The sequence below is a fragment of the Manacus vitellinus genome, unplaced genomic scaffold (genome assembly GCF_001715985.3).
Source record: "Manacus vitellinus isolate BGI_N305 unplaced genomic scaffold, ASM171598v3 scaffold_39_pilon, whole genome shotgun sequence".
NCBI classification, from domain to species: Eukaryota; Metazoa; Chordata; class Aves; order Passeriformes; family Pipridae; genus Manacus; species Manacus vitellinus.
The window spans coordinates 4,354,059-4,426,147 of NW_021940534.1; the positions used below are offsets into that span (position 1 = coordinate 4,354,059).

General features: G+C 40.7%; 4 protein-coding genes across 7 annotated transcripts in view; 2 read left to right on the top strand and 2 right to left on the bottom strand.

Moving 5' to 3' along the window:
- Window positions 1-2,964, top strand: part of CAP2 (cyclase associated actin cytoskeleton regulatory protein 2) — a 68,305-nt gene extending 65,341 nt beyond the window's left edge. Inside the window, 1 exon segment of the mRNA XM_008922283.4 lies at window positions 1,413-2,964. Within this exon segment, the coding sequence (XP_008920531.3) occupies window positions 1,413-1,496 (84 nt within the window). The 3' untranslated portion in view covers window positions 1,497-2,964.
- A 7,648-nt stretch (window positions 2,965-10,612) lies between these two features.
- Window positions 10,613-18,813, top strand: FAM8A1 (family with sequence similarity 8 member A1). Its single transcript, XM_029961706.1, is given in 9 exon segments — window positions 10,613-10,798; window positions 10,800-10,822; window positions 10,824-10,876; window positions 10,879-11,058; window positions 11,061-11,132; window positions 14,522-14,642; window positions 16,845-16,968; window positions 17,192-17,331; window positions 17,648-18,813. Coding segments are annotated over 9 exon segments (1,044 nt in total). The 3' UTR covers window positions 17,793-18,813.
- Window positions 18,814-21,288: 2,475 nt separating this feature from the next.
- On the bottom strand, window positions 21,289-52,538 carry NUP153 (nucleoporin 153). 4 transcript variants are annotated; one of them, XM_018077666.2, is made up of 22 exons: window positions 52,440-52,538; window positions 49,553-49,769; window positions 47,333-47,581; window positions 45,971-46,110; window positions 45,759-45,860; window positions 43,849-43,965; window positions 43,681-43,725; window positions 43,530-43,583; window positions 39,171-39,317; window positions 38,361-38,413; window positions 35,754-35,892; window positions 34,023-34,160; window positions 33,554-33,646; window positions 33,236-33,326; window positions 32,829-32,948; window positions 30,647-31,255; window positions 28,543-28,737; window positions 27,271-28,113; window positions 26,324-26,683; window positions 24,377-24,649; window positions 22,923-23,079; window positions 21,289-22,455 (listed from the first exon to the last, which is right to left on the bottom strand). In XM_018077666.2, the coding sequence occupies exons 1-22, from the start codon at window positions 52,524-52,526 to the stop codon at window positions 22,371-22,373; spliced, it is 4,314 nt and encodes a 1,437-aa protein (XP_017933155.1). In that variant the 5' UTR covers window positions 52,527-52,538; the 3' UTR covers window positions 21,289-22,370. The 4 variants fall into 4 exon arrangements, with proteins under 4 accessions (XP_017933155.1, XP_017933154.1, XP_008920546.2 ...); XM_018077665.2 differs by having other exon boundaries at window positions 35,754-35,889; window positions 45,759-45,887; XM_008922298.3 differs by having other exon boundaries at window positions 33,236-33,323; window positions 45,759-45,887.
- Window positions 52,539-69,898: 17,360 nt separating this feature from the next.
- The window catches only part of LOC103756250 (tRNA selenocysteine 1-associated protein 1), a 12,248-nt gene continuing 10,057 nt past the window's right edge, over window positions 69,899-72,089 (bottom strand). The window contains exon 10 of the mRNA XM_008922284.3: window positions 69,899-70,222. The gene's annotated coding sequence lies outside the window, so the exon portion shown is untranslated. The remainder of the gene's footprint in view (window positions 70,223-72,089) is intronic.

Consider the following 72,089-nt stretch of genomic DNA (forward strand, 5'->3'; position numbering starts at 1 on the left):
GTGCCTGTATCTCAGGAGGAAGAACTCTTTATTTTCTGGGGCACAAAGTAATTTCGAAGATCAGACATGATGTTCTGTTTTTCCATTCTGATAGATAGTGGCTTCATCTCCTGTCCATTTGATCTTCTTTTTTGTTATCTAAACGTAATCTCTTGAAAGAAATTCACTTCACTGAAGAGCACTTAAGTCTGAAAGACGATGACACTAAAACTAAAATAAAATACTTCTACAGATGAAATAATACAGTATACTATACATGGCTTTTCTAAAGCTATTGTTGCATGGGTTGGAGCTGTAGTACTTTCTACTGTTTTCAACATATGTCCTTAAAAGGCGTTCAAACAGGTGCATTTCCCCAGTTCCTTTCCTGTTCTAGTAAGATTTTCATACTATGCCCAGTGGCATTTCCAGTAGTCACTTTACACACAAGCTCTGCCACTTCACAGGCAAGCAAGGGATCATGCAGGCAAAGCATGCTTATAATAGTTTCATAGTCTCCTCAACAGAACAATGTTGAAATTGCAGTGCATTGAACTTAAACTTCTTGTTAGTCTTTTGGGCTGGAATTCTTTTGGATAGAGCAGTTTAAGCTTTATAAAATAAAATGTGTAATGAGAATTCTCGTGCTCCACATTTCCAAAAGTGACTGCTGGATGCCTAGCTTCAGATAACTAAAAAGGGAACAATTTTCAGTGGGCACATATTCACCTCTTTCTTTTTTTAAAAAAACCCTTTTGGTCAGTCTCGCCTCAAAATCACCGTAGCATCTGAATTTACTGGCTATCAAAACACTTCTTTGAGGTTTGAACAAAAAACCCCTTCTCTTCACATAATTTTTTGTTTACTGGGTATAAAGAAATAGCCAATGACATCTCCCATCATTTCACTGAATTCATAGAATGGAAGGAGACTTTATTTGATGTTCTGCTTCATTTTGCATACCCTACAAAGGGTGCCGAGTCTTTTGAGGTGCATCACACTTAAAATGATAGGGGTTTTTTTTATTTTATTCTTCCATGTTATAGCATTGCTTTTGTCCCTTGAATTAGACTTCTGGCTAAATCTCCACATCTAAATCCTTTCCACTGTCTTCCAACCCAGACACTGATGGAATCTAAAGTCATTTCTGACATGAGGCTTATTTACTTAGTTGATGCAGATAATGGTGTGAGAGGGATTATTGCAAAGTAAGTACCATACCAAGGCTATTTGAAACTGGGTAGCAATCGGGCTTTTTCCTGTGTGGCATTGTAAAATAGCTTCCTAGGGTAATGAAGAAGGCTTTTCTCTAATCCCGGCATGTCTGAGCTATCAATGCTTTCTCAGTCATGTAGCACTAATAGTATTCCACCAGTTTTCATGAGGTATCCACTGTTTATTTAATCATCATTGTTGCTTTTGTTTCCTACCAGAAAGAATTTCCGGTTCCTGAACAGTTCAAGACAGCATGGGATGGCTCTAAGTTGGTCACTGAACCTGCAGAGATTGTGGGTTGATTTCCTAGCGCCATACAGCACTTGCTGACCGCGACCAGACCGCAGCCAGCACGTACAAAGCAGTCATGTAAAGAACTAGGAGTAGCAGGAGTTCACACTGCTGTGATAGGCCTTCAAGCATTAGCTCTGCATGCTAGAAACAGTCAGACATCTGGCACCCTTCTGTTAAGCATCCCGGTGCTTTTCACGTTTCCACAGTTTGCCTTCACGTACAGTTTTAATTCTAAATGTGAATGTAATAGATTAAAACTCCCCACCCCTCAGTCACGTCATTGGTTTGAGATACTGTATACACGAAACCAAAATACTGCATGATACACTTTTTTTATCATCTTGCTTCAGTGCATTCCTTTTTGTGTTTTTGCTAATCAAAAAAACAGCATTAAGACTTTAAGATGTTTATTTTTACCTATTAAGCAATTCCTGTATGATGCAGTAAAAATCACCTCGAGAAAGTATGCAGTTCCTCATAGTTCTGTGGCAATCATAATGGGTTTTATCTTAAATGAGCAAAAAAGGACAACTTTCAACACAGCAATACATTTTGCTAACTGAAGATTAAAAAAAAAAATCTGATATTTTGATCAAACACTTTTCTAATATGTGTATTTAGAAGATCCCACAGTTTTCTGTGAGGAAAGATTTTATTATGATTCACAGACTTGCATCATCTAAGCTAAGACCTTGCAGCAAATTATTTGAGGGTATTTTGTTCCTTGGCTTGAAGGTATTTTTCTCCTTGGATTTCTTTTTTCCTTTTTTTTTTTTGGCAACATGATCTCTCACTTTTTAAAATTTCACATTGTATCTTGCATACTATACAGAAAACTGAGGGAGGCATATACATCTGATACCAGCTAGTTTGCTTACTAATAAATTTCCTTTAAAATATTTCTATTGGAGCTCAAAGTCATTGAAAATATCTTCCTTTTTTCCCCCCCATATTTTTAGGACTTACTCAGTTTCAAATACGTCCACAAAGCAAAGCCATAGATTATGCCATACTAATTCTGAGCCCAAATAAAAGGGCAATTTCCCATTTAGACCTTTGACTGTACTTTGTAGTCCCTACTGTACATGCTTTTTTAACGAAGGTGGAATGTTGTATACATTTGTACTATTTCAGCACATAGTACAAATAAAATTTTAAAAATTTAAAAAGTCGGCTTATGTTTTTGATCACTTGTAATACTTTGTATCAGTGAAATCACAGTGAGATGTTTGCAGAGCTAGTTACAAGCTAAATTTTGTGCCTAATTTACCTTGAAAGTACATTAACTCTTGAGGGTTTTTAAGTATATCTTTGATTGTAAACCCTATACAATACAACCAGTAGTGCTCATTCCATACAGTTTTGCTATCTGATGTTTAATCTATGTGTATAATGTGTTTGCTTTAATATATACCATTTTTTCAACAGTAAACTTCTTATGAAATAAAAAGGAAAATGTACTTGTTTAAAAACAAAGTTGTTCAGAGCTTGCTCCATTGCAGTGTTTGTCCTATATGCTTTCTCTTCCCTAAACTGTTTAAAAAGCTTGAGTGAAAAAAGTAACTTCTCCTACCATTTTAATAAACACTATCACTTTTCCTGACATAATCCACCTGTATGCCAGCAGATAAACCTCAAGTGTCATGCACATAACTTTGATGACAGCCAGAAAATTGAGCTTTTCATGATTCTCACTTCTCGATACACCCGTATCTTCCAGTGATTATGTCCAGGGAGATGATCATGATCTGGTGCAAGTTGATAAGCTTTGCCTTCTATTTTTAGCTTTCCCCATTGTTTCTCTATATGGCTTTGGATATGTCCCTCCTGTGTTACCAAAGCACAAGCTGTCCATTCCATGTGTCACTTGGATGTACCTCATCTCTGAAAAATGTCGTTGCATACTTGTCATGATAAAAGGATCACTGAAGGATTGTTTAATCCTTAAATCATAATTTTTTTCACAAAGCAATCTCATTCTGGAACATTCTGCCCTGAAATACTGACTCCTTCTTTCAGACAGCATCAAGTAGGGAACAAGTCATTATGCAGCAACAGGACACCACTTAATGCTCTGGAGGTAAGAACAAACCAAGGATTGAATGCTTGATGATAAAAAGAAAGCAGCAAAACAGCCCTGAATCATTACAGAGGAAAATTCCTATATTTCCTCCAAGGGATTTAACTCCCCCATCAAAAACAAATTCTGTGAAGGCTGATCTGATTCTTCTTTAAAACATTTGAAGGCAAACTCCCCCATGTGTAGACCTCCTCCCTAACACTCATGTTCCTACAACTTGCAAGACCCAAGTATATTGCTTGGGTCTTAACAGGAAGAGGATCTGTGCAGTAGCAGCGTGTGCCTGACAGTCTGAGCACACCTGAGAACCTTGTCAGAGGGCAGAAGTTTAAAAGAAAAGGAAGAAGGCCTTGCTCGGACAGACCCAAGGTAATTACTTCAGCTGGAGAAAAGGCTAACAAGTCAATGTGTTATTGGACACCAGAAAAATAGGAGAGAAACTTTTAAAATACGTAAATAGATTTTATCCAGCATCCTTAGTCAACCACATAACAACAGAAAAAAATCTATAACCACTTTTTGTCACTTCTGGTCATCATAAAAAATACCTGTAATACATTTCCAATAGGTTGGACTTTTCTCCCCCTGCAAACTGTCATTAAATTCAAAATTTAATGATACAGTCTTAAGCTGCACCAGGGGAGGTTTAGGTTAGATATTAGGAAGAAGTTCTTCACAGAAAGAGTGATTGGGCATTGGAATGGGCTGCCCAGGGAGGTGGTGGAGGCACCAACCCTGGAGGTGTTTAAGGAAAGACTGGCTATGGCACTTAGTGCCATAGTTTAGTTGACAAGGTGGTGTTAGGTCATAAGTTGGACTCGTTAATCTCAGAGGTCTTTTCCAAACTAAATTGCTTCTGTGATTAAAAAGGAGTGCTAAATGGACAAAATTCTGATTCTAGCTTACATGAATTTGTGTACAATTAAAGGTTAAAAACTTGTTTTGTGAAAGATCAAGTTTATCTTGAGATAGAAATAATCAACAAGCTGCAGAGCTATGAGTTGATGGATCATCCCAACCATGGCCAGTTGCATCCACCAAGTCTTCAGCAGTAAGTTTGATCTGTGTTTAATGGTTGACTCCAGCAAGGAATGAACTTCTAAATGCTGAACATCCCTAAGTTCCCACTGATCGTTTCTTTTTACTGCATGTTATCACACCAATTATGCCCCTTGATTTCAGCTCCACACTGCACTAAAATTGTGGTCATGCCCTAAATCAGTGCAACTGTTGAAACAGAAAACAGTGAATTTGGTTCATATATTGACATGGAACAAATGTGTATGGTTTAATTAGCCAGTTCATTTCTATAAATCTGCAAGGGTCAAATACTCACCACTACAGATGCCATCAATCAGCCAGTAAAATATGTACAAAAGAGAAGGAGATTTTTTATCAAAATGCCTAAATGTAAAAAGTTCCTTTCCTATGAAAAGCTTCAATGGATGTTATGCTTTCTGAAATAGAACTTCTGTAAGAGTAATCATGAAGTTCAACAAGGGCAACTGCAAAGTCCTGTACCTGAGTAACAACCACCCCATGCATCAGTATATGCTGGGGGCTGCCCAACTGGAGAGCAGCTTGGCAGAAAAGGACCAGGGAGTCCTTATGGACACCAAGTTAGACCTGAGCCGGTTATGTGCCTCTGCAAGTTGATGCCATCCCGGCCTGCTTAAGGAAGAGAGCTGACAGCAGGTCGAGGGAGGTGATCCTTCCCCCCTGCTCAGCACTGGTGAGGCCGCAGCTGGAGTGCTGTGTCCAGTTCTGGGCTGGACAAAGAGAGTATAGGGACATACTGGAGAGAGTCCATCGAAGGGCCATGAAGATGATGATGGGACTGGTGCATCTCTCCCAAGAGGAAAAGCTGAGAAGCAGGGACTAGAGAAGAGAAGGCTCAGGGGAGATCTGTTAATGTGTATAAACAGCCACAGGGAGGGTGCAAAGGGGATGGAGGCAGACTCTTTTCAGTGGTGCCTAGTGATAGGACCAGAGGCAAGGGGCACAAACTGAAGCACAGAAGGCTCCCTCTGAACATCAGGAAGCACTGTTTTCCTGTGGTAGTGACTGAGCACTGGCACACATTGCCCAGAGAGGTGGCAGAGTCTCCAACCTTGGAGACATTCAAAAGCCACACGAACACAGTCCTCCGCCAATGGCTTTGGGGGCTCTGTGTGGGTAGGGGGGTTGGGCCAGATGGACTCCAGAGGTCCCTACCAGCCTCAGTCCTTCTGTGATTCTGTGACACTTGCTTAGTTGTTCAGAATATTGGTTACTTAGTGGAAATTAGAAGTATCGAGGTAGTGACTCCAAGTACCCACCAGATGGCAGGAACCAGCCGAGGCCCTCACAAGCTTTGAATGAAAAACCGCTGGTCTGCACCACTTACAGAGGATGTTTGCTGTTTGGACGAATGCTGTTTGCCAAAGAATTGGGAAATTCTGCCCTCTAAAAGTCACTGTAAAAACGTTTAATATTTCTTTGATCTTGAAATCATCATCTTGGTAAAACGAGGAGGTTTGAGTGGGATGAACAAGGAAGAATAAAAAGCAACTACTTGTTACTAAATTGATCTTTTGTGTTTTCTTTTTTTTTTTTTTAACACTGATAAGCACATCTCCATTAAAAGCACATTTAAAAAAAAACACCTGATTAACCTTAAAAGTAATATTTGGCAGAGCTACTGAAAATATAGAAGTAAGTAATTTCAAGTCTGCATTTGAAAAATAGAAATCTTTTAAATGTCCTAGGGAATTCAATGTTACTGTACTATATGTTCATCAATCCGTGCATTACGTCTTTCCTTTATCCATTTAGAATCCTTCAGGGGCTCAATTCCGTACACACCCTTAGTGCATTCTCCTGATGTGCTGTTCAACTAGGCTCCTTCTAAAATGTGGAAGCAGCTGCTTCCAGACAAATGCAGGTCATGCTCACTCAATTACATGATATGCCAGCAAGCACAGAAGTTATCAAGACCATGCAAAGCAGATTCAGTTCCCCTGCTGGAGGTGATCAGGGCCCACCTGATGTGAAAATATTGCCCAAAAGTAACTACTGCCCTTAGAAGATGCCTATGAAAAGGCCCCCATAATTAGACAAAATAAATAAAGCTCCCCAAGGAATGTTCTGACTACTAGAAAACAAGAACCTGCTCCTTTTTTATGGTTGAAAAAATCCCGAAAAATCTTTTTGTGTGCCAAAATTTTTGTAGAAGAACAGAGGACATTTCCTACTCCACCACCCAAAACTCAGTGGTGATTTCCTAGGCTTAACCCTGCTTCCCTAAGCCTTGCTGCACGCTGAGGTCCCTACCTGATCACTACTGACCACTGAAGATTCTTATTCTCCAAAGCCCTAATTCCACTGCTGCTTCAGCAGAGGCACAATCATATGTCCTCCCTGGGAACAGAAAAGAATGCGATAGGGAATCAGGTAACTGGTAAAGTGTCTGAGTGCCACACTCCTGAGTAAAACTGTTTTCTCTGGTTACTCTTCATTCAAACAAGGTCAAGGTAAAAGGCAAATATAAGTATTTGCACACAGCTCCTAAAACAGACTGTACTAGTAAACAGGCATCCACAATAAGAACTTGTGTAACCTAATATAAAAGTGGAAAACTTTCTTTTTTTTATCTCCAGCTGATTTGCTATGGCCTTTCTATCAACTGTGACCACTAGGATTCTGTTTTCTCCATATTACACTTGAAGTTGCATCTATTAGAAAGAAAATGCCTCTCAGTGGACCGTAAGCTTTTAGAGCCAATCTCTCCTTCAAATTCCTTAGATGAATGAGACAGATCAGTTGTAAGAGTGACAGGCTCAATAGATTTCATTTAGGAGACAGTTGTGCCATTTTCCACACTTAATGTATAATGTTTTACTTTAGAGTTCTTTAAATGCATGCATTTGGGTTTTTTGGCTCAAGTGTCCTGTTCTGTATCTGGTTGCTTGCTCCAACAAGGAGTAAAGTTCTTCCTCTTTGGTGACTCACTCTATATGTTTCAGTAATGAAGAAACTCTTTAACCAACATTTACATATAATTTCACTCCATACGTGAACATATATATACTTGATACAAATGTCTAAATAGCATGAATATATGTAGGCTGCTGGGCACAACAATAATTAACCACTTTGGAATGACAAGAGCTTATTGTTGACTAATGTCCAACAACTCTCATCCTAGGACTTTTCAGAAGAACTCCTATTATTAGAACACTTCAGCATGATGCAGAAGGTGTGATCTGTATGCCCCAAGCAAAGGAAGGAACTGAACTTTAATGCTTCAGCAATTCCTTGGTTTTAAAAATGGTTTAAAATCCTTGAAAACAAGATGCTGAAATGCATATCAAAAATGAGCAAAGATGCATGTCTGTAGCTCTGAACAACAGCTAGATTTACAGCAGACCAGTGTTCTATTACTTCCTATTGACTATAAAAGATTGCCTGCTCAAGTGTGACTGATGAGGCTTTTCAGCATTACTTATACTTAAAGAGCTTAAGATGGGATTCCAGATTCCCCTTAAACCTTAACTATTGCAATAATAGCTTTTAGGTGCTTACCTCCCTCTTTTGATCTAGTTCAAAACATTTCCTCTTGCCTAAGTCTCATTTCTAGACAAGAGGATATTTAACTGCTGAGGCATTGAACCACTTATTCTCATCAACTGGTACAATGAACTGCCCAAGCTTATCTGCCTTTCTGACTCTGCCCATGGGAAGAAGCAAAGTTAAGTTGTGAGAAATCAGTGCTGCAGAAGGCTATAAATACTACCATGTGTGGCCATCTGACACAGCAATGGAACAAGCCCCTTTGTCATCAAAAGCCTAAGCTGTGAGTTTCTCACTACTGGCAAGTCCTATTGTTACAGCATCTCTGTCAGATGCATCCCAGAATAGAATAATCTGAATGCTAGCAGAATTTGTGGGTCATTTGTGGGTTTTGGGTTTTTTAAGGCAGAAGAATGAAAAACTGATAAATGAAAAATTTAGGTCTGAGGAAATACTGCATTGTTACCTGTTAGTCCCCTGATCTCTGCTGTCAGTGATTCAGTTTCACCTTGAGTATCCAGCATAATCACATGGTGAGTTCTAACTGGTTATGCCTGTGTAATGCTGCTGCTGGTGAGATTAAAATTTACATGTGACCGGTAGCATTATATGAAGTCTGTGAGATCTGATCTGGCTTTCAAAACCTGTAGCGCACACACACGCACAAAATTTAGAAAAAGGGCCTGACGCTCTTTGATCCTGATGGGTCTGTGGTAAAAAGAAAATTTAGAAAAATTAAATAGACTGTAACTGACAAAGGAAGAAATGAAATGTTATAAAGAAAGAAGCCCTGTTACACTACATTTACTGTCAGTTTTCTGCAATAGTTTTTCTATTAGATTAATAGATGGTTTAAAGCCATGTTTTCTTCTATACACTTGTCTATCTTCCCTCCTTTCTTTCATCATAATCATGCTAAAACTTGCTATATTTCCCAAATCATTTATCCATATTGATTTCACCAAGGTCTATGTTACAAAAAACATATGCAAGTGTAATTAGAACCATAGCCACATAATGAGTGCCAGTATCTTATGTTACTGCATTTAATCAAGGTGGTATGGGTCATTTGCTAAGAACTTTGGCAATTCTTCTCAGCTTGCTTGTATGAAGAGACTCACTCCACAGGAACTTCTGGATTCAAACTGAAAGAGGTGAAATTTAGGTTAGATATAGAGAGGAAAGTCTTTACTGTGAGAGTGGTGAGGCACTGGAACAGGTTGCCCAGAGTAGTTGTGGATGTCCTATCCCTGGAATTGTTCAAGGTCATGTTGGATGGGCTTTGGAGCCACCTGGTCTAGTGGAAGGCATCCATGCCCATGGCAGGGAGGTTGGAATTAGATGTTCTTTAAGGTCCCCTCCAAACCAGGCCATTATTTGATTCTAAGAAATTACTCCATTTTTTTAGAATGAATTAAGGTTACACAGGAAAGTAGTTTAACAGGGAGAGGGAGAAACTTCTGGTTTTGTTCAGCTGTGATATTTGCTGTGTTCAACATGGGAAACACTCTGTATTCGCAGCATACATTACTCGTTTCTTCACTATGGAGCTGTGTTCACATCAGTGTTCTACGGCACCTGGGGTCTGGTTGAGATGCTTAATAATACACAGAAACCTTAAAGATTACAAATTAGTTTGAAGAACTGTGTTTAAACTTGCAGCTGGTTCTTTGTCCAGCATTTGATGAGCGTATGTCCTATGAGGAGCGGCTGAGGGAGCTGGGGTTGTTTAGCCTGGAGAAAAGGAAGCTCAGTGATGACCTTATTGCTCTCTACAACTACCTGAAAGGAGGGTGTAGCTAGATGGGTGTCGGTCTATTCTTCCAAATAACAAGGACAGAGTCTTCAGCTGCACCAGGGGAGGTTTAGGTGGGACATTAGAAGGTATTTCTTTACGGAAAGGATGATTAGACATTGGAATGGGCTGCCCAGGGAGGTGAAGGTTCTTAAGGAAAGACTGGACGTGGCACTCAGTGCCATGGTCTAGCTGACACGGCGATGTTTTTCATCATAGGTTGGACTCGATGACCTCAGAGGTTTTTTCCAACCTAAACTGATTCTGTGATTTTATTTTATTTTTTTTTTTTTTTTTTTGCAGAGAAAGAATATGATTATGTGATAAGGAGAACGATGAAAAAAGGGAGAAGAAAGTGGGGGAAAAAAAGAAAATAAAAATAAGCAACATTTAGACAGGAAAATAAAAATGTATAAGAATCTCTCGACTGCGCAGTCCCCTTGCGGGGCGGGCCAGAGCGACGCCGCATCGCTGCCGCCTCAGGGGCGCCTGACCCCGGGCAGCCGCGTCCGCCACAGCGCCCGGCGATACCATTTCACATGCAGGTCGGGGGGAGGAGGGGAGGAAAGGCTGTTTCTTTCCGGGCGTGGCGGGCTCCACGCCAGGCTGTGTGCTGCTCCCCCCCCTCCGCCCCTCCAAGTGGGAGAGGCGCCGCACTCCCCCGCGCATGCGCGGTGAGCGCTCGGCGCCCGCCGCGAATGGAGGAGGCGGCGGCGGAGCGCGGCCGGGCCGGCGCTGGGGCGGCGGCGATGGCGGAGGGCGGCAGCACCGCCGGGGGGGAGGACAACGCCAGCGACAACGACAACGCCAGCGCCCACTGCCGCGCGCGTCCTCAGCGCCGCCGCGTTTCCCCTCCGGAGGGCGGCGGGGCCAAGCCGCTGAGCCGCGGCGGAGTACGCGCGACGCGTCACAGTGGCTGTGGGACTCGTACTGCGGGTACCTGGGCTGGCAGGGCCCGCCTCCGCCCTGATTGCCGCCGCCGCCGCCGCGCAGCCGCCCCCACCCAACGCCAGCGCCGCCGCCTACTACTACAGCCCCTTCTACCTCTTCGCTCCGCCGCCCGCACACGCGGCCCCCGCCGGACGGGGCCCCGCGCCCCGGTGCGGCCGCCCCAGCCTGGCGGGGGCGGCGGGCGCGGTGTCCCCGTGCCCAGGGCGGGCTCCGGTAGCGCGCGCCGGCACAGCGGAGCGCTGCCCCAGGGACCGGGGCGGCCGGCAGGTTGAGTAAAGGGCAGGGGCTAGGGAGAAAGGGCGAGCAGCTCCAGGAATCAGGGTCTGGAGAGGGGAGCCGGGGGTGTGCGACGTTGGGGGTCGCTGCGCCGCCGTGTGCGGCGGGCCCGGGCGTGTGCCTGTGGCACGGGGTGACAGCCCTGAAGCCGAGGTGGTGGAGCCAGAACTTGGCCCGTGAGCGGGTTTGGGACCCAGGGTGACAGCCCTAATACCGAGGTGGTACATCCAGAACTTGATCCGTAACTTGAACCGAGTTTGGGAGAGTTGACTTGCGTGTACAACTTCAATGATTGTAAGATGTTTGTGTGGATACGAAGGAGTTTTTTTTTAATTTCTAGTGAAACTTGCTGTCACGGGCTTGTAATGCATCTAAGATTTATAAGCAGCCTGTTTAGATGATGAAATCTAAACTAACTTTACCGGTTTTAGCAGGCTCTCGGGGCCCAAATAAAATCATTTAATGAAATCGAAGCAGAGATGTGAAAACACGGCTGCAGTGAACAAGCTGGCAGCAGGAGATAAACAGAAGTCTGTTACAGCTGTAAATATTGAAGGCAGTGCACAGCAGGCCTTCTGTTTATATTTGTTCAAGAGTAAGGCAAACTTGCTCTGATTACGTCAGAGGTAAAACCTGGAGCCCCAACATTTTCTCACAAGTCAAGGAACATATAAGTGACATTCCCTGAATGTTCCATAACACCTCAAGTAATGGTAGGAGACTGTGGAACAGAGCACTGCTGAAGGACTTTGGAGAAAAGCCGGATCTCCTTTCTCTCTGCAGGGCAAAGTACGACATTACTGATCTGTAAAATTATTTATAAGCTCAGTGGCTGTGTGTGTTTGAAAAATGTTTTTAGTTCCTTTTCCCTTGTTTTGAGGGGAAGGGGATCTAGCTTCTGAACTGGCTTCTTTCCTGTGTTTTTGAGCAGATGTTGCTTAAACACAGTTATAGCACAAAGTAGTATTTTCTGTAATTGTGCTCTGATTCTGAGTTACAGATTGCTTATAAACACATATTGCCAGTCCTTAGAAAAGAGGAGATAGACAAAGGCTAGACTGATTATTCTTGGATTTTTACCTAGTTTTTCAGGGGCTAATTCCATGTGTTAAAGGTAATTTAGGGCTTCAGTAGCATTTCATGCTGCTGAACATGGTTATTTGGAATACTACATACTGTTGCAACACCTGGCCTTCTTAAGGGAACTGTGTGTGGGATATAGTGGTACAATGCAATTATAAACAACGACTGTTGTGCCCGTGCTTTGGCTTCAGATTGCAGCTGGATATATCTAGAACAGCTAAAGTGATTACCGCTCCTTCTTTCCTGCTGTAGATTATTGCCCACACAGCAGGCTCAGCAGGGCAGGCCGCGTATCCATCCCTGTGCCACTGCAGTTTACAGCCCAATGTGCTTACATAAGCTGAAACAAGTGACAGCTTATGTTAATGTTGCAGATTTTAAACTGGGATGTCAAAAAGTGGGATTGTTAACTGCCTCTTCCACTTCGGTCTGCCTGCAGGTGTGTGTCAGAGCACCAGTATTAACAGCACGGTCGTCAGGATTTCAGACACATCCTCGCCTTGCCCCTCCCTGCCTTACTGCAGGAGATTACTGCTCATCTGCTGGGAACAGTAGGGCAAAAAGTGCATCCAAGCCCCAGCTGCCCTGTGGCTGACTGGCACAAACACATCTTTAGTACTAATCTTGATGTAAATTCCTATATTTGAGCTGGATGGATGTTGCATTTGGCTGTCCTTGCCGCGCAAACAGCAACTCTTGGCAAAATAGTGGATTTCTAATACGAGGAACATCTTGAAGCACTGCAGTATAGATCTACCAGAGTCCTAAGGGTTGCCAAGGTTTCTTAATGTAATGCAGTTTAACAAAATTTGAATATTTATCTTCTTAGCCCCACGTAGCTTCTTCCTTATGCAGTCATTTAATTTAATTTATTCAAGTGAGTCTCTGCCACTAACTTCAACAAAGGTGCTGCTTTTAACAGAGCAAATGAAGACTTTTGCCTGTTGCTTTGTGCTCAGGCCAGAACTGGGAGACTGGCTATGCTCCCACACTTGCCTTAGTTGAAGAATCTTAGAATTTAATGGACAACTTGGGCAGGCTTTGACAATGAGAATGGAATTTTAGTATTATATATGAGTCATGCTACTTGATACTATAGATGCAGAGGTATTATTGGTGCAGCAGATATGAAACGAAGATATATAAACCAAGGTATGTTAAATAAGAGCTGGCTCTTACCTAATCTCTGCTTGATTCTACTTACCCCACTCAGCGCCTGAGCTCTGTGGGCTTTTGGCTTGGCTCTAATAGCTCACAGGGCCACGATTGGCAGGATCAGTCTTAGCAGCTGGACTGTGGAGGCTTATTCCAAGTGAAATTTGATGATGTTTTTTGAAATTGGAATGATTTTCTTTCCTCTTTTCTTGTTTCCGTGCGTGTGGGAGTAGGTGTTCTCAGAAACAGTACCAAACCCAGTCACTGTTTCCTGTAGGTTAAGTCTAGTAGTACTTGGGTATTTCTAAGTAAAGTTTGATGTGAGTCCTTGCAGATTCCATGTGAGAGTCGTGTTTGTCCTTTGGGAAATAGAGGGGTGGTAGCTGGGTCCAGATGAAATTGTTTTGCAATAGAATTCCTTGGAAACTGTCTAAGATGCTCTTTAATGTTTTCTCTGCTTTAATCACCTGAGGTAGCATTAGCAACAAGAGCTTGTAACTGCTGCTACTTACTTTGTGCCCATTTGCACTCTACCAATTAACACAGGAGAAACGTGTTACATTTTCTGACTGGGTGTAGAGCAGCACGCTGTGCTTTTTCATAAGTAGTCTATAGGAATGTTTATGTCAAGTATGACTAATATTTTCATCCACTCTTGTTTGTGTCTGAGTGGGGACAATATGCTGTGGTTTACTCTTAGAGCTGGTACTTGGTGCACATGGAAGCCTTGCTGTTGAGCAATAGAAAAATTGTGGTAGATCTAAGATGTAATTTTTCTTTTATCTGACTTCTCAGACTTTCTTCTCAACGAGGCTGTTCTAAACAAAAGAACACAAACATTGATGCTTCTTCAATGTACTTCAGTTCTTTAGCAGAGTATGATTTTGCCTGTAATCCTTATCATGAGGGGACTCAGAGGTTGAAAGAATTTAATTTAAGAAGGCTCTTTTAACTCAGTTTAAACAATTCAGATAACTTCTAAAAATGTATGTTTAAAAAAATTTTCTTGAAGAAGATGTGAGCTAAGATCAAGATCTTGATTATGTACTTGCAGAAAGGTTAATGTGGAGTGTTCTTTGGCTGATAGTGTTAACTGTGTTAGTACAGTAAAATCTGGGTAATATTAACTATTTCTGTTACAGGTCGGGAGTTCCTTATCCCTTCGTTGGCGCACAGGTTCATAGCAGAGATGGTGGATTTTTTTATTCTGTTCTTTATAAAGGCAACCATCATTTTAAGTATTATGCACCTCAGTGGAATAAAGTAAGTTTAACAGTTTAAAGCTTTGTTGTATACAGCTTTAAGCTTTTCATGCTCTTTGAGGTGTCAGGTTGTATTTATGGTACGCTTGGGCATATGATGGCATTGAATAACTGACAGAAGTTGAGGAAAAAGCACCACTGGGTTAACCTCCTTTTAAATACATCCCGATTTTTGGGTCAGCTGATGGAAACAAAAAACTTGTACAGGTGTATAGGCTCACAAACTCCTTACTAAGGACAGAGTAGACTTGCATACTTATTTAGGGGTGGGCAATAGCAAGATTGTTAAAAAGTCCTTTATATTTCTCAAAGAAAAAACATTGACAAACTTGTCTTTTTAAACAGCTTTTAAAAAATGTACTGGATCTAGCTGCGATGGAGGTAATTTCCTTCACAGCATCTTCTAAGGTGCTGTGTTTTTAGATTTCTGAGCTAAACAATGCTAACCCACACACAAAAAAAAATCTGATCATGCATCAGATATGTATGTACTTTGAAAATGCAACCTCATTGCTAGGAATGCTACTGCACTGCAGGCTTTACTGGGTGTAAATTTGGGTTCTTAAAAAGTACAATTAAACACTGTGTGTGCACTAGACTGAAAGATTCTTCATTTTACATTTTCGTACACAGATATAATACTTTTCCTCAAAACCTTTTTTTTTTTATCTGCTTCTTTAACTGTAGCTGTCTTATTCCTCAACTCGGTTATTCTGGTTTGGGTTGGGGTAATCAAATATTTTGGTCTGATTAAGAGATGAGTAGTCAATAGTTGGTGTAGTCAGTAATTGCATTCCTGTGCAAACACACATTTCAGAACCCAAGCTTTCTGCTCAAGAGCCATCCAAACATTGATTGACCATAAAGTGATACTATACAGGTAACATTTTCCAGGCACCTTTAATTGCAGCTTGAAAGGTGTGTGAAAGAGAGTCAAATCCAAACCAATAAATACGTCAGTGTAAACTATTAGTGGTTTTTGTTCAGATAAGCAGTAATTAAAATGCCAGAATCTCAGTTCTCTTTAGTTGCCAAAACCTCCAACTGTAAGCTGACAGCTTGTGTTTCCATTTTGGTTTTAGTAGGCTGAAGTACTGGAAAGATGGGGAACAACTATGTGTAATTGCTTCTGTAAAGTGGTGAAGGTGTAATTTACAGCACATTCAATATTACTGGTTTTGTGAGAGCCAGGAAGTTGCTTACAAGGAACATCAGAGAAACATTGGCGGGGGGGATGGTTCTGCTTATGAGATGTGAGGTTGAGCTTAGGCTGAGTTGTCATGAAAAAAAAACCTCCTCTCAGGCTCAAGAAAGACACTTCAGGTCAAGGCTGTATTGAAGGGAAATGCAGGTTGTGCTTCACTGTTTTCTTAATTGCTTTTCAATCCTTAAGTCTGAATAAAGAGGAGGGTAAGTGGTACAAATATAAGATGGACTGTTTGGAAGTGGGACTACACGTTTTTATGTGAGTCTCAGATGCATGAGTGGAAAGCTCTTGCCTAAATACATGTTGCAAGTATATACATTCCAGGTGTCAGATAAGAAGGTTAAATATGTGGAGTTTATCTTGCGAAAATATGCTATTAACTCAAAATGGATGCTTCACATAGCTCTGTTAGGATGAAAACCAGAAGGTTTTGATTGCTTTAAGGTAAAATCTTCCTGTTGCATACCAAGGTGCCTTCCTCCAGTAGAGTATGGTAAGCAGTAAAGACTGCTGAGAATGAGGAACACAGATCATGCAAAGGATGATATAGGGCTTCCTTGCTTGCTTAGGGAGACTTGTAACTTCTCCTTGTGTTTGTAGAGGTGTTCTTTTTTGTGAGAGTTTCTGTAAGGAAGAGACTTGGAGACTTGGATACCTTCTATTTATACAAAGTTAGATGATCACCTGCAGAATCTGTTTATCTCCCAAGAAGTGTGAGAATTTTCAGAACAATTCTGCAGCTCACTACCCAGGGATACCATTGTGCAAAAGTGGTAATAAAGAATGATCTTTTCATAATGAAAAAGACAAAACAATCTGGGCAGCAACTTGGAAGGAAACATAGTGTTCTGAATTTTAATGGCTTGTTTAGTATCAGAGAGCCAAGGAGATTTTTTTCTTCTACTGATACCAGAACTGAAGGAGTGAATTGTAGTATTAAAGGGGTAACAGTGGTATTGAGAGGACGGTTTTGAAGTTCAGTTTTATTTTGCACAGGGACATCTCTAAATTTGCCATGCATTACATCATAGAGGAAATAGATGAAGATACATCCATGGAAGATTTGCAGAAAATGATGATAGTAGCTCTCATCTACAGGTTATTAGTCTGCTTCTATGAGGTAAGTACTCATAAACACTAACTCTTATAATTAATAGTTGTCAGTTGTTGAAGAAATGGTTTAAAAAATTCTGTCACCATAGACCTATAAAGTAAATCCTCTTTACAGTATTTTGGATTATGTTGAAGCTTATGACATCCACGTAGTTTTGAGGATAACCAAGTTTGCTAGACCTATCAACCACACGCTGGTGTGTGGAATTGAAATAACCTTTCTTTTACAGATAATCTGTATTTGGGGAGCAGGTGGAGCAACCCCAGGGAAATTCTTGCTTGGACTGCGAGTTGTGACATGTGACACATCTGTACTTATTGCGCCCAGCCGAGTGTTAGTCATTCCATCCTCTAATGTCAGTATGACAACGTAAGTGCTCTTGGCTCAGTCACGTTGCACTCAGACTAATAGTGTTGAAAGCATGTGATTTGGGAGGAAATACACCATTGCTTTATTGTTGACCTTTGCAATAATTAGATTGCAAGAGCTATTGTCACATTATGGGATCTAAGAATAAAATGGTAATTATTCAGTCGCATTGAATGTTTTTCAGTTTAGGTGGTACAATCTCCTCTAGAGATTGATCTTTGTACCATGTAAAACTGAGGCACTAAACTTGGAAGTTAATTACTAACATAAGCAGAAAAGTGAAAATAAGGCACTGAATGTTTTATTCTCATTTCAGGTCCACAGTACGAGCTTTGATCAAGAATTTTTCTATTGCATCATTTTTTCCTGCATTTATTACACTGCTGTTTTTCCAGCACAACAGAACAGCCTATGATATTGTAGCAGGAACTATTGTGGTCAGAAGAAATGGAGTCAGATGATACCAAAAGATGAGATTTCCAGACTGGTTCTGAAGATCCCCTCCCACCCCCAGAGAATAAAGACCTACCCCAGAACTGCAATTGAGGTGTCTATTGGAATCTTTTGCCCCAATTAAATGGGAATTGATTCAGAAGCTAAAGAAAATGTATGGCTCCTGTATGATGCCAGCAGCTACCTTCAAAATATTGGAGTTTTCATAGATGCCAAAGAAGTTTGGGAGAGACAATATGTATTAAATCTGGGAGTATTAACTTCTGATTGATGAGACAGAAAGTGGCTGCTTTAACTGCAGAAAGGAGCTGTTCTGTTCATCAGTCTGTGGAAAGCCGATACCTAGAAATATTCCACCTTAAAAGAAATGTTGCTCCTACAGTTTTGGATGTTGGCAGGTAACTAGAAAATCAAGTTGTTTTCCAGGCCATTGCCTGTCAAAGGATAAAGGAGGAAGAGAACTGCAGTATTAGACAGCAAGGCAAATCATGTTAATTAAATTGCCACGTGTGCAGAAAGAGAGATCAGCAGTGGTTATCATGTCTTTTATAATTGCTTCACAGATCATATTTCCTCACCTTTTAAGTATTTTATCACAATGTTAATGTGAAAAGTTTTTTGCATGACTGTCTCAAGCATTGTCACTTACTTCAGTTGTCCACGCAAAGGAAGAGGTGAACCAATAGCTACTTTTTTCCTCCGGGAAGGGTATGTTACACTGCAGTGTTAGTGAACCGGTGTGTGTAAATAATTTTGCAGCCATGAACAGTACAGATCATGCTAATGAAAGGTAACATTTTTGCTTCTGTTTGGAGTGAAAGCACTTGTCTATTTCTTGCATATAATGCAGAGCAAAACAACTGAATGTGTTCCAGAAGCATGCAGAAAACATTAACTGAAATGTGTTATGGGTGTAAATCTGCAGAAGTACAAATACTGGTTATTCTCACTTTATCATTCTGGCTAATTGTTTGTATATTCAGAATAACTTAAATACTGAATAAAGAAGCCTAATATTTTGCATGACTACATAGCTTGGATAGTTGGTTTGTTCTCATCTTATTAGTATCTTGGGAAATGAGTATTACCAGCAATGTTGATGTTTTAGTAACATTTGAGCAAGTGTTTGGAATCCTAGATGCCAGTTTTTGTGTGTTCCTCCCATAGGCCTAACTTGCCACTCAGTGGCTGAAGTTCTTGCCCTGCCTTCAGTTTTGGACAATGGTTTCATTAACAACAGACATGTTTGAGAGCTTGGTTCTCTCTTGTCTTCAGGTGAAATAACTTAAAAATGTGTTCATATTCTGCAATACTTTTGTTTGACAAGTCATGTTGTTCTGTGTATGAATGTACTGTGTATGCATTTCAGTTTTCATTTGGAATGATGAATCAGGACTGGATCCAGTGCTGAATAGTGGGAGAATGAAGCTTTCACCTCTCCAAAATGAAGCTGCTAACTATTTAGATAACTACTTTTAAATATTTATTTTTGAAGTGAAAAAAAAGTTGTCTTGGCTAGAAAAGTTTTGTATCCTTACTCAATCAGACAGGGTATCAGTATCAAAATACCTCATACTTTTGAGGGTTACTACTGTTTTACACTAATGATTTATTACCAAAAAAACTTTGGCATCTTAAGTGTACCATTAGCATTAAGGATCATGACATCCATCACTGAAACAAAAATGTCTTAAGTACTAAATGGCAATAAGCAGGCCTCAGGAAAGCACCCCCTTGTTGCTAGACCACTTGAACATGTTGAGCTGAAACAGAATTTCAGAGATACCACTTAACTATTCCTAGAATCATAAAATCGTTAAGGGTGGAAAAGACCTCTCAGATCATCAAGTCCAACTGTCAATGCAGCACCACCACCATGTTCACCATTAAACCATGTACTCGAGTGGCATTCACATGTTTTTTGAGCGCTGCCAGGGATGGTGACTCCACCACCTCCATGCGCAGTCTGTTTCAATGCTTGTCAACCCTTTCCATTAAAACATTTTTCCTAATGTCCTGTCTAAACCTTCTGGGGCCAACCTGAGGCTGTTTCCTCTTGTCCAGTCACTTCTGGGAAAAGAGACAGACCCCCATCAAGCTACACCCTCCTTTCAGGTAGTTATAGAGAGCAATAAGGTCACCACGGCTAAACACCCCAGCTTCCTCAGCTGCCCCTCACAGGACCTGTGCTCCATTCTTTCAAAAAATGTTGACTTAAGCACTGATGTCAGGCATGGCAACCAGCCTGATGAAAACTAAAGCTGTCAGAAATAACCAAAGTCCCTTCTAGGGTGAATTTTACCTATTCACAAAAAGAAGTTTTTTGTTCTATTTATTGTAGCAGTGACCTAGAAACTAGGATTCAAGATGTGGGGGGAAGGAAGGGAAAAGCAATACCATTGGCTAACTTCATTGCTACCAACTCAGATATAATGGAAGGTTTATCTTGCCCTGCAGAAAAATACCACCCCTTCCACAGCAGGTACAGAAAACAATTAATGCAAGAAGACAGAGCCTGTCCATGGAAATATGTATATTATGCTGTTGGAAATGCTTTTAGTTTGTCTCTTATGCAAGCTGGAGTGAAGATGCCACCTTTTTCTGTTTGTAGGATGAATGCTGGGCCAGTGATTCATTGCTAAGGGGGAAAAGTGAAATCTGTGACATTTTCAGGTTTAGACAACTGGAAATATGTAACTGCATATAATCCTTTCACAGCTCCAGTGGCACAATATGACTCTCTGAATAGCAGTGTTTGTGTGTGGTTTTGAAGTTTAGTTGCTGAGTATCTTCTGTTTCTAGAAACAGTGACTGGAGCTTTACACATGAAAAGGGCAGTTGGCCTTTGTCCTGCTGTCAAGTCCAGCTCGTGCTTAGAAACTCATCTCACTTTGTACCCTCGGCACCTGCAGCCGTACAAGGGGTGAGCCGTGTTCTGGTGAAGGGCAGCAGTGCCAGCAAAGGCCTCAGCCCTGCCTCTGAAGACATTTACAGCACAGTTATGCAGATCTCTTCTGTTCTAGCTGAAGGAAGAAACTGTATCTCAGTCATACACTGAATGCTGTGACTCGGTACAAAGTTCAGCTGTGGGTCCCCAGATGAACAAGCATTTCCTTTGATTTTACTAGAATAATGTTTGTTCTCCAAGAAGTTCCTTTAACTGCTACAGAAGTGGAGACCCCTAATTACTCATTTATAAATTAGGGGTACCTTTTCCTGTTCAGTTAGAACAGTGGTGAATGTAACATTAACTTTTTTTTTTAATAGCATTATAAAAAAATGAACTGCAGTCAGCTGACACACTGATAAGCTGCTCTAAGCTTCAGTCTACAATAAAACTCTCCTTTGTAACAGGAGACCTTTAACTTATTTAAGTTCCTCTAAAATCAGTGACACTGTGAAAAAGCAGAGGTTGAAGAAAGCATGTTACATTGCTCAGGTTGACGTAACCATCTCATACAGTTACAGCTCCAGATGCCTTTATGGAGAGTTAAAATTGCCAGATCATATTTCGCAGTTTTTATTGATGGCATTTATCCCATGGTTTAACATGTTAATTATACTGTAATAAACATGGCTTTAATATTAAACTTTTCCTTATTATCCAAAGTCACCACAGTCCATTTCAGTAAATATAAAAATATATACTTAATACTTTGTACAATACTGGTTTTTGGTCCAAACAAAAATGGATCAGAAAAGCCAATAAACTTACTTTAAGAATTCCCAATTTTAAAGATTTTCTAAATGGATTTAGGCAACTTTGAATAATGAGATTTACATAAAATCTGAGACAATACTAAACAAAAATGGCCGTAACACACAAAATTAAAATTTCAATTTCACAGATTTGTTATGCCAAAAAAGTACATAGAGAAACGAAATTGTATTTACACATGTTTCATAATAAAATAACAAGGCGAGACAGGTGATAAAGGGCTGTAAGAATGAAAATATAGAAATAGCATATAATTATTAAATGAAGAACTACAGATCTAACAAGTCCTTAGCATGGATCATCCTTAAATCAGTCTTCCTCTATCAGAAAATTTTAGTGCACGATACACCCAAACTCACTCACTTCACACATACACCAGCACAAACTCAGCATAGAAATCATTCGTTATCAACATTCTCTACTCTATACAGCATCCCTCGCTGATATAATTACAATTTCGAGGCGTCAGTAAACGCGAATGAGCGCACGTAGTGGTGCGGATGAAGAGGTATTGTACAAGCCATTCACTGTGCAGGCTCTACTCAGGGCTACAGCCAGACCATGCCAAGTCAGTGAAAGAAGTAACTTGAGACTTTTGCTTGAGAACAGCCTTGTTGCCAACTTTACTTGCTACCGAAAAACGTAACAGGGAGAGGGAAGGGAAGGACAGGAAAGCTAGGTTTTATATTCCTTTAGGCAGATCTGACTTCCGATAAGCCAGCATGAGGTACAATCCCAATAACTGAACAATTCAGGATAGCAGCTGAACAATTCAGGGTAGCAGCTGAACAATTCAGTCAGGGTAGAAGCTGAACAATTCAGAGTAGTAGCTGCTTCCAATGTTTTTGATGTTTTACCAATCAGGCGTTTACTTTCTACGTCTAACTGCATGCTTTATCTTCCGACCAGGAACTGAAGGTCCAGAGGCAGAGAAAACATTTTTCCCATTAGTCCTATCAAAAGAAATTAGTAGTTCAGAATTTAGGACAGTGTAGCTGAAAATTCAGTAGCAGCACTGAGAAGATATTCCAGAACAACTGTTTCATAGTCTTGTCTCACTAGTTACCAGCTGGCAACAAACGGCAAATGATGAACAGGAGGAAGAAAGTTCCAGAAACCAAAACCAATTAAATCTCTCTTATTCAGAAGGTAAGCAGCAGCATAATGGCTGGATACGGATTTTACCTTTCAAGAACAAGACAATCTCACATGTGTTGATGTGTGATATTCCTGACAGCTAGGCTCCTTTAAAGATACCGTTGCTTAGTTAGCCAGTCAGGCTAATACAAGGAAGGGTGCCAAATTTAGTTTCAAACTCCAAGGTTCATCTGAACACCTCAAGATTTAACAGCAGTAGAGGCTGAACACTGTCCACTGATATTACCCGAAGCTCAAGTGAAATTCTGATACGGTCTCTTACCCCAATGTAAATGCAGGCTGGTTGAACGAAAATCCTGAAGTGCCAGAAGGCTGTGCAGGAGCTGCTGGTGCAGAAGGATTTGCACTAAAAGTGAATACTCCTGGGCTATTTGGAAAGCTGAAATTAGCAGTATTACTTCCAAACTGGAATACAGAACCTGGGAAGATGGGGTGGAAGCAGAAGCAAGTAAGAAAGTTGAAATATGAGTTCATCCTTTCCAGCAAAATCCTCATGTTCTTCCCCACTATCTTTATAAAAAATATTTTTACAGGTTGCTCAAGATGACAAAGTTGTGGGAGTGGCACCTGAAGTGCCAGATCACTACAGGAACAGTATGTATGGAATGAATCCATTCACTTTAACAGAGATTGAGGAATTCTTATAGTAATACTGCTGGCACACTGATAATGAATTGTTCTCTAACTTGTGTGCCATCATAAAGTTTATACCTATGCAAACTGAAGTTTATTAATAAAGTCTTAAACTGTAGCCTGGAATCACATAGATTTATATTCAAGTAAACTTTCTTGTGTTCCTGCAGTTGATCTGGGGACTCTCCCTTTCCTTTAATGTGCTAACACAGCACCTCACCTTTAAAAACCCCAAACATTCCTACCATCAAAGTAACTGATAAGCAACACAGACAATCCAGGGAGAATTTTACCTTTGAACTGCTACCTAATTTATGAAAGGTTGCCTGAGTAATGTGGTGTGCCAACTAATCTACTGATTAGTACAAAAATATCAGTTACTTATAATGGAGGCTATTTTGTAAAACTTCAGAGAGGAAAAAAGGGAGGCTTTTCCCTTTAAATACTTGATGTGATATCAAATACAGACGTTCTGGCTGTGTTTTTCTTTCTGAATTGTTACTAGTGTGTGGAACGGGTCCTTCTTACACTTAAAAACCTTCCCATGGTATTTTATACTTCATTAGTAAAAAGATCTTCTAATATGTCTTAACCCATAAATTCTTAAAAAAACCAAAACAATTCTGACCATATTTTAAACAATGAAGCCTATTAAAGTCAGATAACTAAGAACTACTCTAACAAATCCAAAAATAACAATTTTGCAGTGCTTCTGCCCTTCTGTTTTGCACAAACTTACCAGTGATTACTCCATGGCTTTCAACACTTCCTTTTAATCACTAGGTTTCTCAAAAAAATAAAGCCCAGAATTTGTGGTAGGGTTGCAACCTCCTATCTGCTAAGTCTCTTGTGGAGAAGGCTTACTGTGAAGCTGGATACCTATGGGTACATCATGTCTCCACAGTCAGGACTGAGACACAAATCACACCCATTATTTTTATGGAGGACAATTCCTACATTTGAATACGAGCGTAATGCCAAAGTCTTCTTTCTGCGTATAATTTAAGATGCGCTTCATGAAAAAGAAAATAAAATGTATCATCTTTGAGACCAAAAGGGAAGAGGAGGATGGTGGGCACTCACCAGCACTGGGGGTACCAGAACCAAAACCTGGCTGTTGGGTTGCCTGCTGTCCGAACACAGAGGGCTGAGTACTGCTTGTCACTGAGCCGAAGGCAGAAGGAGCAGGCTGAGTGGCAGCTGAAAACAACGTTGACGACAGCGATCCAAAGCTTGGAGCGCTTGGCTGGCTGGACCCTTGGCTCGGGCCAAATGCTGGTGGCTGACTGGCGCCAAATGGTGCGCTGGCAGCAGGCGCTGGGGGCCCAGAGCCAAACAGAAACAAAGACGACGACCCTTGGGGAGCAGAAGAAGGATGTCAGTCAGTACGTGCCATTTCCCTCCCACCCTCAAGAATGAATCTAGAAACAAAGGGTTCTAAAACCCCAAGTCTGGTAGCTCAATCCTCATTTTAATCTCAAACTAATTGGGTGGATATATAAAGCAAATAGTACATCAGCTACAACAGGAATTGCACCTTTTAAGTAATATGAGAAACACTATGTTTATCGGAATCAGACAAAATTAAATCTCAAACACACTGGTTGCGTCTTTATGTTCTACAAATGAATTCCCACAAATGGTATGATTTAATCTGTATTTACTAAAAACTGTTTCTACCACACACAGAGAATACTCACTCAAACTGTATTTTTCAAACATGCAAAATACAGCTCCTGATTTATTAGAACAACAACATGCATCTCTCTTCTTGTCAGCAACTGCACTTCTCCCCTGTCCAAGTGTTTACCATTATCAACTTCCGGAGGTCAAATGATGCCTGCAGTGATGATCTCTGTACTCAAAAATTTGGTTGACCAGAGTAACTTCTCTACCTATCATCAACAACCAGCCCAACTATTCAGTTGCTTCAGTTCTCCATGGCCAGCAGAAACAATGGAACAAAAATGAAACTCAACTGAACAGTGACTCTGAATGTACGTGGTGGATGTGCTATGCAAAAAGGACATTTTATCAGCACTGTTAGTGCAATCTGAGCAGCTCTCATGCAACAGGAAATACCCTCTGTTGCACCATAACTTGGAATAGCTTTATTTCCAAGATGAACAGATACACAGTAAAATAAAGGCTTCTGCGTTTGTGAAGATGTTTGAAATATGGTGTCACCTACTAATGAAACGACACTAAAAGTTACTGATTTGTGAGCAGGTTAAATCAATCTGTTGGGTGTTATAATTTTGGACTGTTTTCTCTCTGTTTCTGAAACATGAAAAAGTGTGCAAATTAAACTTCTGTGACTGACAAAGTTAAGCCATCAGATCAAACTAGATTAAGTCTTTCCCTCACAGGTTCAATCTTATTTCCAGCATACTCTGTGGCTCACAGCAATATGGAAAATTTAGTGGATTTTGTCTTGTGTCGTAATGCTTCATGCATTTATTCATTTAAATCATGCAGTGGCGTAATGAACATAAAACGTGAAGAAACTTTGTATTTCTTATTGCTCTCTTCTCTAAGATATTATTGCTAGATAATTAACAATTAATTGTTAGATAATTAACAAACACCAGCCACAATCCTTAGTAAAACCCAACCTTTAAGCAGCAGTGATTGCATTTAGAGGAAATGCATTTACATATACTTGTGAGGGGGAAGGACTTTGCAAATCTTGACATTATTTACAACAGTTGAGAGTTTTAGGTATGGGAGAGAAAAATCAGGGACGCTGATACACTGACTCCTAACTGTAAGCACTGGACGGATAGCAAGAAGAAAGAAACTATCATTTATTTTCATGGGGAAAAGCTCCTATACAAGCTCTATTTCTCAGGCTAGAGAAGAATGAGCCCAAATTTATACTGCTGAATATAAATACTACTAGTTTTCCCTACTTCCATGCATTTGGCCTGCACATTTTCCAAAGTAAAATATTCATGAAACAGGATCTCCTTGGTCCACTATGTAATGGCAAAAATGAGAAAAGCAGAAGAGCATCTATTGAAAACGTACCTGTTGAACTCGATGTCGTTGTGGCTCCAAAAGTAAAGCCCGAATTTGCTGCATTGGTGCTGCTCTCTCCCGAACCAAACAGAAATGGAGTAAGAGTCGAGCCAGTGCTGGAAGATGTGGTTGCTGGTTTGTTTTCTTGAGAGAAGCCAAATGACTGAGATGTTGTAGATTCTGCAGGATTGCCAAAAACAGAGCTGGTCACAGTGTTGCTGGGTTGTCCAAACACAAAGGGAGTGGGAACTGGCTGAGGGTTTGAGGAAGAGAGGGTGCTGCCAAACACGCCGCTGCTGCTGGCTGAAGTGGTGGGTATGACTGTGCTGGAGGAACTAGAGCTCAAGAAGCTGAAAGATGCTCCTTGTTCTGAAAGGAAGAAACACAGTTAATAAGTCACACAAATGGAATTTAACAACCAAGAATTTTTCACACAGTGATAATCAATGAAGAACTTTAATCCTCCACTGCAGACTTTCAATAAATCAGAGGAATACAAAACTGTGTAGTATCTATGAAGTGATTTTTGTACCTTTGTAGGAGTAGAGAAACTCCAGTATTCCCTGTAGCACAGCTGCAAGTACATGGAACTAAGATATTCCCTTTCTCCTTCCCTTTTACTATAAAAAACAACACTAGTATGAGGCCTCTATGCTGCACCATGTTATAGATTTTATCACCAGCTGAGCTGCTGTTACTGAGACAATACAACTTCTGTGCTTATACCTTATACAATAAGGTTCCCTAAGGTGTGGCAATTCTTTTGTCTAAACATAGTGTTGAAACTCATTGAAATCAATAAAGGAATTGCCACATATTGTCTATGCATCAACAACTGGAACTAAAGACAGGCTGCAGGTAGTATATAAATCCCACAGATTTTGTCCAGTACAGCCTCAGAGCTATTATTTGATAGACACGATCAGACAAGTGAAGGCAAAAGATGTTCTGTTTACCGCAAGTACTGGTTTGTGCCCCAAATGCAAAAGGTGGCTTTGTCTGCTCACTTTCCTTTTCCGACGGTTTACCGAAACTAAAATTGAATACAGGTTTTGCTGTGCTCTCCTCTTTGGTCTGCTCAGTTGTCCCAGATGAAAAGATAGGTTGTGCCTTCAACTCTTCATTGTCAGATTTCTTTCCAAATGCTAATGGACCAGCAGAAGTGACAGAGTCCTGTTTTTCTTCTGCCCTTCCCAAAACAAACTGTGAGGCAGGTGCAGACTCCACACTGCCAAAAGAGAAGCCTCCCTTCATTGAAACAGTTTCATCCTTTTTCTCATCTGACTTCTTAAATGGCAGAGCAGATGATGCTACCTCCTTTTCTGCCACAGTTCCAAAAGTGAAGCCACTGACTCCGGTCTTATTCTCATTGGTAGCTATGGAAGAAGCAGAACTTGTGCCAAAACCAAAACCTCCCAAAACTGGTTCCTCTTTCCTTTCCTGTTGCCCCAGGTTCGTTGTTCCAAACTGAAATGTTGAAGGGGCCTGACTGGTTGTAGATGGAAGTCCAAAGGTAAAATTGTTACTTTTACTTTCTTTTTTACTGTCTTCTGACTTAGAGTCTGAGGAAGAAACTCCAAATTTGAAGTTTCCTGAGCCAGTAGGAAACTTAAATCCCCCAGTCACAGTGTTGGACGATGCAGATTCAGATGCAATCCCAAACTTAAAGCTACTTTGTTCTCCAAATTTAAAATTTCCTGTGCTACCCAAAGTTTGAGAAGATTCAGAGGACGATGATGGGACACCGAACGTAAATGATGGCGTTGTGGCATTTGTAGACACAGCAGCAGTATCAAAACCTGCAGAAATAAAACAACATCAAGTTTGCAATATATGATGCACCCACACCCACATACAAAAAACAAATAAGGAAACTCCACACTCCCTCTCTGTACAGATCTTTTCTCAATGGTGCTCTTCTGTCCAGCACCTGGCTTAGAAAAGCACTCTGCTAACTTCTTTGAAAGATCATGGTTTTAGTCTAAACTCCAAATGAACAACATGTAAGGCTCGTAAAGGACAACTATGTCACTGATATAAGCTTTTCTCTGAAAAAACATAACGTTTTTCTGGGGACTGGGTGTGGAAACGTAGGCACTGTACCTTATTTAAGCAATATTCCTAGACGAAAAAACAGACAATTTTGTCATACCTCAAAGGAAAAATCACTCTACTTAGAAAAATAAATTGCAAATTGCACACCCTTGTTTTTCCTCATGAAGTATTACCTTTGAGCTCTGCTTTGGTGCCTGGCTTTGCATTTTCACAGGCTATGCATTTTGTGGCTTCTGCTTTGTTTTGGACCAAGCAGACCTCACATTCCCAGCTTCCTTCAGGCCTCTTGAATTTGTCTAAATCCAGAAAACCTCCAGAAGAAGCAGAAAAAGCAGAAACACTGCCACTAGTCACAGGCACTGAACTCCCTGAGAAAGAAGCGCAATAGTTAATCATCCTACTTAAACTATAAAGTGAACATGAATTTTTTAAGAAACTCTCCAATGCTCACTAAATTGTAAAGTACACAAGCATAACAGTAAAAAACCATCAAGCTACAAGTTAATTTCAAACACATTCTGAGAATGTAAACAATAGAAACATCTGCATTCTTCGTTGCAATTTATATATGATTTTAAGCACAAACTGAACCAGTGACATTGAAACAGCAACTGCAGTTTATAAAATACAGCAACATGGCCTATTTCAGATGTAAATTACAGGTATTGCATCAGAGCTGCTAAAAGAATTTCTGGTGACTCAAGTAACTGGTAGTCAAAGTTAGCATCACTCAAGTTAATGATCACTGTCAAGTGATGAAAGGCTGACAATTTACTAGAATGACTCATTAGCAAGTCACAAAGACAGGAAACATTCAAAACTACACAGTGACAAAAGAAAAGAAAAAAAAAAAGGAAGTCAAAGCTTCCAAAGCCACAACTCTGTTCACTACAGAAGCTACACTGTCTTCAAGAGCAGCAGAAACAGGTTGCCGAGGCACGGAAGACAATCTTGCCTTCAGATTTTTTGTTTCTGATTTTTATCCCCCTATGAGATGTCACTTGCTGCTGCACCCCAACAGCAAACTTCAGCTCCACAGTGTGAGGAGTGAAGCAGACACCCAGAAGGCATAAAAGCATCACATAATCATCAGCTACAACTTTAAACCACTGAGGGTGGCATTTAAGAGAGAGGCAGAAGACAGTGTCTCAAGTTCAAAACATTAAAAACAGGAATGGGTCTTCTGTTCCACAGCACACCCAGAGAATTTATATTCACGCATCTTACCTGCCTCACTCATCCCCATGACAGACATAATATAACTGTGCAATTCTCTGTGCCACAGCAGTCATGGCAAACCCCTCAGTTCTAAAATTCTTCCTTGCAATGGCCAGAGTCTTGGACAACTGGCCAATAGTGCCAGCTGACCACTCTGAGGCTGGAAGTCCATGAGAACGAGCCCTAAAATGCATTACTCTTAGCTGAAGAAATTCCACTCTTCCTGCACAAAAGTACGATCTAGTCCATCTTATATTAATTGCCCCCCCCCAAGATGTATTTGCAAGGATGTTTTTGACATTAAATGATGTTAAGAGCCAATGAAAATTAGTGCTAAAATAATTATCTGTGGTTTAAAAAAGAATAAATTCACTCAATACAGTTACAATCACATATAATAGGAAAAAAACCAGAACTCAACTAAAGAAGGCACCGGCGTCCCCAAAGTCTGTAAGGACCCCGACTTCCCCAAACAAGGTCACACATGCTCTGGAAGGCTACCATAGCCTTCACAGGCATAGCTGAACATATGATTTTGTTCTAGCTTAAGACAACTAGTTAAAAACTACACTGTCTTGGAATCTGGCTTCATACCTCTGCTCAATTACACTCAAATGCTGACTGGACACATTTTTAGCCATGTTGTATAAATACTGTTTCTACTTAGGTTTTGAAAGAGAAAAAAAAAAGCCCAAGAAATCCAGTAGTTTTTAACTCTACGGAGTTCACATTTTTCCCCAATGAAAGGGAGTCAACTGGTTTTAAGTTAATTAAGGCATCCATTTTAGTCATTTTTCCTCACCAGCTGTAAAGCAGGGTACATTTGCTTCAATTCAGCTCTGCACTAATATATTTCACAATCAGTTCAACTCATGTGACAGGCTGGAATCTGGGCTGAGACCTCTGAAGTGCCTGCAACCATTCCTGCAGAGAGCCACTAATCCATCCTGTCTGGCGTACAGCCATGCTGCTGAAAATATTTTTTAGATGCCACTTATTTTGTTCTGTATAGAATGCACAGAGACTGAGATTGAATCAACTGAGAAGAAAAGGACAAACCTGCTTTGTCGGACTGACAAGCTACACATTTGGTGTCTTCTGCCTTATTTGATACAAGGCACACTGAACAGTTCCAAGAGCCTTTTGGCTGTTTAAATTTGTCTCCAAATCCCAGAGTGACTGTTGTGCCGGCGCTGCTGGAAGAGGATGTCACTGTCACCGAGTTGTCTGTGACCATTGGCATTGTCAGAGCAGGCATCACTCCTGTTCCAGGCTTTGGTGTCTCACATGCTATACATTTTGTAGCTTCAGGTTTGTTCTGGACCAGACAGGTATCACAATCCCATGTGTTGGGTGCTGGTTTAAACTTGTCTTCAAAGCCCAATGTCCCTGCTGTAGGGACTGTTGTCTTGACACAGTGACTTACACTTATCGTCTGTTTCGTACTCTCAACAGTTGACAGTTTAGCAGCTTCACATGTTACACATTTTCCATCTGTGGTTTTGTTCTGCAGACATGGGTCATATGTGTCAGACTGCCAAAATGAGGATGCTTGTTTAGAGGTGTCTTTACCTGCAGAAAAACTACTTATTGCAGGCCTTGTATAGACGACTGTGCTTGTAACAGGCTGTGCAGATGAACAGGAGGGTGTTTTCCCAGACATAAAGCCTAAATTAATTAAAAATTAAAATAATTAAAAAATTAAAAAAATCGAAAAAAAAAGGAGAGATCTTAGTGATAAAGCTGCATGTAAGTTACTTATAATACTAGACAGCATAAATTTAAACAAACTGTCAATGGTCACAACTATACATTCCAACCAACCACAAGAGGAAGTCCCTGGAAATCTTATCTAAAGGGATGAAATTTCATATGCTGTGCTGAGACACAACATAACATTTCTTTAAAGCTTGATTTAACTCTTCATTTCCAAGAAAGTTTTAAATACAAATCTCCTTAGTATATGCCACTACAGTGGTAGATACAAGTGTGAACAAACAATACTGAAAGCTGACTGTCATGGACTAGAAATAATCCAATTTCATTTTAAGACACCATGTCCAATCGAATCAAATTTCTAAAGCTATTTCTGTCGTAGTAGATGACTCACATTTACTTTGACAGCTGTACAGCAGTTGGTACCTGAAGCAGTAATAATTAATAAAAATTAAGACAACCAAACAATTTTTATCTATAATCTTTGTTCAAAATGCACTGGACACAAGCCAACTCCTTATTTAAAGGTGACAACTTTCCAGAAACAAGTACCACCAATATGGAAACACTAATGAAAATGCTACGGCAATACATCTTAAATATCAGCACAAATTACTTGTAAAGGTAAAATGAAGCATTTCTTTTTTTATTATTATGTTGTTGTTGCTTTGTTTTGTTTTTTTTTTTAATATCAGAAGTGTGGATTCAGAACCCGCCTCTCTTAAACTGATAAAGAAAACTAATGTCACTTCACTGGTAAGTCTTTCCTTAAACACACAGCATAATTTCTCTCATTTAGCTCTTTCTAATATAAAAAGCCACTGCCTTCTTAAGTAGTATATAGATTTGTCATTTCATAATAAAAAGACCTGCTACAACTCAAGGCTTATGGGAAAAGATCAAATTCAATATAGTCCTTCTTGAAACAAAAACCATCATCTACATACACACGCACTTTACTGAACAGTTGAAAACAACTGCAATTAAAATATTTTTAAGTGGAACAGCCCATTACTAATTAAAATTTACATTTGAATCGATAGTAACTGTTATGATTTAGGGCCAAAAGATTTGCAGCTTTTGAAACATCTTTAGGAATGACATTAACATTCTTCATTTCTGGAGATGGTGAAGGTGGGAAAGGAATGTTCATAAAGCATTTTACAAACATTTCATTTCCAATTACATAAATGTCATTTATTTAAAACAAAACATTGATTATTTGACTAATTCTTTTATATTTAATTTTCAATTACAACTTAATATGTAAGGAGAAACAATGCATTTGGGTTGAAGTTGCAGTTTTCTTTTCAGCAATGAAAGCCACTTACAATAGTATCAACCCTAACAGGTGCAGCATTTAATGTAATGTTCTCCTGTGTTTGTATTTATAGCTAACATTGCCTTAACTGTGACAAATGAGGGGCTTTTTTTGTTGCTGTTGTCGTGGGTTTTTTAAAAATCAATGCAATGATATACAAGTATATTTTTTGCAATATATTTTTTAAAGAGTTCATTATCTCACCAGGGCTTTTTAGGATGTCTAACACACTTCCTTGCTTTAAGAACTTAGCAGGTTTGCAGAGGCCATCGTATTCTTCTTCCGCTTCCTTCTTATTGCTGGTGCTGTTTACAGTGGTGCTACCTGTAAAAGTAAAACAAAACCCACCTTTTACAAAGAAATCCACTTAGTATATATTCACATTTGCTAGAAACAAGAATTTCCACATTTCAGTCCTCTTATATAAGAATCTTCAAAATTCTACCTTGTTTACAACAGTTTGTAGTTACAATATGGTTAAAAGCAGACCTGTCACTGAAAACACCTTTTGCCTGGAATTTGTAACATGCTCAGAAATGACAGAGATTATCTATTTCATATACATAAAAAGAGAATCAGCACTAGATTTTAAATGCTAAAATTTCTGTTACCTGGACTAAATAAGGATGTCACTGGTGTATCAATGGATCCAGAAAGCTCTGCTGACTTTGCAACAGGAACACTAAATGTAAACTTAATCTGCTACGAAAAAGAGAGAATTTTTAGATTCTAAGTAATTTTAATCAAATTTCACACAAATAATAACCTGAAATCCAGTCTTCAAACTTGTGGTGGATGCTGGATAACAAATTACAAGTCAGAAATCTATATATTAGTTTTTCCCCTTACCAGGGCCAATTCTGCTTTATTGCTCTGCAGTATTTTACTAAAGCCTTGAGAAAACATTGATCTTTATTTATTTTACTTACAGACAATGGAGGTAGCACTTCCACCTCAGTAGACTTCACAATTGGAGATGAAAATACAAACACGGGACTGCCAACATTACTTGCTGGTTGTACCTGTATTTTCAAAAGAATTAAGGTTTGTATCTAAAAGAAAAACATCCAGGTGAAACAACAGCAGCTACATGAATTCACTATCTAACAGACATTCTGCAGTGAAGTTGGGAAATCTGATCTTTGATATTTCTAATCCACAGCTAAGAGATATATGAAAATGAAGCTTGCAAGTGAGTGTATAAGATGAACAGAAGCCAAATCAAGAACTTTATGCCTCCCTCCCCAGGTCCCAAACAGAACACAACCGCGATTCATTCAACAGGTTATAAACTCATGCTGGCTAGTTTTATGAGCACCACAGAAAAAGTTAACATTCAGCAAAGCAGATGTATACTCATCCTGAAAAAGTGTCCACGATATACAAAGAAAGATTTACCTTGTTCATCGCAGCTTTTGAAACAGTGCTTGGTGATGACGAGACGGCACTACTGGCAGGGAAACTGAAGTTGAACGTCGGCAGCGATGTAGTACTGATAGGTAGGGGTACTTCGGGTAGTGCTGCTTGCTCCACCTCCTAGGTGTACATTTTAATTGTTGTAAATTTCAATTTTTCTTTAAAAGCTGTAAATTTGAATTTTTCACTTCCTTTGGAAAAGCTGTAGATTTTAATTTTCTTCTTTCACAACACATACTACCTTCCTACCCTATCCCAACTTTAATTTCTTAACAAAGTTAAATATAACAGAGAGATTTATAGGCAGAGCAAATTTTTAAAAGGAATCCTAACTTCCCCACATAAATCTGCCACATCATTTTTATTTATGGCAGCCCTGTTTCCATGCAATACTACATTCATCACCTGTCCAGTAAGAAGACTGAAAGTTAGCTCAAAATTGTTACCTGTGCAGAACAGAGAGGAGCACAGATCAGATTTGTTTTCTGTACTCTAGTTAATATAGAAACATAACCATTCTATGATGCCCTTATCTCTTCAAATTAAGAGTACAACTTCATGGCAAGTAAGAAAGTGTTCCTCTTGCAAAATTAGGTAGGACAGCTGGCAAAGTTTCTGAAGTCAATACTGCAGTGAACTTGGAAAAAGATAATGTTTAAAGAAACTTGTGTGCTCCTTTGAGTACGAAAAAACTCAAACCAAACCATAGCACAGAATGCCAAAAAAGAAAGCCTGACAAGCAGCACAGAAGATCATACTCTGGTAAATCTAATCTATATCATGTATCAGGATGCAAAATTTAAAACTCAGAAATCAGTGTACCTTGAGAACTTCTGGTCTTATCCTTGTCTTTTAAGTAGTTTGATTACCAAGACTAGATTAGTTAGGGTTTAAATGGGAATAGCCAATCTAATCACAATTTGCACAGTAGTACCAAGATCTACCCAGAAGCGACTAAGCAGAGATGTACATCGCTACTACAGAAATTTAATGTACCCTACAACTCACATATTTCAGAGATTTCATCTTAAGAGTCTATCACAACCTTGATATTGAGACCATTTCTATCATAAAAACATTCTCCAGTATCTACTACTTCTTCATTTTGCATCAACCAGAAGACTGATTTAAACTTTTTATATTTAAGATCCAGTAGTAGGCAGCTTACATAATAATACAGTCAGGAAAATAAACTTTGGGATAGCAACAACCATTGTTCCATTAAATGGACTTCTGCCATTAAACAAGAAAAAAAATGCCTCCACAACAACTTTGACTAAGTGCCAAAAATTGTGAATGATCATTAGCAGGCATGCAGAATGCTGTCTTCTGCTTCAGGTTCTTGGTCCCTTACACAACTTAAATATGAAATAACAAAATAAGCAAACTTTCTTTTTTATCTTGGCACTTGTTTCAAACATCATTCCTTTATAAAAACTCTACAAACTTCCACCAAATTTATTCATTCAACTACTAATTAGAAACTTTATAGTATGAAGCATATCCATGATAATACAACTATAACAAACATAAAACCAAAGCTCAGGCACTTCAAACAGATAACTGAACTGGAGCCTACTCTGAAAGCCACAGTAAAACACCCACAAAACCCAAGTGACATTGTTATAAATTACTATGAGGCAACGAAACTGGCATACTCAGCTAATTACTTCAGTAATCTCAGAGAGATCAATTAACCTCAGAGACCCTTACCGGCTGTTGTTTTTGTCCAGATTTTGATGCCGAGTATCGTTCTCTTTCCCTCCTCATCTTGCCACAGGCACTGTCCATTCTTCCTCCTGAAGACAGACCATTGGACGCAGGAGTATCGGGTTTGGGGTAGGTCAAACTGCTGGCACAGAACAATACATAGGTTGAGGAAGGGGGACAGAAAGAAAAAAAGAAAAAGGAAAAAAAAGGAAAAAACTCAACTTGTCAACTAATTGTTTCAAGCTATTATAGCCACTATTAATCCTAGAACTGTCACCTTCTAATTGGAATCAAAAAATTGTCCCACAATTTGCTAAATGCTGGTAAATAGATGGTGTTCTGAACAGCGAAAGCTGAATAAGAGCAGCAATGACAACGACATACATAAGAAACAGTCACAACATCCATAAAGGAATGATGACTAAGCCAGAAGACCCAAAATAGAAGAACTGATTTAGCTTGTTATTTTCTGATGTTTGCTTTTAATAGTCCAGACATTGGAAATTTTGACTGTCAGTTCTCTGATTCTGTGATGAGCATGTATCTTTGAAGGGTTATAAAATAACTAAAAATATATGGAAAGGGGTGACGGGAAAGAGCGTGTGTGTGTGTGTGTGTGTGCGCGCAGGCACACATGAATGCTGCCAACAGCTCTTATGGAATAGAAGAGGCTTAAACTTTTGTTGCCAGATAATATGACAAAAGCTTCACAAGCAGCTCTGGCTTTCCTGAGGTCATCAGCAGAAGCAGCAGAGGTGTTTGGGTGCGCCAACATTCCAGAAGTCTTTTCAGACATGAATACAGAACCCTTTTGTAAGGCATACAAAGGCATTTCTCTGTTCATTACAAAAGCCTAGATCCAAGCCAGAAGACTTCCTAATCCAAATGGGAAGGAAAAAGAAGAAAACAAACAACCCCCCAAAAACACACACATCCCCCCCACCAAAAAATAACAAACCCATGCGACATTCCAAAATAGAAGTGAACTAGGGAAAAACAACGGTAAAAAGTACTACGGCATCAAAATGAAGTATCCCTGGAAAAATTACCATATTAAGCTTATCCTGCAGCTAAGCAGTCAGTTATTACAAAAGTACATTTGATGACACTGAAAGACACAGGTCAAGTTTCCAGAGGACTGAGGAAAACAACTGGTCTAAATCTGTCAGATAGTTGCAAACAGTCTGCTTAGCACTGTAACCACTGAGAGGAAGCCAGATCCTTAAGGCCATATGCTCAAACTTTTATCTAATCCAAACTGACAATCAATTTGAATTCTGAAAAAAAATCTTATGTCAAAATACATCTTTATTCAGACAATTATAGCATGTCTATGATAGCCCATATTCCTCTTTTCTGTTAACACCTGTCAGCTTCTAAGGGGGAAAGACAGTGTTCTGTCTCCAAGCAAGTAAGTCCAATCTACAATTCTGACACAGGTTTAAAAACTAAACAGCCTTTGGTAGACTGGACAGAAGTGTACTGAAGTACTGCAGGTTAGCTGCACAAAGGGACTCTGGCCCTTATCAGTGTTGCATCCCTGCTCCAGAACATGACACACAACAAAGTCTGCCTTGTAAAAGAACTAAAAAAAACCAGAACCATCTACTCTAAAGTCAAAAGTAGAACACAGCAGTAAACCTTGTGAACTAAATAAAAAGCAGTATCAGTTTTCTAGATCTCCCTTCTACATGGAGAAAGGAATTTTACCAAAGAAAATTTAGAATAATTTGAAAACCCACAATTAAAATCTAACATCTGTTTGCACCTCTGCCAAAACCACCTCTGCAAAGATGGTTCTTGTAAAGACAAACTACTTGATGATAAAACAAAGGGCTGGCTTTGGGGTTTTTTGCAAGCCAAAGAATGGCCAAGACAACATAAGAATTGTTTGGAAGATAAACATAGAGCCAACATGTTGGCAGATTCCATACTGTTCTTTGAAAGGGAGGAATCCTCAAAAAAAGCATATCTTTTGATCTAACAGTGTCTTAATTCAAGCATAACCCAAAAGATTAGTTGCCACGAACGGAGAGCTATCAGTATTATCTGGAGGTGAAGTCATTCTATCTAAGACAAGCGAGCAGTGTAATGTAAGATAATCTCCTCAAGAAGAAATACAATTATTAACTCCCCTGGAATTTTGTGTTTCAGACACAAGCTAGCATTTGTCCTCAGATGATTCTAAAGGGCTCCTGTTTTTCATGCAAACTCACAGAGCAGACAAGTGACTTTTGTCATGTAAGAAGCATTAGAAAATACGTTCCCCCACTTTTTTGCTTAAAAAAGTTCCTAAATATTGAATATACTCTAGAACTGTAAGGCACTTCACATTATGAAGAATTTTCAGAAAGAAATTCCTGTAGGACAAAGCTTTCAGACTCCAAGCAATTATTTAATTAGCTGAGACTAACAGCTGTACCCCTGATTAAAATCAAGATGCACAAATGGTTAAACTCTCTCATAATACAAAAATTTTTTCACTTTTTCTATTCCCTTTTACTGAGAACTGTTACTGCCCTTTCAAAAGAAGGCAAGCATGCAGACTGCAGTGACAAAGGAGAGGGTGCTCTTCTCTCAAGTGTTTTAAAATTAATAGATTTGTCATACCTTTCAGATGGTTTTACAGGCTTTTCTGCAGGAAAACTCTCCTGTGTCATGTCCTGCAAAATAGGTTCGATTTATTTCAAGATTTATCTAAATATATTTATAAACAAAACACACAGAGAAGACAACCAAATGTAGATGTTTCGTGCTGGTGGTTTGGGTTTTGGTTTGTTTGTTTTAACACCACTGAATACACCTGATCTGCTTAAGCTTGTTCCCTAACTACTATGCCTATCCACTTAATTTCCAGCCCATGTATTTAATACCTGGTCATTTTTACATCCAGGTTGATACTGGAACCATGGGTGGCTTTTTTTTTCTGAAAGAGATACCAATATTGTTTTAAGGATAGTTTACTGGGAACTTCATTTACACCAAAGTGATCAGAATATGTAATTAAGAAAGTAATCCGAATGGGTAATTGTCAGAAATCTCACTTGGAGCCCACAGCTCACCAGAAAGACCTTGTACACAACATCAGCATGTTCGATCAGTGACAGCTTTGTGTACAGGAGCATATAAAAAGGAGAAGTTTTGTGTTTTAATATTCTTTCACTGAGAACAGCCTGGCCCAATAGCACATCATCACATTCTGAAAAGAAGCACCAGCCACACAGTGTGCCAAATATACAATTATGTTCATAAAATCTCTAAGCTATCTCCTTCACAGTGGTTCCCACTGTCTTAATGCTTACCTCAGACATACTATCAGTACTCCATCAAGAAAGAGCAGAATAACTTAGTAAAATAACTGGTTAGAGACATTCCAAGCTTGTAAAATGCAGGCAAACAAGGACCAGAAAATTTACTTACTTGATGCTCTCTATCTCCCCTTTGGTGAATTTTTCTGGAATTAGTAGCTGATTTCAGAGATGGTTTAAAATACGTGATCCGACCCCCTGACAGGGAGAGTGGCTTTGGTGTCACAAGTTTCTGGACAGGCGGATGCTGTGAATCCATCTTTGAAAGGAAAGGAGCAGTCAATTTATCCTTGCACCCACCCAAATTACCACAGCATTTACTGATAAAAAAAGTTACAGAACCATAAACCTCCCATCAGCCTCAGCGCCCAGTGAAAACTATCTGGAAGTGTTGAAAACATTTAGCTTGTAGAATGAAACCACCAGAATATCAGTTATAAAATCCAAAAAGCTACAGAAGTAGTTGAAGTCTGGCTGAACCCTATGTCAAAATTTGGCAAAATAAATCATATTACTATTAGCAAAATAACTTGTTTGTATAATATGCTCCCATCCTTTCCTCTCCTCTGCTCTTGTTGTTTTTTGGGGTTTTTTTTACCGGTTAAATCCATTATTTTAACATGCAAAATGTAAAGCAGTGTTAAACCAGATTCTGGGTTTCATTTTTTCTACATTTTCCTCCTTTGAAGTTAACACTGTGAAAAAAAAAAGTTGTAAAATAACTTTAAAATAGTCTCATTCATTAATACATGTTCCAATAACATGTATATTAATGACTTGCATTTGATGCTGTTAAAAGTACTGGCCTGACTTTCCTTGTCAAAGCATTTTCACAGACAAAAGCTGATTTTTGACAGAAAGCACTGTACCTTCTACAAAACTGGTTTAACTGAATTGAGAAAGAAGAAAGACCCCAAAAGGCTACACTATTTAACAAATCATCTGCAGTCTTGATGATCAGGATAATCAGATTTACGATACATGCTATTATTTAAATTAATATCAACAGAAAACTGTGTTTACAATGCAAATTTAATTTCACAGTATCTCAAAACTCTTGCTAATGAAATTCATGTTGCTCTATGTATAAAGTTACTTTATTCTAAAAATTATTAAACTAATTTCAAAATCTTGAGTAAAATGCACGTTATTTAAGTTCACAAAACCATTTTGAGTGAAGAATGGTCCACTGTTGGTATTAAATATAAAGCAAATAGAATTGGAATAGAGTATTTTCAGCTGTAAAGGACAAACAAAAATCATCTGACTGGTCAACTGACCACTTCAGGGCTGACCAGAAGTGAAAGCATGCTGTTAAGAGCACAGTCCAAATGCTTCTTTAACACTGACAGGCTGGGGGCATCTCTAGGAAGCCTGTTCCAGTGTTTGACCACACTCTCAGTAAAGAAGTGCTTCCTAGTGTCCAGTCTAAACCTTGCCCTGAACTGATGCAGCTTTCAGCCACGTGTCCTGTCACTGGATCCTGTAGAGATCAGCACCTCCTTCTCCACTTCTCCTCCTCAGGAAGCTGTAGAGAGCCATTGAGGTCACCCCTCAGCCTCCTTCTCTCTAAACTAGACAAGCCCAAAGTCCTCAGCTGCTCCTCCCAGGACAGGCTTTCCAGTCCTGTCACCAGCTTTGTTGCCCTCCTCTGGACACATTCAAGGACCTTCACATCCTTCTTGAAGTGTGGGTCCAGAACTGCACACAGTGCTCAAGGTGAGGCCGCACCAACGCTGAACACAGTGGGATAATCCCCTCTCCTGACCACTGGTTGTGCCATGTTCGATGTACCCCAGGATGTGGTTTGCCCCCTGGGCTGCCTGGGCACACGCTGCTCACACTAAGCTACGGCTGACCGGCACCCCCAGATCCCCTTCTGCAGGACTGCTCTCCAGCCATTCCTCCCTCAGTTTATACTTGTGCCCACATTACTCTGTCCTTGGAGCAGTATCCCACCTGCCCCATGCAACCTGACCTTGAATGTTTCCAGGAATGGGGCATCCAACACCTCTCTGGACAACCTGTTCAAGGGCTCTACCATCCTCATCTCCTTATATCTAGTTTAAATCAACTCTCTTTTAAGTGATAAACAATTACCATTACCCCTTGTTCTATTGCAACAGGCTCTGCCAAAAGATCTGTCCCCATCATTCTTCTAAGCCCACTTTAAATACCAAAAGGTGATACACTTATTGTGGTAACATCTCTGTGAAGCCTTCTGCAGGGTGAATAACCCCAACTCTCAGTCTTTCCTCACAGGAGAGGTGCTCCATCCCTCTGACCATTTTTATAGCCCCCCAGTGGACCTGCTTCAACAGGTCCCTGTATTGAGACCCCCAGAGATGGATGCAGCACTCCAGGTGGGATCTCACCAGAGCAGAGATCAAGGGAGAGAATCACCTCCTTTGACCTGCTGGCCATGCTGCTTTTGATGCAGCCCAGAACACAACTGGCTTTCTGGGCTGAGAATGCACATCGCCTCTCAATTCACCCCCAGGCCCGTACTGATGGGGCAACTGGGGGTTGCCCTCACCCAGGTGCAGAACCATGTGACACTCCCATCTTCTAGAGCTTGTCCTCGTCCCTCTGGATGGCATCTCATCCCTCAGGTGTGTCAACAGCACCACTCAGCTTGGCGTCACCAGCAAACTTGCTGAGGGTGCACTCAATCCCACTATGTCATTGATGAAGATCTGGTATTTGGACTTGCTAAATTCCATCTGACTGATCACTGTCCAATGCTCCAATCTACCTAGATCCTCCTGCATAGCCTCCTCTCCCTAAAGAGAGTCAATAGCACTTCCCTGTTTCATATCATCAGCAAACCTGATAATGGGGCATTCAGATCACTGACAGATATACTGAACCACACTGGCCCTAGAACTGAGCCCTGAGGAACAGAGATGGTGACCGGTCACCAGCCAGATGTAACCCCATTCACAGCAATCCTTTGCATCCTGCTGTTCAGCCAGTTCTTCACCGGGGCATCCCACATTTGGACAACTTGTCCAGAAGGATACTGTGAGAGACAGTATCAAAGGCCTTAAAAAGTTCAAAATCTACATCCACCGCCTTCCCTTCACATGCCAGGCAGGTGATGTTGTTGTAGAAGGATATCAAATTAGTTAGACAGGTATGTACAACAACAACAACAAAGTCACCCAGTTACATGTTCAATGTGCTAAGAGTTATTCTCTCTGGTGCAGACCCTCAAAATAAGAAAAACACCATAATAAAAGAATACCTGCAAAAGTTTTGCCTGAGTGTTCAAGTGCCATGTCAACCACTTGTTTGCTTTAGCAGGAAAACACACAACCCTCTCCTTGGTGCACACAATCCTCTCCTCCCTTCTCATCAAGGGCTACCCTTTCCCTGCCAAACTATGAATTCTAGCATTATGAATAGACAATTTCTCTATTTTTACCCAGTGGCAGCTGTGCGCAACATTCGCTTTCTGACTGATGTCAGGGGCTACGCTGCAAATCCAGCAGATCTTTCTTAATGCCTTGTCACAGGTGTGGTTCTGCATTTTAACTGAGAATCTGTATCGGCTTTGTTTTCAATTATTTGGATAATATTTTTGGTAAAGAAATTACATGCTCTACTTTTCAATGCTCTTGTAATTTAGTACATGGCCAAAGACACTACAGGAACTCTGAGATGTTTATAAATTCTGAAGTGACCACATAATTAATTGTACTCCTAAATAAGCTATTAGCAGAGAAACTTCTTGAGACATTCTATCCACTTTCTCATTACAACAACAGACAAAAAGTTTGCACGGAAGAAAAACTACACTTTTGTTCCTTTGGTTGACTGATCTTAAAGTGACCTTTTGCGGGTTTTACAATTAACAAACTTGATACTTCAACTTTTTTTTTTAACAAAACCAAGGAAATAATGATTTACCACAGCGTTATCACCAACTCAGTGCTACCTCCAAATAGGAATTTAGGAACATAAATTTACAGAAGCGACAACATTTAACCATTTTCCTTCTCCTTCCTCTGAGCAGTTATAAAAAAACATAAGTATTATTTTTTTCTCAAAATGAACATGGAAACCTGTACAAGGTCTGATTCAATCAATATTTTTCTACTTCTGATCATTTCTGCAGTAAAAAGCTTTTATAAACAGGAATATTAACATGGAACTTAACCCCAAGTTGCCCCCAAATAAAACTACTTTGTGTGTTCTAGAGAAGGTGTTCTTGACTGTCATATCAATACACCACCACAAAATATAACAGAATTTTCAACCCGAGTAATTTTTACAGTCCTTCATCTGGTGTGGGTAGAAAAGACATTTTTAGCTATTACCACATAGGCAAGACCGCTATAATTCACACAACGCTAATATTAACTTCAATTCATGTGTACGCTTCTCACTGAGATTTGTGACATTTCTTCTGATAGCTATAATGTACAGAAAGTTATCTATCTCAGCTTAACATGTTACTGGTTCTTACCTGGTTTTGTCTGGATTGGAAGCTAGTCATATTCAGCACGCTCCTGTCCACAGGCTATGGGGGGAAAAAAAGGCCTAAATATTAGTGAACGTTTTTTCCCCATAAGAGGGTTCCATCTAACAAAAACATGGGGGTTTTGCGATCAACTTACAGAAGACAATGGACTAGAAACAGAAGATGGAATCCTTTTAGCATCCTGTTGAGAAAGCAGTGCAGTAAATTAAACAATGACACAAGCACAATCTTCATCCTATACTTGCACATATTTACTATGTTTTTCAAGCACATGAAATAAAACATGAAAAGGAGTGCCATTTACCGCCAAAGGGCTTGACATCTTCTCCAACGTCTGCAAGATGCGCCGTGCTGTGGAACTTGTCACACCGTAGGATTGCACATTTGCCTGTTTAGCTTTCATTTGTCTTTTTAACGGTGGCTGAAAAATTAGCATTGCCAATGTTATGATGCTGGATTTTGAGTTAAACATACGTGTATCTTATGCCCTATGGATACAATGATGACATAACCAATACTTATAATGACAAAGAAAAATGTACTCGCAGAGCATTCAAGCCATGAAGAAGAAAATACACACTACTGGCTTTACAGAAGTTTAAGTGGGGCAGGATAAAGCAACGAAAGAAATACTTAAATTTAAAAGGTCATAAAATGGAAGATGTTAGGCCTGTAGAATCTCTGAAGCAGTGATTAGGAAAACAGAACTGAAGCAAGCTTGTGCTGCAGAAAGTACTTTCAGTAACAAAACAGATCTCGGGGTTTCATTATGGTGTAAGTGTGCCATCTTAAAATCACTGCATACAATCATCATCAGAAATTTCTAGTTTTATTTCTCTCATTTCCTCCCTTCCCCCAAGATTACAACTGACTGAAGATCTTTTCACTCTGCTTAAACAGATAAAGATCTGATTTGAACTGTAACAGATCTCAGCATGATACATTGAAAAAACAAATGTTTTATTCGTACCACATGACTTTGAACATAAGTTAAAAAAACTTCAGTGTTACCCTTTTCGGTTTCCTTAAAATTACGTTAAGCCTCTCATGTAACCACATCACGCTTACCACACTGCTATGTGAACACAGGAAGCAGATCACAGCATATAAAAAACACAAGTGAGACTTGCTCTACTCTACAGCATGCAGCAACAAGCAAGCTAGTCTCTCCCTTAAAAGCCTGGTATTTGCTTCCTCTTTTCAGTACAATCCACATTTATTTTTGTAAAAATAAAAATAGCTGATCAAAGAGGGCTCCTAGCTTACACTCCTAGAAGTTTTAAGTGTTCTGAAGTTTGACTCAACGCCAAGTCCGGACAAACCGCAAATTGTCAAGGTTTCCCCTAAGTCAGGAACTTGTAAGTCCTCTTGTTCCATGGCAGAAAAGAAACAGACTGCCAGAGTAGGTCCAGCAAACTCTAATTGCCAGTTTCTTAAATAAAGTTTATTTTGGCTTTTTATTTCTTTTTGTAATAAAGATCTTTTTGACTTAAACACAACACATTCCAATCAAATCAGATTTTACTTCTTTTTAGATTCAACTCTAGCTACTGAAGGTAGTAAGGATTTTTAATTGCTGGTTCATTTTAGAACACAAAGAATACTTTGGGGCAAGCAGCTCTTCTCAAGAGCTAAGATATAGAGAATGATAGTAAAATAGAAAGGACTTATTGTTTATCTTGAGATTGCATTGAGGACTGCATGCCTCTAAGTAACAAAAGAGCAAAGGATGAGCAAATTTGCCCTTTGGATATTACTATATTAAAGAATGCACAGTTTTACAAAGCATATTCATAGTTAAGAGCGTAGGATCTACCAACAAGCATCAACTTTTGCTACTATAAATATAAGTTTTCAAAGTTATGCCATCGTAGTATTTATTTACACATTACTTTAACATAATACAGTCAAAGGCAGACAACGGCAGAAAACAGAAATTTTTGAAAGAGGTAACAACAGAGGAAATCCCTACAACAAACAACTACCCAGCAACTAAGATGCTACTGTCATACTTGTGCACTATGGTAAATATTTCTACACGAACTGAGAATTTAAACAAAGATGCCTCTTTTTCACTCTTGTAGGCTGAGAGGGCAAAAGAAGAACTGTTTCCATATTTTCAGTGTTCAGTTCCCCACTCAGAGCTTTTTAGGGAGAGCTATCCCTTCTGTACTTTGATTACATTTTCCCCCACACACACTACTATTTTCATACCTGATAAGCAGAAATCTGCACTTTTGTCTGCCTTGCTGCTGCAGCGGCACCACCATACGAGGTCTTTCCAGGGTAAAATGGAGAATCCCCAAGCTGCCTTGTCTTAAAGACAGAGGTGTTTCCAAGTGACTACAGAAAGGTGTTATGGTAAGTTGTTAGTAAAAATGGCTACACATTCAAACTGACTAAACTTAACACTGTGCAGTACTTACAGGAGAGGGAGATCCAAAAGCAGATAAATTGAATGCAGGTTTTTTAGAGCTAGATGCAGGATGCTGTGAGAGGGAATGAGATCTTTCAGCCTCTGGGGACCAGAGCAGTGGTGCTGAAGTATTTTTTGAAACTGTGATATCTGTCAAAATGATACATGCTTTATGTAAATGCCTCATATACATAGAGAATTGTAATATTAAAGATATTTTATCTTTATTATCTCTGATATTTTATCAGAGTTCTTTAATATGAAAAAGTAAGTCTTACAGAATGAAAAAGTCCCTTTATACTTACTTCTCCAGCACTCTAAGCTTCAGAGTTCTTCAAACAGATTAGTTTCACATATGGTATGAAAACCAAGTATCAACTCTGAACCTGAATTCTGTTCAGAGAACTGCAAATACATTACCTTTCAGTAATCTTTTAGAAGCACGCACAAGTTAATAGCATGCTTCCAGGGCAGAGCAATTCTATTTTTATTTCGTTCATGGTAAAATAAAATGGAATGGCATAAACACTGGTGCATCTATAATGGTACAAAGTTCTTCCTATGTTGGTAAAGGGCTGCAAGCCACCATAGGACAGAACTGTATCCTAGTAAACAGGTTATATTGCTAAGCCCAGGCAATACAAACTGACCTGTAAAACTATGGTCTCCAGAGAACTGGTTGAGCATGACTCTATTCCCACTTACACAGGGGATTAGAAAAACTTGCAAACCTGCTGTTTGTCCTTTCTCAGTGAGACACCTAGGTCCGCATCTTTTCAATACAATGTTTAGGGGTTTTTTTTTAACTTTAAAATTGTGTACATTCCTTACTGAATTCAGTAGAAGACATGGCAGTATTAACAAATGATGCCTTCTACCAAGAAAAGCAAAAAAAGCTGCCCAGACTTTTTCAATCAGAATAGTTCCATTACTGACTCCTGGTAAAAAAACCCAAAAAACCCACATGAAAACATCTTGTGTTTTCATCTGTCACCTATATTTACTCACATTTAACCAGCTGCAAGTTAGATATTCAAGGTAACTCCTCCTCTAGGTCAACCTAGCTGTCAAGCTACAGCAAATCATCTTCAGCTCCTACTATCCCAGTTCAAGATTTACAGATAATCCAGCTAAAAGTGTATTTATCAGCACCAACTCTTTAGAACATCAGGGACTCATAACTGTATTCCAAAGCATGGTTCTATTTAAAAGATGACAGGATTATATGCTTCTAATATATTAAAAATGAAATTTAATTCTAACATCCAAAGCTGACATTCACCTACTTTACTTACTAAGGCAATGTGAAATATTAAAGAATACAAAGTACTTCATGTTACCAAACAACTCAATTAGAGAACACAAAAGTTACCTTTATCAGATGCTCTAGAGGAGAAGCCACTGGTTGTTGAGATGTTATCATCATCATGCTGAGAGGTAGAATCTTTTATTTCTTTTACCAGAGACAGCCCAGGACTGCCAATGCCAAGTGTGGAAGATGTAGAGGGCTGACAGTGTGGTACTGTGGGATCCAACACAGTACAGTTCAAATGGCTCCGATGGAGAGAGGGCCTTGTTAACACATCTGAGAAGTTCAGTGCAGACCTACTCGTGGATGGTTCTAAACAAGAACAGCGAGACAATCAGCTTTCCTATAGACAAGCTCACAGAAGCCAAAACCTGTTTTCTATCAACAGCAATGTTATTGCCAAGTTCTAAGCACAAAAATAGAGAAGCCGAATTTAACTTCTTCACCCAGATAGGGTTTCATCTATCTGACAGCAACAGCAATACTGCTTGAAATACTAGTGTTCTGGTGTCATCATCACCCCTTCCAAATTCTACCATATCAGGTCACGCTACAGACAAAAACATTTCTCCTCTCCATTGATTTTTGAGATTTTGGCACAAAGGACAAGTAAGCAACATGGCCTTGGTTGAAAGATGGGCGTTTTTTCCTCACGAAAGGAGTCTGTAAACACTGCCAGTGCCCTGCAAAAAGTAGTCTCACAGCTCCCACTTGCCACATGAACAGAACAGCTATTAATGGCTATCTTGCCTGATAGCTATGTAAATCTACAGTCTTTCCCAGGAATTCTGGGTATGAACAGGATTTTGAGTCACTACCCTCTTGGTATTTGCACTGAAGCTCAAACTAGCAACTTTAATCTACATAACCACCGCAGTGGGTAATTCTCCAAAGGATTGATAGATTTTCAGGACGGTCTTGTTTGAAATAAAGAAAGTGTGTTATCAGACTGAAGGCTGGTCAAGCAAAGGAATACAAGCTCTAGCACACTGGTATCTCAGAGCTGAAGAAACAGGCTCTCTAAAATAAAAATACCAGTAATAATAAAAAAACTTACTATTAACTATAGAAAGAAAGATTAGGCTACAACATCCACAGACTGCAACACCAGCCACTAAAAGTTCTAGGGTGTCCCATCTGCTCCCGATTTTCTGGAGCTAGAAAGTTTGCTGTGCAGCTGTTCTTACTGAAAGGTCCTTTCACACAGTTCTTCAGGAAAGCCAACACATGTTTCTCCTTCATGAAGACCTTCTCTATTCCTTTACACAAACTTATTCTCAAGCTACAGCTACACAGAGAGCAATAACGTTCCTTATTTACAATTAGATGACATTGGTGACATAGATATTTCCTCATTACTTTTTGTTCTGCCAACAACAGAAACAACTGATGTTCCACACAGATGGTTATGTACAAGTGGTCAGACAAAACCTGTCTCCTTATCAAAAACTGAGTTCCACAAAAGTGCTAAGTTAAGAGAAACTCAAATGGGAGCATATGCAAATGTTTAGAGTCCTACAGAAACAGTGAGAGGCAGAGATATAAAATACAGAATAATCTTTTATATAGTAAAGGGGTTGCAAACTTCTTTGCCAAGGGGCCAAATAGTTATCAAAGACTCCATGTTAGCTAGGTAGCTCCTTAATGTTACAAAATATTTTAAAAAGAATAATGTCACAAAGTTCTCCAGATCTCCATTAAACCAATAAGGAAATTGAATAAACTGATTGAAGAAGCCCAAAGGGAAAAAAAAATTAATTTAGGACATGAGAAGTTATTTTCCTCTGGCATTCTAGCATCTGGCCTTTTGCTTTGAGGACAACAAAACAAATTAATGTTTCTGTTACAGTAGGCAATTAGATAAACTTTCATTCCAGATCCTTTAAAAAAAATGCAAATCAGCACCCTAGTGAATGAATATTATTGATATTTTGCATGTGGTTAGTTGACTACCTGAGGTTAACTGATGACTTCCAAGAGCTCCAAGTCAACCTCTAGTATGTTTTGCAATTTAAACGTTGTAGTGTGAAGCTAAGACAGTTTCAAAAACACTTTTTGATTTTTTTCTATGTGTTTGCTTTCTGTGGGTTTTTGTGCGGTTTTTTTGGTTGGGGTTTTTGTTTTGTTGGCTGGATTTTGTTTTGGGTTTTTTTGGTTTATTTTGTGACGTCTTTTTAATTTTGTCAAAATGCTCCTTCCAGCTTCTCTTAGAAATCTAGATTCAGAACTAGAAATCTGTGAATAAATACAGATGGTCAGAATACTAAATGATATTTCACATACCTTCCAAATTAATTCTTGCTGATTCAGGCGTGACTCTCCCATCAATTACCATAGCATCTTCATTTGCATAATCATCGTGATAGTTTACTGGATTCTCTTCCTGGTTTGGAGATTCATTTGTATCTACACATTTATCTTCCCTTTTATTGAAATACTTCTGTAACCATCCCGGTACAATGTTTTTCACTGATTCAGTCACTCTGCTAATGAGTCCCAGCTTAAAAGAAAAATACAGAAACACAGTCAGCAGCATACTGTGGGATGCAACCTTGCTCAGACCTCGAAGACAGATATTAGACAGCAATATTCAGATGAATAAAATAGAGGTGGGTGAGTTGTTGACACAGAATTGCTATACGTCTGGAACACGCATGACAAATATTCACCTAACTCTGATTTACTTAGTACTGACCTATCAATTTCTGCACTTCCCAGTGACCTTGGCAATGTTCAAAATTCTGAAACTACAGCCAAAATTCACCAGAGGCTTGTCAAGTCACAAGGTCATCGGGAAATTCTACTTCTAAATAACTCCTGATATACACTCTTTTTCTGAGGACTCCTCCTTGTAATGCCTTCACTTGAAAAAGCATTAAACCCAGAAGCTCAGCAATTATCTACAGCAATACTGATGACCATAACAGCTGCTAAAATCAGTGAATTTAAATATTTCTCTTTCTAATGCTGAACTGCAGTAACCAAGTCTATCCATAAACCCACTATTATGCTCTGAACAGACAAGAGTATCCTGAAAGAATCCTGGAAGAAACAGCTATAGTTGAACAACAGATTCCTCACTACAGGACTGTTCAATAGATCCAATTTGATCAAATTTCATTTTGTGGTATGTTAAAGTTTTCTATCTTCAAACCTTAATATTCTGCCATTAAGGTATACATAAAAGCCATTTCCATTATGACATTTAGAAACTATTTGCAATGCTTACATTCTACATTTAGGAAACATTTATTTACCATTTTGTTTTAGGCAGTCACTTGATCCCCATCATGCCCTCAAAATTTCAAAACACCTTCCTGTCAAATCTCAAGCCCCTGCAGCAGATTGCTTGCAGCGTGGAGTTCCCCCTCTCTTACACTGACTGCAGCCACAGAAACAGCTGCCAACCTCTGCAAGCTGGAAGCAAAAGTGAAATCTATCTCCATGATTTCAACACTTTGGAAACTAAAAAGTAACAAGAGTTAAACGGATTTTTGTTGAACTCCATCGTCATTTGCTAACACGCGTAACAAAGGCTCTGGCAAGCTACTTTGGTTTTCTTCTGGGTTTAGGCAACAAAATTTTCTAAAAATTATTATTCATGTGTAGAAAATGAAGAATAGTCTTTGAACATGTATTAGTCTAGTAAACAACTGTGAAACAAGAACTCTGCTGTATTCAACTTTCCTAAACAAACAGCACACAAATGAAAAAAGAAGCCCATATTCCTCATTCAAGTCTTTCATACATGGTTACTTACAGGAGTTATAAACAAATTAGACACCCTTGAATCTGGAGTTAAGAGGGGGGGCAAGGAAAGAGGATAAAGGGAAGGTAGAAAATAAAAGCCTTTTCACAGAAGGAAGGTCGTCTTAATTTGACATTTTTCATAATGATTGGTAATTTAATCTACTCTACATATATACTAAGCCTCAGCTTCCCAACAACAAAAAACTAACTGCATGCCATACCAGAACTCACAAGCAGTTCAGTGCATGGTACCAGCAAAGAGGTAGTTCCTACTCTCTTCCCAGCCCCTCATTTTCACCTTTCCTTATGACACACTGTCCCCCTTTTGGGGGGTATTTTGCTCCTATATGAATAAAAGTATATCAGGAACCCAGAGGAGTCAAGATTTGCCAAAATAAGCAAATGGTCAGGACACAAACTGCATCCAAGGCAATGCTCTTTCCAAAAAGCTAAGCAGCGCTATATTCACTATTGCTAGAGAGTTTCTTCATCAAGAGAATAAAAACATAAAACAAGCCTGTATGATTCTCTTGCTGAAGAAATCCTCCCAGGACTGAAAGCTACCTAAGACTCAAGATGGCAGATGTCATAGGCATCCAGAAGAGTAAACACCCAATCATTAGTAATCTCAATGAGTAACTGGAGAACCCAGATAGACTAATAATTAACCAAGGTAACATTTTACCATCTATATCTAAAACCAGACTGGTTTGACCCTTTCTTGCAAAGGGCAGCCTTGCTACTGTTCTCCACATCATCAACACTTCAAGCTAGGTAACACAGGGTAACTTCCCAAACCAAACCAGAAGCTGGAACTCGCTCGGCGCAGCCGTACTGTAGCAAGTACTAATGGCCTGTTCCATCTAGCTTAGGCACAGTGGAAGACATAGCATAGTTTTATGCTCCAGAATAATACAGGCTTAGTGACAAAGCAAGAGAAAGCAGAATACATGGAAATGCATCTCTGTTTTCTGTCTGCAAAATATACTGATTAAAGGCACTGTGAAAGAGTTATGCAGGCATTATGAACGAGCTACGATCAAATGCAGATCCTGCTAAAACAACCAAACACCTTCCCCCCACAAAGTAAGCCATACATCCCAGGTATGCCTACTGACATACACATAGACCAAAAAAAAGGAAAAAAGACAAAATATCCTACCTGCCTATCAGAGCTGAAAGGCACTGTGTTTGGATTCCTGACCACGTCAGGCAGGTAACGCGCCACTGACCAACTACACTTTTGAACATGCACGCTTCCTTGTTCTTGTCAGGACATTTCAGCAAAGGATCATGCCTTACACTGTCTTTAAAGCTGGCATTCTAATCCTATCCTAACTTGTGATTTTCTTATTCTTCAATTTCAGCACATGTGTTTGAGAACCCTTTCCCTCTGCCTGCACATGCAACACAAACCTACCTTGTCAGCAGTAGAGCACACCCCCTCTACTGCTCCTGTGCCACCAGCTCTGCATTTTCTCCATCCCAGGTTCCCTGGCACTACCATCTCCCCATACAGGAATCATTAATCCTTCTAGAAGGCTGACAAGGATACTGGACATCTCAGTGATGCAAACAGATCTTCTGAGGTGAAATACAAAAGACATAGCAAAAAATAAGTCTAGCAGACTTATTCCTCCAGCAAAATCAGAGCAAACTGCTCAGATCCCAATCTCCTGTCCTAGTTAGAACAGCTGGGACCAGTTCATCACTGTATGGGTGTAACCCAAAACTGTGTATTCTATAGCCTTCCATGCCATTTCCCAGAAACTGGTATCAATATACACCTTCTGCCCAGAACAGCCTGACTCCTTAGGCTATAAACTGGGTGTTAAGAGGCCTTCGAGATAGGAGGGTGCCTCCCTGTCCTCACACTCTTTTGTGGAACTCCCCGCCCTGAGGGAAGTACTGGGCATTCCTGCCTGAACTGGAAGATATATAATCTTGGAGTCGTGGAACTTTTGGAACCTCTCGTGGGATCCAGAGGAAGACTGCAGATCACCGCTCTCAACCAGACTGAGAACACCACTCTCGACCAGACTGCAATCACCACTCTTGCCCAGACTGCACCAGCACTCTCACCAACCGGTTTTACCCTCTCCTTTTGCTTTGGACTCAGGGGGCCCAACAAACACCACTGTTCATGCCCCAGGGTGCTGGGTTATACATTTGGGGTTTGTGGGTTAAAACCAATTGTTTGACTGTATAATCATACTTATTGTATTATTTTATTAAATTGTTATTCTGATTTATAATCTCTCTTTTGAGTTGAGTTCATTTCCCCTCCTGGTTTACCTTTAAACCAGTACATCTCCTCAAGCCACGATTATGTACCAGTCCCTTCCTGAACAACTTCATTCACTGGGGCTATTCTGAATGTGCTACTGCACAAAAATTTTTCTAGTTCCCAACCTCAGATTGGGAGCGGAGGAAGCAGTGTTGGCACACAGCTTTAATGCTCATAAATCCTAATTTCTACAGGCCCCAGGGGTACCAAACTAATATCACAAAAGGGCAGGAGATGTAATGGGACAATCCTGACTGAGTGGAGCACCACTTTAGTCAGTGAACACGGTTTACTCCTTAGCTGATTTCAGAAGTCTGAGCTACTGTCAGTACCAACTACTGTCTATTCACCTCAAACAAACTCATACTCATCCTAAAAAATACAAGCATGAAAGCTGAACAAAATGAAAATCCACTGGAAAGACACAGTAGCTTATGAATAGATATTTACAACAGTTTTTCAAAATCTGTGCATCATTCGAAGCGTCTGCAGCTCTGCTGGATCTAAGTCTATGTATACAAACATCATAGCAACAGTAACTACAGTAACAGCTACTTCAAGTCACATTGGTTTGACATCATGGAATCACTGAACCACTGTGGCTGGAAAAGACGTCTTGGATCACTGTGTCCAACTGTTACCCAAGAGTCCAAACCCTCCTTGTTTGGGCACGAACTCCCATTTCTAAGTTCCGACCCTGCTCCTGAGGTCTCAAGACTCATCTGAAGGGCCTAGAGCATCACTTTGAAGGCCTCAAGTGTAATTTGGAAGGTCCAAAGACTCATTTGTAGAGTTCAAAGGCTTCTTTATAGAGTCCAAAGGCACATCTTCAGGTCCAAACTCTAGCGTCCAAAGCCTCCATGTCAGGGATGAAAGCCTCCTCTTCAGGATTCAGCCTTAAATCTAGTGGTCTCAAAGCCTTCCTCCAACCCTCCAGAGACTCATTTCTAGGGGCAAGGTTTTATTTTGTGGTATTTTAGGGCACAAAACCCAACTCATGGTTCAAATCCTCCTTCTCACCTCCAAAAGCCCATTTCCAGGGCCCAAAGCCCTGTCTTGAAGACCCAAATCCTCCCTTTGAGGGTCCAAAGCCCTGTTTTCATAGAATCATAAAGGCTGAAAAACACCTTTAATATTATAAAGTCCAACTGTTAACCCAGTACCACCATCATGTTCACCATTAAACCATGTCCTCAAGTGCCAGATTTATTGCCCTTCTCTGGACATGCTCCAGCAGCTCAATGTCTTTCTTGTAGTGAGGGGCCCAAAACTGAACACAGGATTCGAGCTGCAGCCTCACCAGTGCTGAGTACAGGAGCACGATCCCTGCCCTGGTCCTGCTGGCTACACTATTTGCTGATACAGGCCAGGATGCCATTGGCCTTCTTGGCCACCTGGGCCTACTGCTGGCTCATATTCAGCCAGCTGTCAACCAGGCCCTTTTCTGCCAGATATCTTCCCAGCCACTCTGCCCCACACCTGGAGTGTTATACGGAGTTACTGTGACCCAAGTGCAGGTCTCAGCACTTCCCCTTATTGAACCTCATACAGTCCGTCTTGGCCCATCAATCCACCCTTTCCAGATCCCTCTGTAGACCTTTCCTGCCCTCTCAGGATCAACACTCTCACCCAACCTGATGTCATGTGCAAGCTTGCTTAGGGTGCGCTCGATCCCCTTGTCCATGTAATTGATGAAGATGTTAAACAGAACTGGCCCCAGTACTGAGCCCTGGGGAACAGCACTGTTGACCAGTCACCAGCTGGATGTGACTCCATTCACCACCACTCTCTGGGCCCGGCCATCCAGCCAGTTTTTCACCCAGTGAAGACTACTCCTGTTCACACCATGGAAAGACAGGTGAATTCTCTCCAGGCAAATGCTGTGGGAAATGGTGTCAAAGGCTTTACTAAAGTCTAGGTAGAGGACATTCAACATCCACAGCCTTTCCCCCATCCACCAAGTGGGTCACTTTGTCACAGAATGACACAGAATGAGATCAGGTTGGTCAAGCAGGACTTGCCTTTCATAAACTCATGCTGGCTGCAACACTGAGTAAAAGATATGCAGACAGAAACACCAGTAAACAAACAGGTGTTGCAATTTATTACTTTAAAATACCATTTCTTCAAAGTATTTATATAAAAAAAGAAATGGCCATGGTTTTGAATTCCAAACTCGAAAGCAAGCTACTTCTTGGCCAAAAATATTTACAGAATAGGACAGTTTCTCCAGCTTGTAAGGGTCTTTCATATAGTATAGGCTGAGGAAAGTGCTGGCAGGAGTACTCAGCAATGATAAAAGCAGATAAAAGAGCTACTTTTCACTTCACTGCATGCACACTTCTGAAAAGCATCAAGTTTTTGCCTCTCAGAGACTGCTCTGCTTCCCATTTCAAAGTTCAAGTTATTAAAACATATGAATCAGTAAGTCCTGAAGAAGAAAACCTGCTCCTAATGGTGAAGTTCACTGAGAGAGAGCAGATTAATCTAACCACTTAAAACCACCAATAAAGAATTTTCATGTCCTCTCCATCCCCCACAGTTACCTCATGTCAGCTCTGGCACATAGCATACTACTCTCCATACTAGCTGAATTCATTAATCTGGCAAAAAGTACATGTTTCTCTTCCGGGCTAATGAGTTAAACTGGCTCAGTGCACCAGAACTGGCACGAGAGACAGTACGATCAGGCAGCCAGGACCAGAATAACATGAAACAAAACTTCTCCCTTCTTTTAACCATCCTGTGTCCATACTGCCATTAAGACACTGTCCCTTTCTCCTTTTCAACTCGCCCTTCCCTTATGCTGCCTCTGGCACATACATGCAACCAAGCGACAAACTGCATCAGGGCTCTAATAAACAGGTCCAGCCAAAAATTTGCCTATAGACTGTGACTATAGACTACCCGTCAGGGGTGTCAGGTCGCTGGTGCAGCTTACCATGTGGCTGCATGGGTGATCATGCAAAAAGCAGGAACAGAAATGAAAATGTGACATGATTGTATCTTGCAACAGCAGACTTAGACTGGCTTATACTAACTCTGCTTTTGCGATTTAGGGAGTGGCTTCAATTGGGATGTAGGACAGCAGTTTGATATTTCATTTAGAAAAAAGACAATAAAACTTATGACTTAATATGAACAATATGTTTCAGGAATGACATTAATTATGTAACATTTGAAAAACAACAATTTTATTTAAGGCAAGTGGACTAATTCAGATTTATCTCTAAAAGTCATGAAGAAGGGATTGTGTTACCAGATGCCAGTGACTTTCTTTATCCTTGCTTGAAGTGAACCTTATTTTCCTTAGTCTAATTAGCTTTAGAATAAACATTCCAGGGAAACTCAGGTACTTTTTGGCACTGTTTGCACATCTGTACATATCATTATCAGTTGAACTGAGTGCAAAACACAGAGTGTGTGCTCTGACAGATAAATTGGTGCCTAGCCCACTAGGTTAAATCCTTGTGACACTGAATGGTTTTATCTCAAGTTTTGTCCACACCTTCAGTTGACACAGTGACAACATTACAAAAAGGAGCACAAAGTACAAGGCACCTTTCTTCCTTCCTTTTAGGAAGCCTACATTAGGCTCTAGTCAACCCTCAGCAGTGATCAGCAATGGGAGCTGTAAATTACATTCAGTATTACGGTTTGGATGGAAATCTATCAGCATCAAAAATGAAAAAGTTAAGATTCAGGACACTGCCTTCAGGACAGTTAAGATTCAGGACACTTACAACTTTGCAAGCAGTTTTAAAATTCTTTCTTTCTCAATCTAAGGAGGAACTCTAAGTAGTTAATACTTTTTAATTGAAAGACTGCCACAACTCAGCTGCCACACTGTGACTGCAGCCAAGTTTCATAGACAGTATGTAGAACTACATTAATTTAAATGCTGCTCAGGTTATCTTTCTGTTTCTATAAGGGAACCCTATAGTCTAAGCTGATTGTTTTTCTTTATTTCTGACATAACCACACAGACAAGAAGTTTAAAGTTTTAAAAATCAGAATGATCAAGAAATACATTTCCCATAGCACCAGATGGTCTTTAAAAGCCATTAGTACACGTATCAGATTTAGCAATGTAAAACATACATTTTATATTTAGGGTTTAAATACACTGTTTAGGCATAAAATTGTCTTATTTATAGATATTCTCTATGTAGTAAGATCTAATTCATTACAGTATTTCAACATCACCAAACATAACTGATAATAGAAAATGGCAAGCTCTTCCTCTTTCCTGCATTTACAGCACAGTTTATGCACACAAGGGCTATCAATGCATCACACCCCACACTACAAATCTGCTACCTTCTATAATATACTAGACTCCCACATTAAACATTTTCAATGGCACTCTGCCTAAGAGAACTCACAAAAGAACAAGGTATCACAGGTCAATCTATGGCACATAGCAGTGAGGACACATTGTGTATGTAAAACACAAAGGCAGTCCAAATTCTGTAACAACTCCTGAAACAACAGTTAAAGGCCACTGAAGAACTACAAAATCTCATTCCTGACACTTTGGAGTGGACCTGCAAAGTAAAACACAATCTTCAAACAGGAAGACTAGAATTAATTTTTTAAATAAAATGCACTGTTAGTATTCACATGCTCTCTCTGAAATATCTTTTCTGACCATGGTGATCTACAAACTGAGTTGACAACATTACAAGCTAATCTTTTTGCAAAATGTATAGCCAACCCTGCTGCACATTTAATGTTAACTTATTCCCAATTTTGAACCTGTAAGTTAAAATGAATAACCAAATAATCACATTTAGTTATTCTTGCCAATAATTTGGTATTTTACCAAAACTTGAAGCTTCCCTACTTTTGAAGTATCATACAGAGACATTGTATAGCATACACACAACTCATCTAACCCACCAGAACCTGCAATTACTTTAAATAGGACACATTTATCCCTGGTGCATGCGCTGCCTGACCAGATTTTAAAAAGAAAGATCCGGTGTCTAAGAGAAACCAAAACCATGACTTTTGGTCACTTTAGCTGCAGCTAAAGTGACCAAAGGTTATTGTTATATTTTTTTGACATTTTAAAGTAATATCCTGAAACTGTAAAGTCCAGGTAGCCTCACCTCTGCTGCAGGGCAGTAATCTTCAGTTGTACGGGGCAGCAGTGTCTTTCTGGACATAGTTTTTCATCACTCCTCAACTGACAGAACCAAGAACATCTCACAAACATTTAACTAGTATCTCCAAACACTGTTTTCTTACCAGTAACATGAAAAATTGCCATTGCACATAGAGATTATTTTTGTAGTGACTCAAAGTAATGGCATCTACAAATCTGTATATATTCCACAACTCTGTAAAGTAAGTTTATTAACAAATACTAAGGTCTGACATTAGAACATGTGCACTGTTGTAGCTAAATTTAATATTTATTTAGTTGCACCACAGTAATTCCCTAACACAGCTACATTTAAACCAGTTTAAATCTTGTTCTCATCTGCTTAGCACAGGATGACTTTAATTACAAATGCACAAATTAGAGTCTAGTACATATTGGTATAGTTTTTCCTTATCAATTTAATATTTTGTTAGATATTTCAGTGCCTCACTAGATCTGTAATCCAGTCTCAAAGAAAACATCAGTTAAACAGTTTAAGTCTTTGCTTGTTTACTTCTGTCCTGCAGATCACCAGACATTGAGCTCTAATAGGAGAAGGAGTTGCGAGACACATGTGCTTCAAAAAAGTTTCATTCATATGCAATCCTAACTAACCGCAAAGTCAGTCAGCTCCCCAGAACGCTCACACAACCCTTCACAAGAGCAGAGCTATAGAAACAATAATAAACAGCCTCAGAAAGGAGAAAGAAAATTTTCAATTGGCACAGGTATTTGCAAAGTTCACATGTGCTTAACTGTAGGACTCGGTGCATGTTGGTGTCCATGTGTTAGCACACACATTTCATCCCAGCAATGTGAATGTTAAGTTGAACTTAACGCTTAGGTGAAAAAACACGGTAGTCACAACTAAGCCAAACTCTCCCAAAGTCCCTGTACTTATGTGCAACATGTATAGATTCATAGAATAGTTTGGGTTGGAAGGGACCTTTAGAGGTCACCTAATCCAACCCCTCTGTAATGAGCAGGGAACATCTTCAACCAGATGAGGTTGCTCAGAGCTCCGTGCAACCTGAACTTGAATGTTTACAGGGACGGAGCATCGACCACCTCTCTGGGCAACCTGTCCCAAAGTATCACCACCCTCTTTGTAAAAAACATCTTCCTTATATCTAATCTAAATCGACCCTCCTTCAGTTTAAAACCGTTATCCCTTGTTCTGCTAAACAGGCCCTCTAAAGAGTCTGTCTCTATCTTTCTTTTGAGTCCCCTTTAGGTACTGAAAGGTGACAATAGGGTCTCCCCAGAGCCTTCTCTTCTACAGGCTGAACAGTCTCAACTCTCTCAGTCTGTCTTCACAGGAGAGGTGCTCCAGGCCCTGATAATTCTTGTACCCCTTCTCTGGACTCACTCTAACAGGCCAATGTCCTTCCTGTGCTGAGGACCCCAGAGCTGGACACAGTACTCCAGGTGGGGTCTCACCAGAGCAGAGTACAGGGGTAGAATCACCTCCCTCAAACTGCTGGCCACTTTTCTATTGATGCAGCCCAGGATACAACTGGCTTGCTGGAAGCGCACATTGATGGCTCATGTCCAGCCTCTCATCCGTCAGCTTGCACAAGTCCTTCTTGGCCATGCTGCTCTCAATCCATTCATCCTCCAGCCTGTATTGATAGCAGGGTTGCCCCACGCAAGGTGCAGCACCTTGTGCGTGGCCTTGCTAAACCTCATGAGGCTCTCATGGGCCCACTTCTTGAGCTTGTCTGGGCCCCTCTAAATGTCATTCTGTACCTCCACTTAAAAAGTTTTAACAGGCAGATAAGACTTGCAGTGTTCAGACATAAGGACAAAGCAAGACTTTAAAGCAGCAAAATAAAATTTAAAAGGTAGTGTCAAGAAGGGAATAATACTTGGCACAAGAGATTTGTACAAGGGAAAACAAGAAATATGTCTAACTTTAGGGCAGTTGTTAGTGAAACTGCATAGACAGTGATTTAATACAAGTAATAAAAAATCCTGCCTAATGGTTAGAATTCTTCCTCAGAAAAATACTGTGGGCACTTCATAATTCTGCAGCATTGAGGACTTATATTACTGCATGTTACAAAAAGCACAGAAGAGAGTTTAGTAGCACACACACACATACTGAGGAACACCTTTCCCTTCTGTCATGACAGTATAAATACCACTATTCAATACATCGTAGATGTAAAAAATATACACAATAAATACTGAATTGATTACACAGAACAATAAAAAGCAAAAAACCCAAAGTACTTACAACTTAATAGCAGAAAAATGGAAAAGCATCACATGACCTACCACTAAAACACATTTTCAAAAATTAGTCTGCAAAACAGCAACCCTAGAAAAAGAGCCCCTTAGCTATTCTCTTGAGGGCAAGCTTCCAACTTATTCCAGAAAAACTGCAACAGTGAGATGGAGGCATTATTTCCTCCCTCAAAAAGCCACACAAACCTGAAGACACAATTAAAGAATGGACCAACAACAGGATTACCAAGATAGAGGAACAGCAACATTTATGCTGAAACCATGCCTGTCTGTGCTCTGTGGTCCGACTGCAGCTTTGACAGAAACACACATCCACAGGGGCTGCATGGTTGTCCAGAGGTCACCTGCTGCAACTTCCTGCTAAGAGAAGGGCCAAGAACAGCAGGTCACACACAGCTGCGCCCACCTGGGCTTCGAGCACCTCCAGGGACAGACACTTCCCTATGCAGTTCTTCCAACACACTGGTTTTCCTCATTGTTAAAAGATTTTTCCTGATATGAAATTGGAATTTCCATTTTTGCATCTCGAGTCCATTGTCTCTTTTTCTATTGCTATGAACCTTCTAGAAGAGCCTTGCTACACCTTCTCTATAGTCTCATTAGGTGTTCGCTGCTCTTACACTGAACACACCCAGTTCTGTCAGACATGGGCCTTTGCTGCTCTAACCATTTTGGTGGCCCTCAACCAGACTCACTCCAGTATGTTGACTTTTTTTTTGTGTATGGGAGAGGCCAAAATTGAACACAACGCTCCAGATGCAGTCCCAGAAGTGCTGAATACAGGGGAAAAACCAACTCCCTGAACATCCTCCCCACATTTTTACTAATACCTCCCAGTATGCAGTTGGCCACCTTCACCTCAAGGGCATGCTGCTGACTCAGGTTCAACTTGCTGTCCAGCAGGTAGATGGGGTTGTTTCATCCCAGATGAAGAACTTAACATCTGCCTTTACTAAAATGCATGAGGTTCTTGACAGCCTGTTTCTGCCAAGATCCCTCAATGCCAGCCCTAACCTTCTTCATACAACAGGACTGACGTTCCCCCAGATTTGGTACTATCAGGGAATCTCCTGAGGATTCATGCCATTCCTTCATCCCAGGTTTTAGTAAAGACATATAGCAGCATCGGTCTCAATAGCAATTCCTGACAGCCTTTATTAGCCATTGGCTGCCACTGTAACTTTATACTGCTGATCAAAACCCTTTGAGGTCAACAGTCCCGCTAATTTTCTAATCACTTTATGGTACACCTGACAGGTCCATATTTCACCAAATGGACAACAGGGATCATCACACGGGAGACCATGCCGAGGGCACTGCTAAAGTCTAAGTAAACAACAACCACCACTCACCCCATGTCCACTGAGCAGGTCATCCCCCTGTGTTATGAATTTGTTACACAATGGTATGGTAGCCCACCATCTGCACCAGTGTGAAATACTTCTGCTCAAACACTTTTGGGCATGCAAGATTTTGAAGTCTCTCCTCCCGCAGTCCTTAGAATCAACAGCAGCTCAGTTTGTCTGTGGCAGGGGAGCAAGAACTGGTTCTAATTACTGACTGGAGGAATAAATAACTCAGAGGAAGTGATGTGCTGCCAGCAACCAAAGACAATTTGCAGTGTCCCAGCTAACACCGTCAATTATTTCATCTGTTTTTTTTTCCTCCTAAGATAGCGCCCACTAATATTCTTCCCCAGTACTTCACAGCCTCCAAGCCTGTCACGACAACACTTTGCAAGACAAACCCCGGAATATTAATAAAATGCTGTAATAATCATCATCTACAATTTGTTGTACCACAGACAGTACTGTTAGCCTAAACAAGAGAAAACTGTCAGTACCTCAGTTTTACAAGTTCTTCCCAATCATGATACATTTTTGTTTATGGCAGCAGTAGAAAGCCAAGTATCAAATTTAAACATCTATTTTTCTAATATAATTTGATATTGCTGGGGCAGAGATAAAGCCTCTGATGCTGACTATTAGCCCATCCTTTTAAAACAAATCTTTAAATACATATTAAACATTTCTTTCAACCTATTTGTTTTAGCACAATGTGTTGGCCTGCTACTAAACCAAATCGAGCAGAGAGTTGCATACAAATACAAACACCTAAGCATGTTTCAAGGTGCAATCCTGTTGATAGAGTTAAACCAATACAACTGTACTTGTGTAGGTCCCTAGGGAAATTATTAATAAAGATCTTTTTAAATTAATATTTTCCTGGTTTATGAAGGTTTATGAAACATTACTAAATACGATACTCCAGGAACCTTTTAGCATCAGAGTTTCCAAATTTCCTCACAAAAGAAACCTGGTGGTTTATGAAATCCCACCTGCCCACTGTCTGTAGTCACTGTCCAGCAAGGCCTACCTTCAGGACAACAGCAGGTGACATGCAATGATTTAGTCATTACATACTTAAAGTTCCTGATCCTGTAGCTATTCCCTCTGGAAAGAACCTTACAGAATGACTTAAATGGCTTTAGGAAACTCACCAATCTAGAGGGGCTTTCAGGACCAGTGAAAGTGACTTTCAGTGGCCTTCTCCTCCCCTTTGTCAGGTAATGTCCGAACTAATCAGCACAAGACCAACTACAAACATGCAGAAACTTAAGCTGGTTTCATCAAGGAAAACATCTTTGGATTTTCTTGTATTATCAGTGTAGCACATCTACTTTATAAATATGCACTGGCACGTACACACATAAGAAAAAACAAAAACATATCGCTCCCTAGCAGAAGTTTTAATCTACAAGTACTATCTCTGATATTAATCAGCCCTAAGATGAAGTTTAACACATATATATACAAGTTTATGGGAAGGTTAAACACTATTCAGGTAACTGCTTTTTTCTCATACTTAAATCTGCTTGTATGAGTTTAAAAGTCCAGGAAAATCAAAGTTCGTTGACACTTTCAATGGTCAATTATCTAATAAGAAGATTACCAAAAAAAGTTATTTTAGTCTCTTCTCCTGTAAGACACATTTAAAATCTTTGAAATCTGTCTTACCTGGATGAGAACGGCCCTGTTCCAAGCTAAACCAGCGCACACATAAAAATGACAATAGAAACATACAGATACTATTCTAGAAGCTTAATAAGTCACCAATGTAATCATTCCTCCCATTTACACATCTGCACTAGTAATTCCAATCATCAGTTTACCTAAATGACCAGGACAAACTGGCATTTAGAAACACTAGGGTCACATCCAGAAGATGAAACCCAGGTTCCGGACACAAGAGCTCCCTCGCCTGCATGTGCTTAGCTCTCAAAGAAGCCATAATTTTAACTCAAGGGCCTAAGCTTCTTAAACGGTGCAGGAAGAGGCTGGATATTTCAGCATGAGATGGCTAAGTAAACAGGTAGCATGCTAAGCATGGTGTAACCTAAAGTCAATGCACTCAGCGTGTAGCTGTCAGCATTTTGCCACTAGGAAAGCACAGTCAATGGAGAGACCTCTGCAATTCTACTCCAAGAACACCCAACATGAAGATACAAAAGGCTCTTTTCTTTCTGAGAAGCAATTCCCTCACCACAGATATTCATGGTGGATGAGTCAATACCACCTTTACTTAGCAGTGCTGCTACTTTTTTATTGTTGGTTTAGTAATACAGCTGCTGACAGTGCACTTCCTATAAGGCAGGGTGGTAGCTCAGAAAAGAAAATAACGAGGTTTAGTTCCTTCACTTGTGGGGGAATCTGTACCCACATCTCCATCTTCCAGGAGAATACGTAAGCTGCAAGTCACATCTACCAGGTATCATCTGTTCACCTCACCTCTTTGAGGTTGGCTTAAAAAAATGCTCTAGACTTAAAAAAACATACATACAAACATAAAGAAGCATGGCTGCCTATCAGGAACTTGGGGAGCAAAGGGCAGGAAATACTATGCTTTGCACATGTTTATTCCACGAACATATAAAATAACCTCTGAAATAAAGGATCAGATCCTGTATGTCTCTAGTCTTGGAAGGCAACATCTTCTTATACCTCCTCTTCCTGGCTCAGTGAATCACAAATTCTTTTTCTGGATAATAACACAGTTTCAGTCAGAAGAACTGAAGACAACACACAGCTTGAGGACTGGGATATTTGCCCAGAAAGTGGAAGATGTAGGTTGATGCCTGCAGGCAAAAAAGGAGTCTGAAGCAGGGTCTACCACATTCTGAACAAATGCTTTAGCTAAGCATCTCTGAAAAGCAGCAGCATCTCCTCTTCCAATTGTCTTCTAAAGCCATCACTGCACTTAATACAAGACTGACTCTGCAGCACATGTTGGACATGATTGGAGAATTCTCACCTGACTGAGCTCCCTGGGAGACTATGGCAAAATAATAACATCGAGAAAGCATAACAAGACACCAAAAAAAATGACACCAGGCTTACAATTGTAAGCCTGATATTGTGCTACTCACCTCTCATTCAAGTGGAAAAAAAATTAGATAGCCTAGGAACTTTAAAGCTATTAGCTATACTGTGTACAGTGCTTAGGCACCTTCAGAGCTTGATGAGGGAGTTTTCAGGACTGCAGTCTTGACTGCAAGCACCTAGAAAAGCTCTAATAAAGTATTTCTACGAACTTACTTTATTGATAATAATTAGGGGATCAGGGGTTCAGAATGAGGGGTATAACCTCATATCAAAACTGCATTGAGCACTTTCATGTCTTCCCAAACTCATTACTGAGAGACAACACCAAATCATGGAATACTTCTGCAGAGTAGATGTTATATTGAAAATAGGAACACTTTGATTAATTTCAATTTAAGTCACTTATCTACCTAGAGTTCATCTTTTTATGTAATGCAAGTTAGCAACCTGCACAGGGTTAAAAAAGCTACCCGTTGTAACAAATGTACATATCTGACACCTACTGGTTTTCCTATTTACCATATTTCCCCCAACATATTACTTGTTAATTTGGTCTGCGTATTCGATTTGCAGCACCCATTCTCTGGGCAGAATCCCACAGATATCCCCAAGCACGTGTTTGCTTTGGCACATTGTTTAAATAAACCTACTGGAAAGCACAGAGAGACAACAAACAATAGAAGAGTCAGGAAACCATCTACGTTAATTATTTTAAATTCATGTGTAAGGTTTACCAGCTATCTACATAGTATCAACACATATAAGATATCACAATTTAAATGTTATCCTTACATCACTCACATAAGAACTTTCAACATTTGCTCTGTAAGTGCAGTGATTCTTTGGATGAAGCATCCCCTTGACAGCTTTACAAGGACATTGCTGAGCAGTTTACTATATAAAAGACTAAGTATAGTACTTCCCAAAGAATAAAGACTAATTGAGCAAGAACTCGTGTGTAACACCCCCTCAATTTTGCATATAATATTCAATCCCCTAGCTTATACTACCGATTTAATAATGTAAACGTTTTAGCTGAACAATCAATTTCAGGTTCATAAATACACGTGGAAGGCATTTCCAGAGCACAGTTTCTGGGTATCTTGAAATTTCTTGGCAAACAGCAGATGGGAAGGATCTCTGCTTCTTCCCTCTGCAGTCACTCTAGATGGTGTAGGACCTTTGTATCGCAATTTACAAAAAGCGAGTTTTTTTGAATCCATCTAACTCTGTCCTACAATACAAAGGAGGAAAAACTGCCTTATGACTAAGAGCTACATTTCAGTTGCACTGCACGTTTAAGCACAGGCAAGACACTGAAAAAACGACCAAATGCAGACCTAAGGGTTCTGCAGGCAGAATCCTACAAAGAAAAAGAGAAAACAATGAAAGATGCCTACCTACTCAGCACCCTCACAAACTAATCCACAATATGGAATTCGCCAAGAAAGAACATATTGGAAGCGATGCACTTAAATCTGAGGAGTAACTACACTTGGTAACGCAACCTAAACCAATTTAACCAGGCAGCCCGGAGACAAAACGAGCATCCCGCAGAGCGGGAGCCAGCCCGCTCCATTCGCCAGTGGAGAGAATGCGTACCTACCCCTTCCAGCCGGCCACCTCCTCCTCCGCTTCGCTCTTCCGAGCGGGGCACGGGCGTTGAGGACAAAGGGGAGGTGAAGGAGCCCCTCGCGGCCGGCTGGGGCCGGAAGCGGAGCGAGCGCCCGGAAATCCCACAATCCCCGCGGCCCCGGCGGGAAACCCTTCCCTCCTCCCTCCCCGGCGGCCACTCCACCGGGAAATGCCGGCCCGCAGCCGCGCACGTGGGGCTGTGTGGAGGGCAGAGGGGTGGCGCAGGGAAGAGGCGGCTCCGCCGGGCGGGCCGGGCCGGGCCTTCCCAGCGGCGCCTCTCCGCCGCTGATTGGGAGCGCTGGGGGAGAGGAGCGGGTGCAGGGGAAGGGGTTCACCGGGCTGACGTGCGGCCTCACCTGCTGCTTGCCCCTCGTGTAGGGTGGCTTCCCGGCTCCCAGGTGGTGCCGCCGGATCCGGATCTTGCCGCCGCCGCCGCTGCCACCGAGGCCATGATGCGATCCGACGCCTTCCCCCACGCCGCGCCCGCCGGCGGCTCTCCTCCTCCTCGCTTCCTGCTCGGTGGTGCGGGCCGCGCAGCCCCGCCGCGGGCCCAGGCCGCGCCCTGTTCCACCATCGTCACGGGCCCGCGGGACGCGCCTCGGGGCGCGGCCGACCTCCGTCCCCCCGCCGCTCCCGCCCGCCACGCGCCGCGGCGCGGCCTCCTGGCGGCGCAGGCGCGCGGGGGGGCTCCTCCGCGGCCCTCCGGGCCCGCACCCTCCCCGCGCGCCGCTCGGCTCGCGCCTCTTCCGCCCTTTCTGGGTGGCCCTCTCACGTCTCTCCTGCCCCTCGGCGCTCCCGCGCTCCTCGCTCGCGCTCTCTCCCGCCCGGCGGCGGGCCCTCTGTTGCGCTGTCCGTCGCCCGCCCGCCCGTGGGCCCGAGCCGCCTCGCCGCCGCCGCCGTGCAGCACCTCCCCGCGGCCCGGCCTCCCGCCTGACCAACCACACGGCCGGCCGCCCCGAGGCCGCGCACGCGCGTCATAAGCCGCGCGTGGCGCGTCACACCAGCGGCGCCGGGCCGGTGGGGCCCTGGCAGCCCCCGGCGCGCCGGCCCCGCTCCCGGGGGAACGGGAAAGGAGGGAGGGGACGGGCCGGGACGGGCCGGCTGCGCGGGAAAACTGCGCGCTGAGCTCTGCCGCGACCCGCAGAGGAACGTGGTGGAGGGAGGGGAAAGTCCACCCCTGGGCGCGGCTCAGGGACGACTCGAAGGCTGGGAGCGGAGGTTTGTGCCCGGGTGAGCCCCGGAGGCGGGGGCGGCTCCTCCGCCTTCTCCCTTCTTCCCACGGCGCTTCGCAGGGAACGGGCCAGGTTGGAAGAGACCACCGTTGGTCATCCAAGTCTAACCTCCCTGCTCAAGCAGGGTCGTCCTAGAGCCCATGGCACAGGATTGCATTCAGACGATTTTTGAATATCCCTAGTGGGGGAATCCACAATGTCTCTGAGCAGTCAGTTCCATGCGCGGTCACGAGCGTAGTAAAGTTCTTCCTCATATTCGGGTGGAACTTCCTGTGCTTCAGTTTCTGCCCATTGTCTCTCGTCCTATTGCAGGGCACCCCCAAGAGTAGCTCGGGTCCGTCCTCCTGGCACCCACCCTTCGGATATTTGAATGCTCTGGCGGCCCAGACGCTGTTCCCGCCCAGGGGACACAACTTGCCTACCCTGTGCTTCCCCCGAGGGACGGCGGCGGGGCAGATGTTCCCTTGTTCCTGCTGAGGAGCCGGCGAAGGTCAGCGTGGGGAAGGCGGCAGGAAAAAGTGCACCAGGAGGTACGCGGTGCTCCCCCGGGATGCCGTTATCCATTGCGTCTGTGTAAGCAATGGGAACTGCGATGGTGCAGGTTTGTCGTCGCCCATTTTTAGCAGGTTGGGAGCAGGTGGGGGGGAAAAGCTGTGACACAGCTTTTTTCCTCCTCAAAACATGAGGAAGAGTGCATTCCTATTACAAAATTAAAATATGTAAAAATGTATTTTGTTTTGTTTTTAAATTCTACTGAGACTACAGTTGAGAAAAATCTATGGCTCTGCATCTTATTTATAGCATTCACCTGCCTTGGGAATCACGGAGCAGAGCAGAAAATCACAAGCACCTTCCCTACATACAAGTCAATAAAAATGTTCACAAGAAAACCCAATCCAAACCAGAATGTACTAAAAATTTACTAATATAGAGTGAGGCCCAGGTACTTAACTGTGGAAGAGCTGTGATGTACCACACACTCCTTACACCGAAAATAAAAATATTTGGTCCAGCACACACCTAAAGAAAGAATGCAAAACTGGGAGTGCTGGGGGGAATTAAGGGAGTATCAAAACAGCAAGGGCAATTCTGAAGGCCTGCAGAAATGTAAACCAGCAGCAACAGCAGAGGAACAGCTTTTAGAAGAAATTTTACTGGGGAATTCTGTGCTGCCCAAGGTTTTTTTAACCACATTGTGCCTTCCCAGCTCTCCTACCTGACTTAACTCCTCAATTTCTTAGTTCCATGTTCATAATCATCTAAAGGAGATAGCCATTTCCAAAAACCCCAGCCAGGGTGGAGTTACTTTCCAGATATTTCTTCTCATGAACTACACCTTTGGAACTCCAGACCCCTCCCCTCCTGCCCCACCCTTGTAAATACAATTTTACGTGCATGAGATGACTCACAATTACAGAGAATCCTTTCCAGAATGTGGAACATGTGGGTTTAGAAGTCACCTGCAAGAACCACCTCATCTTGTGTAAACTGCCCATGTGCGACATCTGATGACTAGCTTTAGGATGACACTGTTTCTACAACACATATCTCAAGATAATCATCAATATAATCATCAAAATAAATAAATAAAAAAAGTATTGTAGCCTGGATTTGTAGCTCTCTCCAGGAACCAAGCAGCATGGTAACTATGAACTTCAGGGAGAGGAAGGAAGGGTATCATAATGCATTTCCATTATGGGAAGAGCAGGATTTACAAAGGGGTATAAACAGTGCCCTTTGGTAACAGAGACTCATTAGTAACAATACCGGCTTCTAAAGTGGTACCTGTGTGGGGCACTGACTAAACTCCCTCCTGTGCTGGACACGTAGGAGCTGGGCAAAACTGAAACAAGTTTTGCTCTTTCTGATGCATGCTAAGTGTATAAGGTAAGCTGTAATCGCAATATTCTCTTCCAAGTATGTGTCAAAGGCAGCTACACTACATTTGCTCTGTAAATTCAAGTGCTTCTTTATTTACTTATTTTACTTCCATTTTACTTATTTAGAACAATTTTCATATGGTGACATGCCTTTAATGAAACTCATGACTCAGAAATACTTGTCGATGTAGTCAAACAAAGTCTATTGACATGAGTCACTGAAATTAAATAAATGTCATTAAAAATGAGACAAAACAAAAGGCAAATATATATATATCTCCAGCAGAATGATAGTGATCATCACCTTATGATCAATCTTCCCTGTGAGTTATATCTGCAAGTTAATTTGAGGTAGCGCTAGAAAGAAGCTGTTGGTCCAAGAGCATCCCTGCAAAAAGAAACATTCACGGCTTAAGTACCATTGAACCTTTTTGTAGCCTTTTAAGTACTCTTTGCCTTTTTTTAGCCTGTTTTTCTCCCTGTTCACTGACTGCAGGATCAATAGCCCCTCAAACCATGGTACTAAAGCTTTTCTGTTCAGAGAAGTGATAGAAAACAAAAGCATTACTCTTCTTCAAGAAATTAGCAGGTTTTAGGTAAAGGCACTATCTATCACAGCCAGGTACAATAAAGAGTTCATAAAACCAACACTAAATATCCTTCCAAAAGATAAAAAACCTTCATCAGACTTTTTTTTTTTTTAAAAAAACCAACCCACAACATTTCAGCTAGGTAAAACAGACAAAACACAACTGGACAAAGTGAAATAGCGTGGTGTTGAAAACACTGCTTCCAATATTTTTTTTATGTTTCTACTGCAATCAGATCTTTGTAGAACTGATATCAGGCATCTGTATTATGTACACATTCAGGTCTTCATGTAAGCTAGCTAATGCAGGCAGTACCAGAGCTGTAAGTTTCCTCACTTAAAAGTCTCAGCAATGCACTCCAACAGTTCCAGTGTGCTCACTTTTTCCTGAATTTGGGCTTACACCCACGCAGAAAGAAGTTTTTTCAGTATGCCTTTACAGTAAAGAACGTGCTCTACACGTGCTTGATCCCATATATGCACTCCTAACTGGAAAGCAGGATAGGCTAGTAAAGCTTGGGAGACAGAAAACAAAGTCAGAGAGCTACTTTAGAACAGGTATCCCATGGGCTGCAACCAGCAGACTCCCTTCCTCACCTCTCTCTTCTTGTATGTTGACTGGAAGAAAATGTATTTCCCAACATTTCTCAAGTGTGCAGAACTAATGGCCCAAACAACCTCTTTCAGTACATTTCATAACAGTATTTTCCCTATATGGATACTTTACAGGCCAGAACAGAAGGTGCAAGCATATCTGAAAACAGTCTCTAATGCAAAGCATAAAGACCTTGTTAACATGTAAAATCTGCATAAATGTGGTGGCTACAGACTGACTTTGAGGTTTATATGCCAAGTGAAATCACACCACTACATGGGCCCCTCATTACATAGTTCACACACAGGTCAACCTCCCAAATACTAAAAATCAGCAGATACTCCATAGTAGTTCTGCCAAGCCCACATACATCTTTAGCATCACATTTTTAACTGGAAACACAATAAAAGGTTTCCACAAATTACTTGCTGCAACTTCATTATGGTGTTATGTAATGCTATGCAAAGCAGGATATGCACTTCAAAGCAGGATATAACCCAGGCACAGACGCGGAAGTGTCTTGTTGCTTGCGATGATAGCGCTTGCTAGATACGAAATCCTTTGCTTAGCAACATCTTTTTAGTACCAAGCTCAAGTACCACAGCTATGCACTACAACTGAAGTGGTATCAAATCCAGTGTAGTTGTGAAGCTTTAATGCTCCTATCCAAATTCAAGGGGCCTGCATCTACTATCTTAAGTCCCCCCCCGCTTCTGCAGTACCCTGAAACAATTCTACATATGCACAAGTACTCCCTTTCCCATCCAGATTCTCTTTGCTTCATTTATTCCACTTTCTGTCACATTCCCATCAATAATCTCCCTACTATCATCCTCCAAGAACTGACCCGTTCACACAAGGGAAGCCTTCACCTAAGAAAGCCCACTTTACAGCCACAACATAACTAGTTCTCTTCAAACCAGGGAAACAGTTGCTAAAACTGTGATAGTACACTCCCTGTCTAAATGAATTGTTTTGTTTTCTCTCCACATACACATCTGGATAAAATCCAGGAAGAATGATCTTCCTATAGCACTCTAAAACCCTTTTCTAGTTTAGAGCATCTGCGTT

Excerpts from the sequence above, each read along its gene's own strand:
- NUP153 (XM_018077664.2), bottom strand. The coding sequence starts at position 52,526 with ATGGTAGTGCCAGGGAACCTGGGATGGAGAAAATGCAGAGCTGGTGGC. Across the intron at positions 39,318-43,529 it reads TCCAATCCAGACAAAACCAG|ATGGATTCACAGCATCCGCC; the intron begins GTAAGAACCAGT and ends TTCCTTTCAAAG. Across the intron at positions 26,684-27,270 it reads GGCACAAACCAGTACTTGCG|AACAAGGAGCATCTTTCAGC; the intron begins GTAAACAGAACA and ends TCTTCCTTTCAG.